The following is a 60,948-nucleotide window of genomic DNA, read 5'->3' on the forward strand; positions in this document are numbered from 1 at the left end:
AAATACCTATTTTTACAATTTGCCAAAATTATAATTCCGCTGAAAACGATCATTGTATGACGAATGTTGTTTCGTCTAAGCCTTTTAAATTTTATATACACCGATTAAAGAAAGCCCTCAAGAGGTCAAAGTATTTACATTGTACAAATACGCTGCGTCTACGGTTTCTTTTGAGATAATGGACTAATCGATTCGTATATTATTAACAAATCGGATAATTGCAATAAATACGTACTAAAATTTAAATATTTAAATTCTTTAGACGTCACAGAATAATACCAGGGTAAACCCCAGCCAAATATTTTTTCTATTATTAGAAAAATGGTAATAAGCGCATACAAAACCGATATAAAACCCGTTTGATTGCCTGTTTTACAGCCAGTTTTTAAAACGCAATCGCTCTTAGTGTATGAGAAACTATCAGGTATGTATAAAAATCGGACAGAATATTTGCAAACCATTAAAGGCCGTTAAATTAACGATATATCAAACAATTTTAAAAAACATAAAAGTACATTTGATGGTAACTACGTTAAGTAATTTTATCTGGGACTGTTTTATTATGTTTGTTGCATCACAGTGTTGATTATAAACTTTCTGGCTTTATATTCATTGCATTTCTTTTATAAATTTTACATAAAAGAAGGTGAACGTCGCTATAACTATTGTTATTTCCTACAAGCGTATTTTACTTGAATCATATTCGATAATAATAATAATAATGATAATTATTATTATTATTATTATCATCATTATTTAATTTATTATTCTTATTACCATCATGAATATTATAATTATTGTTATCATCATCATTAATGTTTTTTTTTTATTTCATTGTTATTCAAACTTAATTTCTTGTCGATTTCAGATCTCGAAGACAACCGGTATATACATGCAAAACCAGTGCACGCAATATAACTACATTCATTGGCAACTGTACCAGCTTGATAATCGGTTAGAATTTAGTCAAAAATAATCTTCAGCAGCAAATCATGTCTTGGGGAAATTCATGGGGAAACAGCAGTTGGGGAAACAGCTCGGGTGTTTCCGGAAGTAGTTTCTGCACACGCTCCGAGGTAAATGGTCAACACAGTTCCCACTGCAGTGGTTACACAAGTCCATGGGGAAACAGCAGTTATGACGAAAACTGTTCTGGTTGTCGACGAGACAGATCTCAGGGAATATGGGGAGGTGGGAGCAACTCCAACAGTGCTCTGAAACTAGTTTCATTATTCACTGGAGCAAAACTTGCCAAGAAAAGTCTCTGGGACTGAACTTTGCCGAGAAGACTTAGACAAATAATGTCCTGAAACTAGTATCGTTATTTATCAGACAAAATCTTGCCAAGAGGGGTCGGTGTGACTGAAGTTTGCTGGATAAAGACATCAGCGAGTGTTACTCAACACGACAAAACAAGATTTCACAAGACTGTGTTCACAAAAAAGATGTATTTATATCCTCAGTGTATTATTGCTAACTTTTTACATAATACTGTTATTGCCTTCTGTTCTATTTATGTATTTTGCTATATTTACATGCTCTTTACTTTTTGTGCAATATTGAACCTAAGTCAAAGATTATCGTGTGCCAAAGTTTTGTTGGGAATTAAATGTATTAACACTTATATTTTGTGTTGTTCTTCGATTTCGCTCATACATTTGTACACAGCGATAGGTAGGAAATAATGTATTGTAATTTTCTTTGCCAAAGAATACATATTGCGATAAATTTTCAAATAATATGTGCTCTCTAACTGGTTTTCATATACTAGTTCCAGCCCGTGTCTGAAGTAATAGCTGGAACGAGCGGCATTTGTGATCTTTCTGTACAATTTAGGACAGGGGATCCATGATGACACACAATTTTTGTGCGATTACATATTCACGTTAACCAGTCCGGCATTCTTCGGTAAAGCATGCATATGGAATGAAATGTGAAAATGTGACTGTAAAGTTAAACAAATAAAAAAACACTTTAAGTTTCGTTTCATTTCGAGTAAGTAGGATGCAAATGACAAACATAAGCATTATTTCCATGTACGCTGTGTAGTTTCTGCTACTGTTGGTGACAAATAGCAGCACTATATAATTTATTCTGTTGTTTGGATACGGTTGCCTCATTCTGTTTTTTTAGCATGAGGAACCTTGACCGCTTAAATTGACGTCAGGTTCAGAGTTAAGGATCTTGTATGACTGCCTGTGTAAGATAGGGTTTTGCTCAAATCCGAGGGGCAGGCAGGAATGAGAAACGGAGCACTTTTACGCTTCTAATAAAAGATTTGCTGTTAAAGCCATTATATCAATACTTTGTCAACTACGCTTAAAACGTGGCTATATGCAACTGAAACACATGTGATTGAAAAGAAACATTTTCAGCATAGATAGTCTTTATTCCAAGTTCAAATTAATATTCAGTGTATACGTAAACTACATTTTGTATATATCTTCACCAGAACTTCCCAGCTGGAAGGATGGCGTATTTTTCAAGTTACAAACAGATAATCTTAAACTACTTACATTCTTTTAATTGAGGCTTTCAAGAAATGGACCCGTAATTAAAATTGGCAGTTTTGTATTCCCATATGGTATTTCGACATCCTTCGGTCATAACAGAAAGATGTTTTACTTTTTTCCATAACAACCCGAAAATTCCCACAACGGATACCAGTGTTGCGTTATCGGACGGAAAATGTCAATTGTCATTACGGGTCCAGCGCCTTAAACCTATATTTATATATATTGCATGGGATTTAAACAAATTAATTTAAATAAACAATGATAACATGTACCAATATGTGTCATACCAGTTTGAAAAACCCTTTTTTTAAAAAGAATTATTAAGGTTTTTATGCACGTTTGAAACCAATATATTTCTATAATGTCCATGCGCTTAATTTTTCACAATTCGCCAAATATTAATTGAAGTCCTTACATGGCTTCTCCTTTTGTGTTATTACTTTAATTAATTTAGATCAAAAACTATCTCTTGTGAAAATTAACCTTAAGAAAGACAGTAGGGCTGACTGTTTAACATTTATTTAGCGGAACATAATAAATTCCCGCAAACATTATGCTACCCGTATAACGACTACAAGGTACACTTCTAGGTTTTCCGGATAAATGACGTTACGCCGTCACTTTCGGTTAATCAAACGTGCAGAACTACCCTAAACAGTTATAAACATGAACATACAGCATGGAAATCACGTAAAATATTATACAGGTATAAACTTGAAACCATCGGTACGGCACATAATTTTATGAAATAGTGACATATAATTAATACGATTCAATAATAACTGACTGAAACATGGAAAGACCTCTGCAGAGACATTCAAAAAAGAAAAAAAGCATATATTTGAGTGTAATAATATATTTACAGATGGTGTTTGTATAAAGTAATTGACTAAAAAGTGTAAAAAATGGTAACTTTTGTTACTAAGCATGTCGATATTGCAATGTACAGTCTAACCTGTATAAGCGGTCACCTGTATTTTTGTGCTTCTTGTCGAAATGAAATACAAGAGTTCACTTACCAGGATCGTTGATAATTTATTTTGAAAGAACAGATATTTACATGTGCTGAATACATAGTATCCATAGTTTCAACTAATATCTTAACAAACAGCGTTTCGTGTGTTTAACTGAATATTAACTCTTAGAGTACTGTAACATAATTTGTTATCTGTGCAATGATAATAAGATAACATATACAAAAAATACCACCAGCTCTATTCATGGACATATTTCTATGAACGAAAATTGAGGTGTTCAGTTAGAGCCAACGTGTAACGCTAAAGGCTAAGATACGATTGCGAAACGATAAATTCTAGCCATTGTAGCTTCATCATCGAACCTCGCACTTCGTCATCGTACATTCGCACTTCGTCCCTTGCGTATCCGTTTGTATGAGATCCCCGCGCGAAGGTACGTCAGCGAAGAGGACGAAGTGCGAAGATACGACGACGAAACGCGGAGGTACGATAGCGAAGGGCCAATATGGAATGGCGAAGCGCTACCAAAGGAGCTCCCCGTTTTACTATCGTAGCTTCGCGCATTGTCATCGTACCTTCGTACTTCGTTTGTCCCTTTCTAAACGCCAAGGTACGATCAAAACGCAAATATACGATGGTTAAACCGTTCGCGCCTTGCCATCTTATTTTCGCACTCCGCGATTATAAAGGGACACACGAAGCGCGAAGTGGGCGAAGCGCGAAGCTAAAATGGTAAAGACTTTGCGCTTTTGTTTTGTTTTATGCGTTTTTATTTGATTACGCTGCGCTGCGTAGTTTTGGCCGTTTCCGGCGTAGGCCCAGCGAAATTTGAATTTTGAGACCTGTTATCCAATACAGGTCGATGCCTGGATATGTTCCAAATCTTATGTTATATACAATTAATTATACGGGTGTAATTTTTAGAACATGTCTGGGTATTGGTGGAGGTATTATTATTTTGTTTTTGTAATGTTTTAACTGTTATTTTCCGACCAAATTTGTCAAAAGTTCCAAGTTTCAGTAAAATAAATGTTACAAAATGTTTTGATGTTGTTTAAAGACTTCGCGCTTTGCTCTCGCATCTATATATAGGGAACAATGCCTGGCCCTAACGGAACATCCTAGTAAAGGTCCATACAGCTTTTGTCGTCAAATCTAATTAAATTACCGAGTCGTTTAAAACATAGGACTCGCGTTATGAGCATGCGCCTTATAATCAACCATTCCTTTTGGCTGGAAATCTTGCCGAAATGAAAGTCAAGATCACTTAAAAGGAAGATCTGGCAGTAGGGTAAATCTAGAATAAAACTGTTTGATATCAAATATGTAAGTACTTTTTGAACGGAGCTACATGAACTTGTATTATGCTAAGCTTACATAGCATGTTGCCGTCTGGTATATAAGCCTAGTAATGGCAGTATATTCGGGTCAGCTATCACAACAAATAATACAACACTCTATGTCAAAAATTTTTCGGTACTATTACAAGGAATGATTAAGATCAACGCCTCTTCATATAAGTGACAAGTAATTTGCAGATGGACGACGTTCAGGACGTGAGGTATTAATCACCTGGTATCTGCTGGTCGGGCTATATGCAACCTTGACAAATCAAAACTTCGAACTCATGGTCTGACATTATTTGATTCCCCCATTTATATCGTAGTTTGAAGTTTTATACTGCCTTTGACAAGAGCTTTATATGTTCATGTGGACGAAAAACTGGAATATATTCCGTCCGATACCCAAATATGCTACTCTTAACCAATATTCTGCAAAGAAAAAAAATGAGCCAAGGCTCTCAATCTAAACCATTTTAACACTCATTTCAAAACCTGAACCATTGATATATTTATAAATTGTTTGGTGTGAAACCATTACTATTCACGGGAGACTAAATTCCGCGGATTTCTTCCAACCTACTATATCAAAACCAGACGAATGAGCAAATATTTCTTTCGCCTATTCTATCTTAAAAACTGTAAATCCACAATTTTTGTACAAATAAAAAGGTCAGTTTTGCCGAAACCACGAAATGTTATGCCCGCGGAGTTAAATGATTTACAGTATATATACTCATATTAATCTTATAAGTATGTCGCGAAAGAACTGTTTGGTATTTTCTGACATTTCTTATATCGGGGGAATGTTTTAAGAAAATAACCTTATCAAGTTACCTCACACACTAACAGAAGTTTGAGAGAAATAGACATTGAAATAACAACACTACACAGAATAAAGAAGTTTTGACAAAAATTCTATTGACATGTTTGCGGGCCTATCATTAACGCTGTTCACGAAGATGTGCACCATCACCTGTGATGAACTTGAGCCAGTCTGTCGCGAAGTTTGTTGGATCTTGGCCGTACCCGTTCACAGCTGAGCCGTAAGGAACATAACCGGAAGTCGGTGTAGCGTATTTCGCTCCGGACATACCAGGATTATCGAACTTATTGTACGGTACATTACTCATATTTAGCCCTGTAAAATAAACGACGTTTTGTTATTTTTTTAAACGAAATATAATTATTGTTTACATAAACGTTTCCTTTGAAAAAATCAAAGATATTGAAGGTGTGCGTAGTAACACTATGTCTGAGCTCTTGCTGTTTTTACAAACCATATAAGCGTATCTACTCCAACAGACGATGTTAAAGCGCCCACTGTTTCAATATACGCTGTTAACATAGCTGCTGAAAAAAAAAAAAAAAAAAAAAAAAAAAAGAAACCGACGTAAAAGTATGCGATGCGTCATAAGACGACGTGAGTGTAGTTGACCCAACAGACGACATAAACAAGTTCTCTGCTCAAACAGAAGCCGGTAACGTAGCTGCACAAACAGACAACGTTAGCGGCCTTCGCTGTACAACAGATACCGTAAGTGCACTCAATTTCTTCTGACTAGATTCGTGCGTTTGAAATTTGAAAAGTATGCAAGATAGGTTAATTCAAAACGCTAGTTTTAATTTAGGTATGAAACACATTTGTTGCGGGCATTCAGCCTCCACGTACTTAATTAATACACGCCCACTGTATTCCATGCTGAAAGTAAAACTAAAAAGATAGATACCCATTATGAGAGTTATGTGGTACATCACCTCTAGCGCGTTACTGTGTACTGTAAAATGAAGATTCATTTTTAAAAGTTTAAGTACACATCAAAGACTGAATGCAGTGAGTAAATTTTTTGTACGAAGTAAAACTTATGTAAACTAGAAAAATACAATTGGGAAAAGTTTCAATAAAACACGTAAGTTGAAGCCAGTTAATTCTCCAATTAAGAACTAATAAAAAGATAAAAGATGATTTTACCGCTCTGTCCAAATGGTCTACCTCCTACTGATCTCTTCTTGCGGCCACCTCCAGCTACAGCTCCTCCTCCAGCTCCAGCTCCTCCAACTGTTCCCGCTTAAACATTTATTGAAATAATGTAAAGACGTACGCTACTCCCTCAATGACAACATATTAATTTTGCGGTCGATAATAGCAAGAAATGAAATATACCCCGGTAAACAGTATTTTCATCAGCACACTGAATAAAAATAATATTTTATGACAGAGTGAACGTTTCCATGATTTTGTTGGTTTATTATAATAAATGAAAATATATTAGTCAAGGTAAAGGTTCACTTCACTTTACCGAAAACTGCGCTTCAGTAATTTCATTTCAGATTTTCAATGGCTTCATTTCCGTTTTAAGCTTCCGCAATGTGTTTTGATATATGATAAGAAACTACCTGCTAATCACTCTACTAGATGGCTCTGAAAACAATGGACATATCATGCAAGTTTGCTGTTAACAGTTTTACCACCATGAAATATGGTCAATCTAATCCCATATAATCTTTATAAAAATAGTACCAAAATACGTATCCTCTGAACCGTCTCCTGCGCAACATTTTAGGCATGGACAACACTGCGTCGGACCACGTCTGCAGCAAACACACCTCTGTGTATTGAAGAATGGGACGTTCCGGAGTCGAGAGAGTCTCCAGGGGAGATAACCAGGTCTCCAGCAGCACCAGCATAATGCTAGTATAGCTAACAAAGATCCCACTGCTGCAGCGATTGGTGTCCAGTTAAAAGGTACCGGTGGGGCCTCCGTAGTTGTTGTAGGTACCGGAGTTGTTGTCTTCTTTTCTGTAAAATAACGTGAGACAAACCCTTAGTGCAAATTACATGTATTGCTAGCTAGTACTCTCAGCTTAAAAGTTATAAAACATCACTTGCGTCCACAGTAAATCATATTCTCAACTGAAAAACCATGCACACAAAAAGGGGGGAAAATAAATGACGTTGTTTATGAGGATTTTAGTGTTCAGTTCTCATGAATCTCACGCAAAGAGCACAAAATAATAAAAGGCAAAATGATAACAAATTTGAGCATTTTAGTCGAATGACGTCTTCGTTAGTATTACTTATCTAAGTCTTTGCTTGTGCTGCAGTTAACACCCGAAGAGAGTTAGTTAGCACTATCGCGGCGAAGGAATTTTTCAACTGCTTCTTTAATTATGTAGATGCATTTTTCCTTTCTTTGCGCTGTGGCGACGATATATTGTAAATATGCAGCTATATGTTTGCACTAAAGATAGATACCTGGAAACATACTAAAGTGACTGGAAAAATACATTTTGATATGAAAATATTACTTTCCCAATAAACTAAACATAACCCCAGTATGAATATATTCTGTTTCACAGATGTTCGTTACCATTCAGCAGATTTAGGAAGAACGTATCTTACACACATTGCATTTATAAACAGCATACTATCATGTTTTACCCCCGAATGACTAGAAGTTAGCCTAGAAAAGACGAACCCTTATATATAATCAATAATTAATCAATGTACAAAAGTACAAACGTGATAGTTTTACGAAAAATACATGACCTCATTAGTAACGACGTTCTTGTAAGTTGCTGTAATTAAAGCGGTATAGATCGCATTATCTTGCACGAAAATAGTTCATTTCTTCATTAAGCAACAGTATCTATAAATACATTTAAAAGAATATGTTAACTTGTTATCCAAGGAAAAAATATATCAGGTGTCTCTGTTAATTCTTAAAGGTGTGTCTCGCTACACAGATTCTTAATATTGACAAGTGTTACATTGTATTTAACCTTGTTCCGATCTGCTTTAACATAAATTTTCGTTATTAAGAAGTTAATATATGGCTAAGTTGTGCCTTTTTGCCATAGTGGCACACCAAGTTCCATTATGAAACTAGGTGTGCCATTATGGCTAGTAAGTACAACAAGCCGTTTATTGGAACTCTTCATATTTATCTTGTATTTTTCTGCATTTTATATATTTTCAACAAACTTTTAAGCATCATTTGTAATGCCGGGCAAAAGTCAAAACTTGAAGAAAGGTATTATGAAAATATTTTGTGATATCTTGTTAAAACATGTTCACTCATTGATTGGCTGGACGGTCAATAATCAGAAATACTGCCCGGGGTCTGGAGAGTATTGCCTGAGTGTACTCTTGACCTCGGGCAATAGTTTTGACTATTGACCGGCAAGCCTTTCAGTAAGTGTATATTGTATCATAATGCGATGACCCCGTTTCAGTCACATATGACATATACGACACGTGCTATAAGCTTAGTAACTCCATCGGTTTACCATGTATAACTTATGTAGAATTAATATATCACTTGTGTACATCATCCGCCTCGGTGGCCAAGTGGTACAGCGCCCGCTTGGAGTTTTGTTTTGACAAGGTCGTTGGTCCGCGCCCTTGCCGCGTCATACCACATACGTGATAAATGGTACTAGTAGCTTTCTCTCTTTGCGGCTAGCATAAGGAGGATAGTACAAGGACTGGCAAGTCCGGTGTCAGTATGTGAATGGGTGGGTTATCATGTCACGTGTCGAAGACATGATACTAGTAGTTCAATGAGGCGGCACAATAAAGTTAATTATTTATTAATTGTCATTGCGCTCACTGCTACAAATAGATACAGTCGTTTGTATGAGCACAAACTCTCTAAATAACGTATTTTTATAATAACTTGAATAAAAGACAAAATAAAAATCTAATGTTCGCACTGCAACGGCTTTTACATGCACAACAGTGTGAACAACGCTAAGATGTCATTATGTTGAAAATAGTTGTATATATGTCTGTAAGTTCTTGTGAGATAGTATACCGTTCAACTGTATTGTCGCGGTACTTGACATTCGACGTAACGACATTAAACAAGAAACAACACAACAGTGTATTTCTTGTCTCTACCACAATATTTCATGTCATATGCATCAATAACTGTGTGAAAATGAATAAGATATCATTCAAGAAACATCCATGTGTACTTCGAACAACAATAGTCAGCCATTGTTATCATGTGGCGTCACATCACTAATGTCGCGGTATAGGTCAACAATTGTGTCAATCAAACTATCATAGGTTAAAAAAACACTAAATATAATTCAAACATTGAAAATCTATCTAAGTCAGGCCAACAGGAACACTCAAAAGTCATTAAACGCCAATTTAAACGTTTTATATTATCTGTTTACATTGGCACTATCGAAAATATTCTCCTCTGGGCAGCGGACACACCAGATATTTTGCAAGTAAATCACAAGGTCGCGGGCGTAGTCATTATGTATCGGAGCCTAAGAATCGTACTATTACTTTATATTTTCTATTTGATAGTTGTCTAACATGTTCAAATTCACTGCTCAGTATCATGGGTGTATTTTGAGGAGATGGTCAGGGGCCCATCCCTTCCTCCCCCTTAAAATCCGTCGAGTTAAGACGTTTTGATGTTTCGCCTGATACTGATAGTTCATTCATTTTTGTGCAGCTGGGGGATGTTACGTAAAACTTGGTGTCCTCTAACCTATAGGCAGGACTTAGTTTGCATAATTAATGAGGACAAATGCCGATCAGCTGGTAGACGAACTTACAAACATTGCAAATATTTGCTTAATTCATGGATTTTTGCAATAGATATGTGAAAAATACGATTCTAATAAATATTGACAGATATCTAACAATGTATGAACATTTTTCGCCAGCATGAGTGAAATAGGTCACGAACTTCACCGGTAAACACCACGTAGGTGGCGCAACTCAAATACCGCGAAATTAGTGATGACGCGAGATTAGTGATGTTGAGTATATATATATACATCTAACTGTTTTGCAGTGTCAGACCTAACAATATATTCGCTGAAACAAATGAAAACTTTAACGGACAATGAAACACTAATTCCCAAATAAGAAATTTAGACACTAAATCATTATTTCCTTCCGTTGTCGTTATTTCTATTTCATGGTATAAAAACGACATATGGCTAATGTAGAAAATGCTAGCTTCACTGAAAGAGTTGCTGTCTGGTAAAGTAGTGAACTATATTATACATTTGGGGGCCTCCTCCGGTAAAGTAGTAAACTATATTAAATAATTGGGGGCCTCCTTGGCCGAGTTGTTAAGGTCGCTGACTTCAAATCACTTGCCCTTCGCTGATGTGGGTTCAAGCCTCACTCGGGGCATCGAATCATTCATTTGAGGAAGCCATCCAGCTTGCTTACGGAAGGTCGGTGGTCCTACCCAGGTGCCCGCCCGTAATGAAATAATGCACGGAGGGGCACCAGGGGCCTTCCTCCACTGTCAAAGCTGGAAAGCCGCAATATGATCTATAATTGTATCAATGCGACGTTAAAACAATCACAAACAAATATTATACATTTACTAAAATGCCAGTCGGTCAAAGGATAAAACTATTACTCTAGGTCCGAAGGACAATTCAAAATGTGTTTTACTGCAAGACATTTTGACTTTAGCCCAGAAAAATTAAGTTTTGAACTATAGACCGGTCAATACCACAAACTATGGACAGGCGATTCATATCAAAGTTATGTAATTGCACATATTATAGCTATAAATTCAACGCCATTATACATACAGTTGCTGTGAAAAGCTTATACAAGAATCATGAATTTAAAGGTAATCTAAACAACATGAAAGCCAATACTTAATATTAAAAGGTAACGTGATGTTGATTTAATTTGTAAATTTTAAGTTTTGAACTATAGACCGGTCAATACCACAAACTATGGACAGGCGATTCATATCAAAGTTATGTAATTGCACATATTATAGCTATAAATTCAACGCCATTATACATACAGTTGCTGTGAAAAGCTTATACAAGAATCATGAATTTAAAGGTAATCTAAACAACATGAAAGCCAATACTTAATATTAAAAGGTAACGTGATGTTGATTTAATTTGTAAATTTTAATAACAGTTTGAAATGACATAATCAAAACAATTGCAATTTTATCGGAATTTAAACGTAAGCAATAATCAAATACTTAAAGATGTACTATTATTGACATAAAAGCGTATAATTGAGCCGTGCCATGAGAAAACCAACATAGTGGGTATGCGACCAGCATGGATCCAGACCAGCCTGCGCATCCGCGCAGTCTGGTCAGGCTCCATGCTGTTCGCTTTTAAAGCCTATTGGAATTGGAGAAACTGTTAGCGAACAGCATGGATCCTGACCAGACTGCGCGGATGCGCAGGCTGGTCTGGATCCATGCTGGTCGCAAACCCACTATGTTGGTTTTCCCATGGCACGGCTCATATATATTTATAAGAATTGTAGCACTGTGATTTATTTATAGATAAACTAAGCCAAAGCTCATTACTGCATCAAAATATTATTTATTTATTGCTATGCGTGTTTCTAAATCTCTGCATTAAATCTCCATAACTCAATAATTAAAAACATACGTCCACAGTATGCTGGTCCGTCTTTCGTTTGGTCGGATTTATCTTCATGGAATCCTTCCGATTTGCAATTGTGTGAAAAGAAGAAGTCACACATAAGGCTTTCGTCAAGGCATCTTCCACTGTCGTTGCACTTCAAAATCTCGCCCGGTATAGACTCATTACAGGCTTGAATTAGAATGTATCAAAATTAAATTAACATTTCTGTCGGATATAGGAGTATGTCTCATATGATAGTACCTACACCCATAACACCTGTCGTTCCAAGACTCAATAATCGGATAATGTATTCAATATATACAAATAAATCTACATTTATGAAAAGATTGCGTAATTATGTGGACTGTATGTGTAAAGACTCTATGTATATAGTATAGTAACAAAAAACAAAGTTCCATAACCCTGCAGAATATTTTTTTCTGAAAGAACCTGACATGCACCATGCACAAGTAAAGTTGGTACTGATCATTTGTGTGAAGTTTCATTAAATTGTGTGCAATGGTTCGGGAGATTAGGAGTGCACAAAATTGCATAATTGTATAGAGTATATTAACAAACAAGAGGGCCAAGATGGCCCTAGGTCGCTCTCTTGAGAAACACACCATAACAGTGTAAACAATTTTCATTAGGATTAGACCAAAAATGTGGTCTCTTGAGTTTAAACAAGTATTTTCTTTGATATAACCTAGTGGACCCATTATCAAACTTGACCTAGATTTCATCAAGGCAATCATTCTGACCAAATTTCATGAAGATCAATTGAAAAATACAGCCCCTATCTCATACACAAGGTTTTTCTTTGATTAGACCTAGTGGCCTTCTTTTTATCCCCAAATAATCCATATTCAAACTCGACCTAGATTTCATCAAAACAATCATTCTAACCAAATTTCATGAAGATCAATTGAAAAACACAGCTTCTATCGCATACAAAAGATTTTTCTTTGATTTGACCTAGTGACCTACTTTTTGAAATCAGATAACCCATATTCAAACTTAACCTAGATTTATGAAGATAAACTGAAAAATACAGCCTCTATCGCATACACAAGGTTGATTTGACCTAGTGACCTAGTTTTTGATCCCAGATGACCCGTATTCAAACTTGGCCTAGATTTCATCAAGGTTATCATTTGTACCAAATGTTATGAAGATCAATTGAAAAATACAGCCTCTATCGCATACACAGTGTTTTTCTTTGATTTGACCTAGTGACGTACTTTTAAGCCCAGATAACCCATATTCGAACTCGACCTAGAATTCATCAATGCAATCATTCTGACCAAATTCCATGAAGATCAATTGAAAAATACAGCCTTTATAGCATTAACAAGGTTTTTCTTTGATTTGACCTAGTGACCTACTTTTTGAACCCAGATAACCCATGTTCAAACGACCTAGATTTTATCATGGCAATAATTCTGACCAAATTCATGGAGATCAATTGAAAAATACAGCTTCTATTGCATACACAAGGGTTTTCTTTGATTTGACCTAGTGACCTAGTTTTTTACCCCGGATGACCCATTTTCAAACTTGGCCTAGATTTCATCAAGGCAATCATTCTGACCAAATTTCACGAAGACCAATTGAAAAACACAGCTTCTATCGCATACAAAAGATTTTTCTTTGATTTGACCTAGTGACCTACTTTTTGAAATCAGATAACCCATATTCAAACTTAACCTAGATTTATGAAGATAAACTGAAAAATACAGCCTCTATCGCATACACAAGGTTAATTTAACCTAGTGACCTAGTTTTTGATCCCAGATGACCCGTATTCAAACTTGGCCTAGATTTCATCAAGGTAATCATTTGTACCAAATGTTATGAAGATCAATTGAAAAATACAGCCTCTATCGCATACACAGTGTTTTTCTTTGATTTGACCTAGTGACGTACTTTTAAGCCCAGATAACCCATATTCGAACTCGACCTAGAATTCATCAATGCAATCATTCTGACCAAATTCCATGAAGATCAATTGAAAAATACAGCCTTTATCGCATTAACAAGGTTTTTCTTTCATTTGACCTAGTGACCTACTTTTTGAACCCAGATAACCCATGTTCAAACGACCTAGATTTTATCATGGCAATAATTCTGACCAAATTCATGGAGATCAATTGAAAAATACAGCTTCTATGGCATACACAAGGGTTTTCTTTGATTTGACCTAGTGACCTAGTTTTTTACCCCAGATGACCCATTTTCAAACTTGGCCTAGATTTCACCAAGGCAATCATTCTGACCAAATTTCACGAAGACCAATTGAAAAACACAGCTTCTATCGCATACACAAGCTAAATGTTGACAGACGACAGACAGACAGACAGACGACAGACAGACGACGGACGCCGGACATCGAGCGATCAAAGGTGAGCTAAAAACATAACTGTGCAGAAGTTTTTTTTCTGAAAGAACCTAACATGGATCAAGCACAACTAGGGTTACTACTGATCACCTTTGTTAAAGTTCATTAACTTGTGTACATGGGTTCAGGAGATTAGGCGCACACAAGATTGCATATGCAGACTGTATGTATATAGTATAGTAAAAAAATTCAAAGTCCCAAAACTCTGCAATTTTATTGTCTAAAAGAACACATGCATCATGCATAACTACTGTTGTTTCTTAAATTGTGTCGTCAAGGGGATGAGGAGAGTTGGTACGCAGAAGATTGTGTCTATGTATATAGTATAGTAACAAAAAAACAAAGTCCCGTAACTCTGCAATAGAACCTAACGTGCACCCACCATGCACAACTACTGTTGTTACCGATCACTTTCAGTTTTATGAAATTTCATTAAATTGTGTCAATGGGATGAGGAGAATTGGTGCGCACAAGACTGTGTCTACGGACGGACAGATGGACAGACAGACATGCGGACGGACAGACAGACACCCTGAAACCAGTATACCCCCTTACAACTTCGTTGTCGGGGGTACAAAAACAAAAAACTTAAATCAATGAAATATGAGAAAAAGCTCTATATGTCACGCTATCTGATTTGTAATAAAGCAGAGAGCACAGACACTTGTGGGTCAGAACCTGTCCCCCCTCCCAATCCGCCCCTGCCAACCTTCAACCAATATATTTTCGCTTTTTACATCAAACTGAGCACATGTCTCGATCATACAACAACTTCTGTTACCTTTTCAATATGTTTAAAAAATCTCCCATATACTATCAATGCTCAGAAAAACTAAAGACAACTTACTCCGAGCGTTTTCAACACAAAATAGCTTGTCCAAGGAATAGGAGAATAGATCCCAGCTTGATGTCAAATTTACTACACAGAGCCGGGACACAGACAATATCGTTAGCGGTTAAAATTAAAATACTCGCTCACGACGTCAACTGCTGCGGTGGCCGAGAGAGTATAGACGCTCGTTCTGAGAGCTTATTTTTGGGCAGGGCTGCGGGTTCGCTCCGCGATATGGGCGATCTTTTTTTCTTTTTTTTTTTTAAATATTTTTTTATATCTTGAGAATATATTGTTTAAAAAGAAAATGAAAATATTATATTAAAAAAAAAAAACAGAAAAAAAGAATGCCCGAAGCGCGGAGCGAACCCGTGGCCCTGCCCAAAAACTTCTTTCAGAACCAGCGTCTGTACTATCTCGACCATCGCGGCAGTTGACTTTCTAAGCAAGTATTTTTATTTTAGCCGCTAACGATATCGTCTGTGTCCCGGCTCTGCGTAGTAAATCTGACTGCCAAACATCAAGCTGGGATCTATTCTCCTATTCCTTGGACAAGAAAATCGTGTTTACATTGCGAAGTAAGTTGTCTTTAGTTTTTTTGAGCATTGATAGAGTATGGGAATTTTTCAAACATGTTGAAATGGTAACAGAAGTCGTTGGATGATCAAGACATGTACTTAGTTTGTTTTAAAAAACAAAAATATATTGACTGAGGGTATTCAGGGGCGGCATGGGAGGGGTCCCCCAAGTGTCTGTGGCAGAGAGAAGTATAAAGTCGTTCGAGGGTTTGTATGCATTTCGATAGCAACAGTAACTGAAATATAGGTTGCGATTATTTCCATCAACTTCAACTTAAAACAATTAAGATTTCATTAAATTTACATCAAAATTAGAACAATGTGTTAACTAATGTATGTTCCACGAATATGTCTTGGACACATGAAGTGTGCATATATGACATATACCATCAAAACTCCCTTAATGAAACAAAACACGGTATAGATCTATCTGAAACTTCGATATCATTCTGGTTTTTATCACTATATTGAATTTAAAATCAAAGATATTTAAAAAAATAATGCATTTCGAGATGTCAGTTAATTATACGAAGTTCAAAGATTACCATAGTCAAATGACGTAACGTCTACCCGAAAGTGCACTTCCGGGTACGGATAGGTGTCAAGGTCTGGTGGTGTTGTTGTCTCGATTTTTCCCCTTTTTCCCTTCTTTGTTGTACAGATTGGTAGCTGCGTGACAGAGCCTTCTGTTTAACATAAAACATATTCAACATAAATATCTTCATTCAAGATCATTTTGACAGAATAAGCCAGAAATTATAAAACAATAGAAGGAGAAGTTCCCTCTCTTTCCAATACATTATAGGTTGAGAGAAGTATCTTATACCAGAACTTCAAAACAAAAGTAAATACTTGACCATATATATATGATATAGACATGTTATGTTTTTGCGCCAAGTGTAGGCTGCATTTCATTTCGCTGACATATATTTGACTATTTCTCGAGAATTACCACACATATATATGTGGAAGTTGTCTTGAGTGTGTATTAGTTGATTGTGTGAAGATTGATGTAAATAATTTTGTGAAATACTTGTATTTGGTTTGTATTTTTTCAATTTATTCGTGCTTTCTTTTTTCAGAATAACGTTGACATTTTTTTTTTTCAATCGATTTCTTTTCACACAAAATGATTGACCAATTATTACTTGTAGCGTTTCGCGTCAAACACCAATACAATAGACATGAAGTACTTGATATTGGAAAGTATGCCCGGAGGAAATCTCGGCCAGATGTTACTCTTCTAACAACAATAAAACAGTTAGGTATATTAAAATACAGAGATAAAAGAGGGTTTGTGTTTGTTTTGTTTTGGGTTTAACGCCGTTTTTCAACAGTTTTTCAGTCATATAACGGCGGGCAATTAGCCTAACCAGTGTTCCTGGATTCTGTACCAGTACAAACCTGTTCTCCGCAAGTAACTGCCAACTTCCCCACATGAATCAGAGGTGGAGGACTAATGATTCCAGACACAATGTCGTTTATCAAATAGTCACGGAGAACATACGCCCCGCCCGAGGATCGAACTCGCGACCCCGCGATCCGTAGACCGACGCTTTACCTACTGAGCTAAGCGGGCGGGTTGAGGTACAAGAGGGGGTAAACATAAAGTAAAGTCAGTATGGGATGTCAATGCAGGGGTCCATTTGCATAATTTATAAGTACTGCCTAAAGCAATCACAATTAATGTTCGACCACGAAATGGAATCTGTATAAACAGTTCAAATTGTATAGATAGCCAAAATCTTGAAATTCAGCAGCAAAATACCAAAAATGTTACCAAAATTAGATGTGAATCCATTACAACAGGAAGAAGTGAGAAGAAAATTCGTGTATGCAGTTTCAACCCAAGATCTGTCAAAAATAAGACAATTTCTCTGTGTGATTATATAGTTTCAAATGATTTTAATTTGGTAGCACTCACTGAGACTTGGTTCGGAACTACCCTGGATAAAACGTGTATTGGCGAACTTGTACCGAATGCGGATATTCAATTAAAAACGTTGTACGGTGCAGCGGCAGCCGTGGACGGGGTGTGGCTGTCATACATAAATCTGCATTTTCTCCTCGTGTTGTTGCATCTAGTCGTGACAAAGATTTTAAACAATTTGAATACATGGATTGTAATTTAAATATCAATGGATTTTCTGCACAAACAGCAGTGATATATAAACCACCACCAACAAAACAAAACGGTTTAAAGACTGGTGTGTTTCTAGAGGAGGAATTGCCTACTTTCCTGGGCAGGTATGCTACAGTTGACAAAGACTTCATCATTGTGGGAGAAACGAATTTCCATCTCGATATTCTATCAGACCGAGATGCTGTCAGATTTAAAAGTGTACTTCAGTACATTAGATGTTGTAATAACAAGGAACGACAGCAAAATATTATCATGTGTCGAGGTCATCGATCCAGGTCTTTGTGACAACACTGGTAATATGTCACAGGATCACTATACAATTCACTTCAACGCCTGTGCCACAAAATCAGCTCCGATACGGAAGCCAGTTTCTTTTCGGAAATTACGCTATATTGACGTAAGTTCTTTCAAACAAGACATATCAGCGTCCCTTGCACTAAATACGTTTCCAGAGGGCACAGACGTGGATCAGAATGACATCCTCACATCTCTCGACCAAAATTCTGTAACAGTCCTCGTGCTACTCGATCTGTCTGCAGCTTTCGACACGATTGACCACCAAACACTGTTACACCGGCTCGAACATCATTTTGGAGTCACAGACAAAGCACTTGCATGGATGTCATCATATCTTAGTGACCGCTATCAAACTGTGTGCGTTGATGGTGAGTTACCGACGCCTATGTTGATGAAGTACAGTGTGGCCCAGGGATCAATGCTTGGTCCAAAGAACTATATCATATACACTAAACCCGTGGGTGCCATATGCAGACGTCATGGACTTCTTCATCATTTCTACGCCGATGACTCTCAATTATATCTATCCTTTAAGCCGATAGAGGCTGTGGCAAGAAGTGAGGCTTTGCGCCGCATTGAGAGCTGTCCGGCTGAAATTGTCTCGTGGATGCATTGCAACATGCGGAAGCTCACTGCTTATAAAAACGGAGGTAATGCTATTCACATCAAAGCATAACTCCAAGTACATTGATGACGTCTCTGTGAAGGTCGGTGACTCTGTGATAATGTCCATAAAATGTGTTAGGAATCTTGGCGCAATATTTGACAACAGTATGGATATGGAACAACAAGTCAACTCTTTGTGCCGGGCTGGATATGCACAACTACGCAGAATAGGTCACATCAGACGGTATCTTACCAGTGATGCTACAAAGACCCTTATCAACAGCCTGGTAACTTCACGGTTACACTACTGTAATGCCTTGTTAAATGACATCCCAAACAGCACACTTAACAAGTTGCAACATGTCCAGAACACGGCAGCTCGCGTCATCACTAAGACGCCCCGTCGCAATCATATAACGCCGGTTCTGAAGGAGCTGCATTGTTTGCCAGTGAAATACAGGGTGCAGTTGAAGGTTCTGACCCACACCTTTAAGGCTTTTCACAATCAGTCCCCTGCCTATATTAGGGATATGATAGAAGTGTATAAACCGGTCAGAAACCTAAGATCACAAGACACGCTGTCACTGGTTATGCCAAAAACTAAAACCATGATGTATGGCAATCGAAGCTTTTCGTGCACTGCTCCAAAGCTTTGGAACTCCCTTTCCGTAAAGATCAGGGAAGCTGACACGCTAGCTGCTTTCAAAAGCCTGCTGAAAACCCACTTCTTTGTACAATATTTTGTTAATTGACCGATACATTGATTCTTTTATTTTTCTTCTTCATAAAGCATCGTAGAACAGTATTTTATCCAAGGGTCACTTAAATACTTTTAAATATGTATGTATGTTTATCTTGTTTAATCTATACGTTTTACATTCATGATTTTTGTTAATGTGGAATGCATTATTTTTGTATGGGGATTTGTTTGTATTTTTGCAATTTATTCTGTAAAGCACTTTTGAACGTGTATATGTGCATGAAAAGAGTGCTATATAAATGTGGTATAATAATAATAATAATAATAATAATAATATGTAACTTCAGACCAAATGTCGGTACACAATAACTCAGGTAAGAACTCCCTCTGTGCGAAAATTGGAAGGTCACCTTACTACAGTGATGCTGGTATGTGATTTTTTATATATAACAAGAGCTGTCACTAATGGTGACAAATGCCCCCCGCATCACCTTGACCTTTGACATGGTGACCCCAAAGTGAGTAGGGGTGGTGTACTCCATAAGTACTATCAACATGTAAAGTTTGAAGGTCCTGGGTGAAGTGGTTCCCATGTAAAGTGCCCTCATGCAAAAAGTTAACATTGGCCCCTGTGACCTTGACCTTTGACCTGGTGACCCCAAAGTCAGTAGGATAGGTGTACTCATAAAGTTCTATCAGCATGTAAAGTTTGAAGGTTCTGGGTGAAGTGGTTCGCGAGTAAAGTGCCTTCATGCAAAAAGTTAACGTTGGCCCCTGTGACCTTGACCTTTGACCTGGTGATCCCAAAGTCAGTAGGGGTAGTATACTCAATAAGTACTATCAGCAAGTGAAGTTTGAAGGTCCTGGATGCAGTGGTTCGCGAGTAAAGTGCCTTCATGCAAAAAGTTAACGTTGTGACTAACAAACTAACTAACGAACGAACGAACGAACGAACGGACGGACAGTTGAAAACTAATATGCCTCCCTTCGGGGGCATAAAAATGAATCATTTACACTTGATATTGTATAAGTATGACCTATATTTTATTTTTACTAATCCGTTGTCTTTACTTTCAACATTTACATTATGTAGAGAACTTAGTTTTGTTCGGACACGTATAAATTTCGTCAGCAGACCAAATGCTCATGAAAAGGCAGTCTATATTGTAGTTACACGCGTCTTGCTGGTCACGAAATACACATATACATTTTACCTGTGACACTGTCTGGGTCCACACACGTTGCTACAGTTGTTGTTGTAGTTGTGGATGGGGTAGATGGTGTGGAGTAGGATTCGTTACGTCTAAAATCAGCGTAGATGTAGAACGTAACATAGTCCCCAGGCCATTCGAAGTACAGACGCGTAGTGTCCTTGCCACATATCGTCCATTTATTCTTCGCAGACCTATCTGAACCTAAAGACAGCAACAAGGAAATGGTAAACGTTTCCTGAACTTAAAAGTATTAGAATACTGAAAGAAGTTTAAAGTTATGTGTTTTGTAAGAAAACTATTTTTTCCTCATTATTTTTCTTTTACTGAAGAGATGTAACATTGAAAACTAAATAATTGTTAATATAAATTCAGCTGCAGGAAGTCAAGAACAACAAAGCAAACGTAAAGAACTCAAATTTACACCCTATTGTTTGATTTACATTATCCGTATCAAGATTTTTCGTTCTGCACGAACCAAATTTAAACTACATATATACTATCATTCTAAAGGTCTCCGAGGATGGTAGTAGGACCAGTTAAAATATTTTAAATATCTTTAGCAACGTCAATTTTATCGCCAGAAAATATGGCAAAATCACAGTATTAAAAAAAAAGTTTTTAGAAATTGTATAAATGTTTTGCATGGAGATATAGCTTTTAGCTAACTTAGATATCGCGAAAGTTTTATAAAAATCCATTCACAAATAAAAACAAAACTGACTTTATTAAAGATTATGTTGTCAAACGTTGTTGAAATTTACAATCATTGGTGACGATAAATTCAAAACGTACCAAGATATTTTGAAAATTTAAAATAATCCCATCACCAGCCTTGGAGTTCTCTAGTAATAATACCAATGTTATTGTTTTATATTTAAAGAGAAATCAGTGAACAACTTCATTATAGAAAAGGTGGTCCAGACCATAATTGAAAACGTTTAAGGTAGTGTACCAGTAATGATCGGTATTTTCCGTACGATTACGTAATTTCCGTACGGACTTCGGCATTATTCGCTTGTAATAAAATTGTTCTATTATGACCGAGTAGTGCCGAAATTGTACACGTTGAAAAGGTAATCGCACGTAAATTGCCGATTGCCATTATAGGTCTACTGCCTAAGGAGTAAAGTCTTATAAGTTTAAAGAATGTGCTTGGGCTGCAGAGAGGTGTACGGTATTTTAAATCAACAGTAGCATGATAAAAAATGAGGCTGCCGTAAAATTTCAGACTTTTTAGAGAGTTAACCTTGATACACAGTAACGTATGTTTTCCCACACTCCTCCACACTCTCGCCCGTGGTCTCTATGTCCAGATCCCAGACGTGAAATTCTCGCCAGTGTATACCAATCATCCGCTGCACAGTTGTCGACGGCATGCCACTCACAATAATAGTGCATTCCCAAACTGTGTTTCTAGTGATGATATAGAAAGTTAGCACAGACATGATACTTATTAATACAGTTTCATGTGCATTAACAGAAATGAACATTATTAGATAACAGTCACACGCGACAATAATAAATCTAGTCTGTAATACTAATATTAGCATAAGACAAAGATGTTTTACATAATAGTAACGAATTGTGATTCTAGTGAGGAAATATATAGAGCAGGATTCTCATTAGCATTTTACATAAAACAAAGACGTGAGTTGTATCCTTGAACAATTACAGATTTTGTACTGAATTGTGCTTCTAGTAATAATGTATGAAATGCAATTTGTAAGTAAGACTGATTAAGATAAATTCACTAGTGTTTAACCTTAATTCTAGCATAAAACTGCTGTTCTTGTCACTTTTCGGGGGTGTTTTAACAGGACAGAAAACGTGTGTTAACAGAGAGATTCTCGCGCTCGCGTGCTGTTATAAGACCTTTTTACACATGCGCATTCTGTGGAAAAGCGTAAACATCATTCGGCCCAAAAACGGATAAGTCAAAACGAAATGACGTTAACGTGAAAAAAAAAAAACAACTCAGACATTTCCGCGCATCTCGTGGAAATTTAATGACGTTGAGTGACATTGTATTCATTTATCACGCAACTACTATGCAAAGTGCCTGATATCACTTGCCTGATATTTTATTTTGTTATCAGGTCATTGACCTGATATCAAAATTAAGCCCCTCCCATATTGACGGACTAGTTTTTACATCATTCCAGATTGAATTTTATTACAGAGTCCAGATTCGATGTTGCACAACTTTTTTTCTAAATAGATTCTGTAATCTCAACAAATTTCTTCGAATATGTTTATCTCTAATTTTATCACACAGACAATAGTTCTGAATGACGTCATTGTGAAACGTTTATCATGACATCACAATGTTTACATGGATCGATTCTTGGAAAGGTTTACAATACTGTACACTGGACAATGTATGATAATTATACTTATTCTTGATTTATGCCTAATTTAAGGCATGCACATTTTATTAAGTATTAGCAAAAGTATTTGTGTTAATTATTATTCTTGGATCAGTTAATTATAATTCTTGGATCAGTGTAAATCTAGTGATTTTAAAAACTTTAAAGTATCTCAGAGATTCTGACCTGAGTCTGGAACTGGAAGTGGAATTTTCAGCACTTTGGACATGTAGTTGTAGGAGTCAAATGTTTCATAATATGGAAATAAAGTATGTTCTGGTTTATTCAAGAGGATGATTTTTGATTTTTTATGCAGGTAAGAGTGTATTTAATTGTTACTTTTTTACAAGAATATCAGAAAGTTAAAAACAATTGTCGGAGTTGAATTCAATATGGCTGCCGTATTGTTTCGTTCAGATGTTTCAGGGGCGGATGAATTTTCAAATCCGTAAAATATAAATTTAATTTTTTGCTTCAGTAGACATTTTTTTACTAAATAAGAGAGGAAGACATATGTTGTTCAAAGCAGTTTGTGTGAGTTTCATGATATTAAATAAATAGAATAACAGGCTACTGTCTTTTGATATCAATGTTATCAGGTCTCGGCTGATATGAGCGGAAGGGATGAGGGAATCAACCTCGACCTGATAACATTGATATCAAAAGACAGTAGCCTGTTATTCTCTATTTATCAGTTTTACGCGTTTTATGCTATAATAGCGTTAGCGTATGTTCATTTCGTGTTATAACATCTGCAGAATCCCTCGGGATTCTGCAGATGTTATAACACGAATAAACATGCATTATCCCTACACTAACAACCACATGTGTGTCTCCATGAACAGTAATAGTATATTATGAAATCGTAGGTCATACTGACTGGCATCGTTTTAAAATGGTTTTGAATCAAAGAACAGTCACAGTACATTGCCAAATTGTGTTTCTGTTAGTAATGTACAGTATAAGTTCGTAAGTGTGTTACTTAAGGTAAGGGACACGTAATGAAAATCGGCAATTTCCGTTTGTTTCCGTATGCCATTTCGGCATTCTTCGGTATTTATGAAAAAATCATTTCTATTATGACCGAAGTATGCCGAAATCTCATATGGAAGATAGATTATGGCACAGAAATTGCCGATTGTCACAAAGGGTCCATTAACTTAATTAAATCTTTGTTTTCGTTTTATCGAACGTCCCCTAATTTTCTGGTGACAAAGTATACAGAATTAACTTCTACTACCGATAATGATCAATTCATATGCATGCTTGCTCAAGCTTTGATACATATTTCATTTTCAGAACATACATATTAACTTACAAAGAGTTGTAATGCATACGGGTGTCTATATATTTCTCAATAAGTATTTTCACCAAAAGTGCATAGTTATGAATATTCAATGTTTTTATTTATACACCGTATTCTTTTCGACATATAGGTATGAATTTAAAAAGCTTTAAAATACATGCAAATGTCCACGTATTTGTCAAAAATAAAAATGATTATAATATTTTAAACCAAAATGCACTTACAACTGGACTTTTGAATTTGTGACACTTTCATGTGTGTTAACTGTTATTGTGGTTTAATTACTCGTTGTTATATTGACTAAACGCATGAATATCAAAATCAATGGTTTTTATGTGTTCATTAGACGAACAAGGGTGTGTTTAAACGGATATTCAGACTGGAAAGCTGACGAAAAAATAAAAGTTTATTTTATTTCAGAAAAGTTACGCATCCTCTTTAAATTGGCATGCTTAATTAAATGTTTTCATGATGGCACATTTTGTATCGTTCAAGCATACTCATTAGCAATCTATAGTACAGCAATTACTTTACCACGCAATATACATTTCGGATATTTTACCTCTCGTGATCTCGTTATACAATGTACGATCAAGTTTTAAAATAGTTACTGTGTTTCCATATTGGTACTGAATATACGAGAGCGTGTTTAAAGTGTGTCGAGGCTGAAGTGCGTGTATACATTAAGCATTTATAAACAGCTGATCCTGCCTTTGCGGCTATCTGTTTTAAACAGCCATTTGCCCTAAGCAGGCAGTCAGCTAAATTTCTAATTTTAATTTGTTTTTAAAGGACAAGGAAAGCCTGACAATAAGTTAATTTCATATGAAAGCCATACTTACGGAATCCTGTTGGGGCCATTTATAATGTCGCCGTCGCGTTTGCGGGGTCGACACACGACAAAGCGAAGTGACATAGCGACATTACAAAGTGACACCCGACAATCGCAAACGACGGTGACAATCCCAAACGACAATGTCGCGGTATCCACTTTGAAATGTCGCCTTTCAAAAGCACGATATATCACGATGTCACTTGGCGTTGTCGAGCGTCGTTTCGCATTGTCGCTATGTCACTTCGTATTGTCGCGATGTCACTTGGCGTTGTCGTGTGTCGACCCTGCAAACGCGACGGCGACATTTTCAAACGACATGCGATAATCACAAACGACGCTCGACAACGCGAAGTGACATTTTCCAAATGTCGTATCGTATGTCGCGTGTCGCGGGTTTGGGTGAGGGTCGACGCGCGACAATTCCAAACGATACACGACACGCGAAGTGACACTCGACAATACGAAGCGACATTTTCATAATGTCGTATCGCATGTCGCCCGTCTACCGGTGAAAGGGTAAGATAAAAAGCTGTATTTCCGTACTTTTCCGTACGGAAAATGTCCGTGTTTTTCATTAACTTCAAATAATTGTAGAATGTTCCAAAAACAAGATAATAACTTTTATAAATTAAATTCAAACATTATCTAAACGTATATGTAACTTGTATAATTTTACCGCCGACGGTTTCGTCTGAGGACGGTCTCAAAATGTATCAGTTTTCGTGAAAATATGCATACTTCTTCATATATTAAATAGAGGGGTGGTCCTTGTCTGAGGAGCCATATCTTCACAATCTGATGTCCGATTTTAATAAATGGTACTTTGTTGCAAAGAGCAAGCCAGTACCAAAAGAAAAAAGACCACGTCAGGTTCGAACCCGGTCGGCTAGGGATCAAGGCCATAGGTCAAATCCCGGTAATATTCCCTTAATATGAATTTATCAGAGCAGTCAAGACGGTCCTGAAAATCCAAGCACTACCTTCACTGAGTCCAATGACACCATTGGAGCAATTCTCATGGCTCCCCGGGTCGGGTCAGCTTAGTCTTGGCCAGCACCTTACCGTATGTAACAAGTTTTATCATTTTCTGATGCCTGTCCAGAGCTCTGATGGTCTCATATGGACTTGTAAGCAGCTTAAATGTAAAGCCAAGTCATCTACGAACATATTCATATATATATATATGGTATAGGTAGGTACCTGGGATGTAGAGACTCGAACAAGGGTCAAAATCTAACATAGTGTCATTATCAACTGAAATTCAGTATAAATTACAATAATAATAATTAAAAAAAGGTAGGACAAGTATCAGACAATGATCAAACTTTTGTTATATGTGGTAGGGTGCTGACCAAGACTAAGCTGAATCAACCCGGGGAGCCATGAAAATTGCTCCAATGGTGTCATTGGACTCAGTGAAGGTAGTGCTTGGGTTTTCAGAACCGTCTTGACTGCTCTGACAAGTTCATATTTTGAGAATATTACCGGATTTTGACAATGACCCCTAGCCGACCGGGTTCGAACCTGACGTGGCTTCTTTTCTCTAGGTACTGGCTTGCCCTTTGCAACAAGGTATCATTTATTAAAATCGGACATCAGGCTATGAAGATATGGCTCCTCAGACAAGGACCACCCCTCTTTTTAATATATGAAGAAGTATGCATATTTTCACGAAAAATGATACATTTTGAGATGGTCCTCCGACGAAACCGTCGGCGGTAAAATTATACAAGTTACATATCCGTTTAGGCAATGTTTGAATTTAATTTATAAAAGTCATTTCATTAAAATATCTTGTGTTTGGAACATTCTACAATTATTTGAAGTAAATGAAAACATGGACATTTTACGTACGGAAAAGTACGGAAATACAGCTTTTTATTTTACCCTTTCACCGGTAGACGGGCGACATGCGATACGACATTATGAAAATGTCGCTTCGTATTGTCGAGTGTCACTTCGCGTGTCGTGTATCGTTTGGAATTGTCGCGCGTCGACCCTCACACAAACCCGCGACACGCGACATACGATACGACATTTGGAAAATGTCACTTCGCGTTGTCGAGCGTCGTTTGTGATTATCGCATGTCGTTTGAAAATGTCGCCGTCGCGTTTGCAGGGTCGACACACGACAACACGAAGTGACATCGCGCCAATACGAAGTGACATAGCGACAATGCGATACGACGCTCGACAACGCGAAGTGACATCGCGATATATCGTGCTTTTGAAAGGCGACATTTCAAAGTGGATACCGCGACATTGTCGTTTGGGATTGTCGCCGTCGTTTGCGATTGTCGGGTGTCACTTCGTAATGTCGCTATGTCACTTCGCGTTGTCGTGTGTCGACCCCGCAAACGCGACGGCGACATTATAAATGGCACCAACAGGATTCCGTACATACTCAAGCCTTTCATAAAGCTGAAAGAATTTTTAGAGTCGGACCACTATTGAAAAAGATATGGCAGTTTGAAATTTAAGAAAATTACTGATCATGGAGGCAGCCATTTTGTGCGTTTATGACGTCATTTACACGCTGCTGAATTCTTTATTTAGCAAATAACCTTTTTTAATGATTAACTTTATATGTTTTTTGAGTGTAAGATGTAAAACATGATAATTTCTTTCATTACAGCTGGAATAAGTAGAGAAATTATTTTACAGAAATAAGTAAATACAATTCAAATATGTGTAAAGAAATTTAATATATCCACCATATTTTTTGTTGCCATGGAAACAAAATGGCCACCATTTTGATAAAATATTTAAATGCTCATAACTTCCTCATTTTTAAGTCGATTTTGAAAATTCTTTCACTTCTTTAAATGATTACAGAAATCCTTAAGCCGTCAGATTGTATCGTACCTTGATATATTGCTTAATGCAGGCTTGAAAGTATGCAAAATGACAGATACCTCAATTCAATCGGTGGTTGGAGATCCTGCTCGGTAGATGGTGCTCTCTTGTCGTAATCCACATCCTCATCGAATTCTATTACAGAAAGCTGGTCCGGCCCAAGCACGTGACCACATGACTCGGATGCATAATCTATACACAGAGAAATGTTTGTTATGACAATTTAAAAACTGTCAGTGTTTAAAATTTTAAAAATAACAGTCACTGGTATTTTGTTGCGAAATGTTAATAAAAAATACATCAATTGACACTGTTAAGTATATTCTAGAGATATATATCCTGTCTTTATTTAAAAGAGAACCACTGTTACATGTATATACAATAATCACATTGTTTTTTCGTTGAAAGATAAAAAAGAATATCCTTAGCGCCATTCAGGGCCAGCATCCTTATTCGCGGTGTGTAGAATTCGCGAAAGTGAGAGTTTGTGTCTTTAGGACATGATGCAGATTATAATTCACATTTTGAATTCGCGATTGGCATTATTAGCAAATATTATCGAAATTAAAACTCCTACAGTACTTTGTTATTTATTTAGTTATATTGATATCCCGGCGATTCTGTAACACAGTTTTGACGTCAGATACTTACAACGCTTTGCTCCATATACGCCGACTGATAAAAGAAAACACCCAAGCAAGTAGTTCATACTTAATTTATCCTTTGTTTGATTTAAGTAAAGAAAAACAGACGTTATTATCGAATTACAAAATAAACAAGGACGAAATCCAACAGAAAATAAACAAGTTCACAATTTGGCTAGATAAATTCAAGTTAAACGTAACATTTCATGTCGCATACTGCCAACTGTTAATGTTTTCTATTAGAATGTTAAAGTTTTATGGGATAATCTGGCATTTTAAGAACATACAGTTTTATATCTTTTTTTAATCATTTGTTGATGGTTTTAGCTGTATACTCAACGAGGCAACCGTGTTGTTAGCTTTAGGAATGTTACCTCTGAACGAGTTTACACTCAAGTACGTATTTTAATTCTCCGAGTTATTACAAAAGTACCCAAGACGTCAATTTTATTAACAAATTGAATGGCTTAAATATTTTTTACCATTGGCCGGCAGACAATTCAATAAGTGTTTTATTAAACAAAATTGAAAGTAATTTTTCATATCTTGAATTAAACTTTTTGACATTTGCTCAGCAAAAATTAACGCTGACCTTATACACCGGTCAATAGGATGAACTTTGGATCAACAATTGATATAAGAGTCATGAGATTTTCTTTTTATTTACCAAAATTGTACAACCCTTCAACCTAGACGTGCATGTAAGAACCGTATATCGTCCCGCCAACAAACACTCCCCACTGAGCTTTTTACGTCGGTTTAATTAAGCATAACGCTCCCACACAATAACGCTCACGGAGAGTTTTAAACGTAGGTTGTAGCGCATATCGTTCCCATCTCAATAACGCTCATCGGGGGCTCCATACGGGGGATGAATACTATATTCCGAGTGATGGACACAGCTTGAATAAAACAATACATAAATGAATAATAATAATGATGATAATTAATTACTGATAATAACCATAATGATAATAATCCGTTTATGGCCCCAACCCCTCCTATCGCCGCATTACATCCCCTCTTCGACACACACACGCTCAAAAAGAAATTCCTCTTTCTTTTCGGGAGTATAGCTTGCTATCATATCATACCGAAAAACATTTCATTCACTTGGGAATGCTTCTCTCTTATTGGACTTATTTTTCAATCGGCGATATATGACCATTTGGTGTCGATTCGCCGTAAAACTCAACTCACTATTCTTCAAAGTGTACTTTTTACGTACTGAATGATATAAAAGCTATAAAATCAAAACAAAGAACGAAAAATGAAATGATTAATTGAAAGTTTTTTTCAGTAGAAATATTTATAATTCCCTAAAACATATCTTAATTTTTAAATATTGCGTCATAAACAATTATACGTAATCATCGGGAAAGATACACCCCAATCAACATACCATGTTGTATCCACAGATTTACCATACCACAAATTTACAAACGATATGCTTATCCGAAACCGAAGAACAAGTGCTCTTCGGTTTCGGATAAGCATATCGTTTACGTAAATATTATGAAAGGATCGTATCTTTCTCTATGAAAAATAAATAAGATAACACCTCTCCTGTTGATTTCATGCAATATATCTTTCCATAAACCCAGATAGATGTTTTCTGATCATGTGATATGACCAAAACAAGCTCTTTGGTGTTGTTATAATAATAAAATTTCGATTAACTTTTCTAGCAGGAAATGAGTTTTAATTTAAAATGTTTACAAAAGACGCAACTTGGTTTTAATACCGATTATAGGATGGTACTATTTTTGTAGGTTATTTATAGTTTATTTTGGTCACGTGATGAAGAATTGTTTTGTTCATGTGATCAAAGCAAGCATGCTCATTTTCATACGCCTGTTTTTGTTATAAAATATAGATTACGACAACTATGTACTTAAGCAATGCATTTGTTTTGATAAAGTTGAATCTCAGAAGCTTTCTGAAAGTAAAACAGACTTGATATATTTCTGAAGTGTCCTTTATCTATGTAATTTATGTATAATATATTCATAGCCTGCTTTTACCAAGATGAGATCTCACTTGAAAAAACTTGAAGAATCACCTGTCAAGGTCACAGAGGCCTGAACATGGAAACCCGTTTCTGATCAATAACTTGAGAACCACTTGACCAAGAATGTTGAAACTTCATAGGATGATTGGACATGTAGAGTAGATGAACCCTATTGATTTTTGAATCACTTGATCAAAAGTTATGGTCACAAGAACCAGAACTTTGAAAACAGTTTCCAACCAATAACTTTAGAATCATTTGACACAGAACCTTCAATCACGATGATAGGAATTACAGAATAGATGACCCTTAATGTTTTTGGGGTCACTTGACTTAAGGGAAAGATCACAGAGGTCTTAAGATGGAAAAAATCTTTCTGGATCAATAACTTGAGAATCACTTGACCCAGAATGTTGAAAAATGTTGGACATGCAGAGAAGATGACCCCTGTTGATTTTGGGCTCACTCGATCAAAGATCAAGGTTACAGGTGCCTGAACATGGAAAACGGTTTACTTGAGAACCACTTGACGCAGAATTTTGAAACATCTTAGGGTGGTTGGACATGCCAAGTAGATGATCTCTATTGCAGCCAACCATTAGTGTCTCTTTGTCTTTCGCTCCTATCCTCTAATGACTTCTTGCCTATTACGACTATGCATTCGGGAAAACATGGGCATATTCTAATTTGATAATTTATTGCCCTCCTTTGAAGGAGGAGGGGTATATTGTAAATATTATTGTTTGATGATGGATGATGGTCGGTCTGCAGACCAATCGGTTTCCGGATGATAACTGGAGAACGCTTGGGCCTAGGATCATGAGATCGGGAGATTTGTCATGACCAGCAGATGACCCCTATTGATTTTGAATTCAGTAGGTCAAAGGTCAAGATCACATTGACAATAGAACTTTTTTTGCCAGAAAACTAGATTATGCTTTTGTCTAAGATCACATTTGATACGGATGTCATTTAAGACTGGTAAATGACCCATAATTATTAATTTAAGGTAACTACGTTGAATGTCTAGTGGGCAGTGACCAAATAATTTCTGTTCCTTGTCAGTTACTTTATGCAAGTGTTTTACAAGCTCTTGAATCTCCAAACATCACATAATTATCAATTAGTCCGTAACCTTTGCTCACATTTACTGTTATTTCCCTTGTTCCAGTAAAAGCAGTGTTTTCTCATTGATTTGTTAAAAATGCTTATAATTGAAAAAAGATTTTGAGCAAGATTAACCAAACCTCACAAAATTTCAATAAGCACACGAGCTTTGCTCATATATTATTTTATCACCTTTGACAGAGTAAAAGCAGAGTTTTACCCCTTTATTTGGTAAAAAAAATGGTTAAAATGCTTCTTAATCAAAAGTAGTTTAACTAGAATCACCAAACTTAAGCTAACTGTTCATGCCCATTATCAGAAGCTGTCAACCGCTGCCCACATCAGTCCTCTCAGTGCTTTGATTTTTTTCGTTTTCATAACAATAAAATGCGTGAAAGGCTTAAAGGGATGGTAAGTATAAAATATCTTATCATAAAATAAGTCATCCCGACAAGCTGAATGAGTAAATCTTCATAGTCATATACGTGCAGGAAAGTATACACGAAAGGCCGTTGACATCCGCACACTTACAGAACGCTGAAATTACATGCTCTTATTCGCGACTGATTTCTTAAATGATGATTATTTAAGAGATAATTTATAGCAAAACAGTGCTTTATCACTATTTATACACGATGGGCAGTTATACGTCGGGCGTAATAATTTAGAAATTATTTCGGACGACGTATAACGCCCGAGTGTATAAATAGTGATAAAGCACTGTTTTGCTATAAATTATTTCGATTCTAATATGTTCTTTATTGTAAAAGTTATATGAAATATGATGGAACTGTTTCTTCGTGCAAGCATGGCGCCAATAGTAGGTCTTTGTTGGAGAGGTCTATCTATAGTGATGGCTTTCAAACAAGGATAATTTAGACTAATCTACTAATTTTACGGCGTTAGATTTCACTTTCTAGCGCAAATTACGGTAAGCCAGTCTAAAATGGCCTAATGCGCTTGCGCACAAGTAAGTTTTGAAATCCTCTCAGACGAAAATAATTGTTCGTTTAAAATAAAGAAATATAGTGTAATACGTTTGTTACAAATGTTTGAAACGGTTCAGTTATTAACAAGAAAAATATAGATATATATTTACTATTCTGTTTTTTGCAGTATTCAAAAATATGCATATGAATTGAATCACGTTAAAATGTATTTCGTTCAATTAAATGAATTTATAGTTTAACTGGCGGGTTCGTTTGCCCCGTTCGGAAGATCTGCCGGAATAAGAGTTCTTCCGGGCTTCTGATAGTTGGAGATGTTTATCACGTGATCAAAACAAGGCGGCAATTCGACAAACTGAGTAATAAACTAGAACAAATAAAATGTTTAGAATTTCAAATAGCACATTAACAATAAAAATATCTGAAAAAAAAAAAGACATTTAAAAAAGAATGATATTTTTTCACTTCCGGTAGACGTCCGTTCGATTGGGATTTATTTTCCTCTAAGCTTCTCGGAAGCTATTCTCTTGGGCCCGTTGACAAACAAGCCGGTCAGGTGAGGTTTCCGCAAAAAATGGTAAGATGCTAAGTTGGCAGCTTTCACTAGGACCAAGTTCAGTGTACAGTTATTGCGGTGGTAGCTTTCGAACCTTTTTAAATGAAATTCAGTAACTAGGAAATGCTTGGGCTTACAGTCCTCGGATTGGCGGAGGTTGATCATAACCTGAAGATGACTTATTGATTTTGAGGTCATTAGGTCATGGTCACAGTGACTATGACCCCTAATAGATCACAGTGACCTGCAACAGGGAAACTGTTTTTCGTCTATAGCACAACCTATCATATAACCAGATAACAATTAGATAACAATTGTTATCTATGTCTCTGATATAACTTTAAAAGGAACAACACTGGACCTCTCCTAGGTTTCTTTTTTAAATGATGCCTACTTGTTTATACATGGTAAATGGTAATACGTCTTGCGGTAGAATTCAGTTCGGGCGAAAATTATTGCGAATTATTCGGCAAAGCAATATATAGCTGTGCATAATGGTACATTTTTTAGATCCGAGAAATATTTCTCCAACAGCATGATTAAAATCACAGGAGTAAACAGGTTATTATCATTATTATTATTATTGATTTTATTATTATATCCTGTTATGGACATGACACTCAGAAGAATACAGAGCGGTCAGGAGATAAGTGTCATTAGTTGATATGCAAAAGACCTTGATGTATGGTACACGAATCGTTGCGCACGCAGCTCACAGGCACCTGTCTCCTAATTAAGGTCACTTGCTGCCTTTAAATGTCGCTTAAAACGTAGTTAGTTTACAATTTTTAGCATACTGACAGATGTACATGTATATTGTCATGTACATTTGTATTGTTTGATATCTAAATTTGTTTTCTGTCTGAACTTTTTGCATTTGTATTCATATGCATTCTTTTAAATGTTTTACTGTAAAGCACTCATACCATGATATAATGTACATACCGGAATATATAAAGTATTTTCAGATACTGAAATGTACTGATAAGTCATGAAAGATAACCGTAATCAATTTTTAATCAAGCAAGATGCATAGTATTCTAGTTTTTGCATAACGTTTACATAAAAATCTACAAACTGGTAACGACAGAATGTACGTTATCTGATATGAAAACATGACATAGCTATGGTGGCTAATTAAGTACATTTCGTGACGTTGCGTTGGCGTGCGGGCGTGTTTTAGTTCGTCCGTCCTGGTGCGCGCACAAACATTTTAAAAATATCATGATGTCGTCCTAGCGCGCGCAATTACTATCAACAATGCCACAGCGAAACACTGAACGCGACAAAATGAAATAATTTATTTTGCAAAAGCTTGCGCGCTATTGAAAGCGATTTCATGTTGGGACATTAGCATTAACTCAAAGACGAAATGAAATGTTTTGTTATGTCGTGTTGGTGTGCGGTTTATGTAGCAGTTTACGTGTATGCCAAGATGACACAACGAAACATTTTATTTCATATTGACGTGTACGACTACGCGCCAACGCGAAATAAAATGTTCGACATTGAACGCCAGTTTAATGCGTCTGTAAGAAAGCCTATACATATATATTATTAAATCTAATCGGAAACATTTAGCTTATAAATTATGTATTTGTAGTTATTGAAATATGCGCAGGCGTACGGAAAACACCAAAAATTAATGGCAAGTATATCAAATTCAATTTCAGTAAAAATAAGCTAATGTACTTTTTGAAGTATAATTTTTATTTTACTAACCAAGGTGAGTAGACTGACGGACGGACAGACGTATTATAAAACAAATGGTTGGAAATGTCAGATATAGAACCGAGCTATGAGAAGACAGTTTCAGCGAATTTGCTCATCTGTAATGTTATTTTCATATATACGTTTATAAGCCGCTTTATTCATTGTATTAAGTTAATGCATTACTTGAGTTGTCCTTTCGAAAGTTAAGACTGAATGGAATTTATGATTATGATACCCGAACTTCACTCACACTCATGCAAGGTCAACTCAAGGCCCACTTGAGTGTCACTTACCCTAGTCATAGTCAAGTGCGATGCGAGTAACGACAATGAATATAGCCATAACTCAAAAAAATCGTTTGTTGACAGATTTCACTACAACATAAATCCACACTTTACACTGGGTACTTATTGATTTGATCTTTACATATTAATATATATTAAATCACTGACCACTGTAGTAATTCTGCATCTTTTTTTTTTTCGTGCCTAAAAGTAAAACGTGCATGATTTGCAGAAGATGATAGGCACTTAGTCGCCTAAGGGTACAATAAAGTTTTACCGAAGTTGTCTCCATTCTTTTTCAAATACTTTACCCAAAGATATTTTTTACGGTTCAATTCACTCTTATTCAGAAAATTTATCTATGTTTTTCATACTGCGCTTTGCATTTTGATGCAGTTAACTACAACTATATCTAAAATAGGTAGTGCCTACTTGAAGTTTGTATTTTAAGTTCAGCTGTCTACCTAGATAACCTGTGACATATCTAGAGCTATTTGGTGATTTACAGACTAATAAAGGAATGTAACATAAAGGTAGGGAATATAATTTTATTTATTAAGCCGAAATATCTTACAAAGTAATATGTCGTACTTATTTTTACTTCACACTGAGATGCATTTTGCTGATTAAAGGTTTATTTAGCGCATTTTATCGCCTCCTCGTACGTAATCCTGTACAAGCTAAATTTATTTTCGCTTTTTCACGTCTACAGGACGACAGTTACTTTCGTTTTATAAAATTATGTGCACAAATAAATGTCAATGAACATTGTTATAACTGATATTGGATATTAGTCAATTTGATGCCAAGAGTATTTCCATCCGTAGTTCGGTTGCAGATCGGATACCCATCTTGACCACCTAAACGATATGCCTGAATTAAATATACAGACCATAGCGCTACTCTATTAAGAAAATAGATCTGCATTCAATAAAAGTCATTCACTCATTCATATATTCCAACTATTTCAATAACAAGAATGATGAAAACTAAATTCATGACAAACGCTGCTACAATGGTATATTTTGTATCGTTTATTTAATTTATGATTTAATCTATTATTTATTCGGATAATGGCAGAAAGACAACATCCTCAATCTTTTCTAGTTAAAGTGGCATTTCATCTTTTATGTAAGCTAGTTCCTGTTTTTAATTCATTGTGGACCTATACTTGACATTTTGGTAGCAAGGATGATTTTTGCATTGATAGAAATTTAAACCAACCTTATTACACATGTGTTAATGACCATATGAGCCGTTCCATGAGAAAACCAACATAGTGGGTATGCGACCAGCATGGATCCAGACCAGCCTGCGCATCCGCGCAGTCTGGTCAGGCTCCATGCTGTTCGCTTTTAAAGCCTATTGTAGTTGGAGAAACTCTTAGCGAACAGCATGGATCCTGACCAGACTGCGCGGATGCGCAGGCTGGTCTGGATCCATGCTGGTCGCATACCCACTATGTTGGTTTTCCCATGGCACGGTGCATATTTTAGCTGTCAGTTTGAAAGATAGTGTTGACTTGTCAGACAAAAAATCTCTCTTAGAAGGTACATGACCCCTACTTTTCTTAGAGTTCTTTGTGGTTTATAGGTCATTTAAGAAAGTAAGGCATGTCCTTTTAAAAATGGGTTTGGCTATGTGTTACAGCTCACAGAAGTTTGTTAATTTTATATAGAACATATAGCAAATTCATTTACTATTATATACTCTGGATAATATTCGGCTCTTCCGCGCATCATGCGATCAAGACAATGTCATCGCAATTCCACTCGAGCAGAATAAATCATCCCAGATTAAGATATTGTTATAATGACCCTACTTTATAATTATTTATTAAGTTGTTATGGCAACATCAGAAATTTCGCATTGATTTATCGAAGTTTTGTTTTAAATGAATATAATAATAAAATAAAGTTAATAATAGAACAACATGAGAAGTTTTTCTTGTTAGCTGATCCGCATTATAATACAGGTTTATATGTGGAGACCGAATATTCTCTTTATTTCCCCATTTACCGAGATTTTAACAAACAAATTAAAGTGTACAGCAATAACATGTAACAATGCGTGGCATCCAAAATTGAAAAAAATAAACAACAAAAAAAAAAAAAACCCAAAAAAACTACTAAACATATTTTACGATTATGTATATAAAACAAACATTATGTAAGTTTCAGAAAAGTATGCAACATGTTTTACAAGACTTTAGTGGAAACATGGAAAAGACGGAGAAGTACATATATCAAATATCAATACACAACAATAACAAACATTTAATATTATTCAACACTGGCTGGATATAGGAAGTAAAATAGATAAAGGGATAATGGTAAATTGGTTCATTAAACATTCGAATATTTTAATGCATACTTAATCCCCTTGTCAAAAGTAAATGTAAGATCAAGGATTGTTGTGATTTTTTAAAAGGAATATGCACAGTATGCACAGGTTCAAATAATATTGTAAAAAGTAAGTTTCATGTTATACATGTTTAAAATCACACGTATCATCTGTATGTTGGCAAAAACCAGTAAACACACACACACACACACACACACACACACACACACACACACACATATATAGAGAGAGAGAGAGTGTATGAGAAAATATATGTTCAAACAGTGTCAAAAGTTTAATTACAAACCCGAGAGCTTTCGGCTTTTTAAAAAAGCCTTTTTCAAGGGTAGCATAAATCAAAACAACACAATGACGGCGTAAATACCGCCTGTATAGTTCGATATATAAATGCTAAATGAACATATCGATCAGATCAGGTGAATTGATAACATGTTGATTGATAAATAAAAATAGCGGTTTTATAAAAATAGAGCGTTTTTGATTGGTTCCCTGTATTTTTCCTGAGGATTTTTGTTTGTTGGTTTTGTGTTTAACGCCGTTTTCAACAAAGAAAGCAGTGGAAAAAGAAAATCTATGTTATGATCGAGGTTAATTAAAAACTATGTCCGATTGCCTGAAGTGATGAAAGAGATTTATATATCTGCTAAAATGAAATACTGGTATCTGTGTTATTTAATCTCTGTGGGGAAAATAATGCTTTATATATATATATATATATATATATATATATATATATATATATATATATACATATATATATCAATGTATGTTCTCTTTCGATACCACTTAAACTAAGAAATATATGTTGTAAAAAATACCAATACAAACTACGGAATCCTGTTGGGGCCATTTATAATGTCGCCGTCGCGTTTGTGGGGTCGACACACGACAACGCGAAGTGACATAGCGACATTACGAAGTGACACCCGACAATCGCAAACGACGGCGACAATCTCAAACGACAATGTCGCGATATCCACTTTGAAAGTAGTTATATAAATATGTGAACAATTGTATTATATTTGCCAAAGGTTTACATTGCCATCTACGTATTTTAGTTGTTATTACCTTCCTTTGCTTATCTTTGTTGCGCAACAGAGATAGACTTTCGAAGCTTTGAAAAGTGTAAAAATAATATATTATATACTCTGGTTCCAGCAATTTTTTATATACCTACATCCTACATATAAATATATATGCTATTAGACCTTGAGCTGAAAATTGACCTTGCTCCCCTCCCCCCACCCCGTTACACACAAGGGGGAATTTTCAACACTATGATTTTCTTAAACATTATGGTAGTTGGCATTCACAGACAAAAATTTGCAAGTTTCTGTTGGGGCTTTAACGAATTAACGAGTTACGGAGATTTAAAATACGTTGCCATGCAAATTTTCAATGAAATCACTATTTATGCTAATATAATATTATAAACATGCCATTTATTCAATTAATCATAATACATGTATATAAGACATTTACACATGTTTATGTATTTAAAATTGAAACTGATATGATGTATTATACGTAACGTACGTTATTCTGTTTGAAATTACTAGAACATTCAAAAATACATCAACATATATGATGTTTTTTTTTAAGTTATAAAATAATGATAATGGCCAATACACAGCTCAATAATTATTTTAGTTATAATACAACTACCCCCAGAGTTAACTGATTCAAAATGTCACGTATAATACGTTACCTTTCTAAAATATGAATATTTTTTTTTTAATTTAAAATTTTGGTATTACACATATGGTTAGGGTTTTTATACATAGGACTATAGATTCACATTAACCAGAAATAAACAACATTATTAAATGAATGTATATAGATTTTATAATTTATTAGACAATATTATCTAAATAGATAAAAAATATATAGCTCTATGCATGCACCAGTATGACTGCATATCATAATTATCATAAATACTAATAACAAGAGCACCGCAATGCAGAGCAATATACGCCCGAAGGTATGACCTTTGACCCCTAGGTGTGACCTTGACCTTGAAGTGAAAATGGTATTCATTATACCAGGGTTGACACTCCTATTAGGGACGGAAGAGGTTTCTAACGCTAACAGGCAGATGGCCTTGGAGATTTCGGTTGAAGATGATAAATACAACTGCATTCTGGTCTGGTCGAGAAGAGAAGCTCTTCGTCAACGATTGGTCCTCCTGGCCTTGTGATGTTGATCCTTCTCGCTGATTGGCTGTTCCTCCTGTGACCTCTGACAATGACATCGGTAACCTTAAACTGCATTCCCACTACATCCCCCCCGTTCTATAAAGTGGGTCACCGGGGTGACAAGTGTGTGTGAATCACACAATGGACAGGCGGCCTGGGAGGCCAGATGGATTCCTTGCAGAATCAGGCATAACTGGGATACCCTGCTCAATAATTAACATGGAGGTTTCACCAATAACGATTATACAGCTAATGCGAAGCAGACCACCAGGACTTCTTAAAACAGACGAGATACCCTCTTGGGAGGTTAATTACTATATAGAAGCGGTTATTCCATACATCTCTTATAATAACAAGAATTAAGGTCATGGGATACCCTTACTGACCTAAGTTCATAAACTTCTATGTTGCCTAGAAAAAACATACCAAATTATTAAGGCTCTGGGATACCCAGAGCAAGGGCCATAATACTGACACTAATGCATACCAGGGGATACACATACTGACATCAGTTCATAAAGTCCTGGGTTGCCCGGAGAAACATACCGAATTATTACGGTGCTTGGGTACCCAAGGATGGGACTAACATAGTCATATCAATGTGTACTATGGGATACCCATGCTGATCTAAATTTCTAAAACACAGCAGGGATACCTAGCAAAACATACAAACCTAAAAACCTGGGTTTTCCGGAAAGCTTGGAGGACACCAAAAACAGATGGACGTAGTTTCTGCATCTATCACAAGGATAAACCTGGGATTCCCAGGAAGCTTGGAGACCCCAAACAGATGGACGCAGGTTCTGCACCTATTGCCTGACTGGGCTTTGCCTCTGCTGACCCGATCTGAAAGAGATCCAAAGTAGGTGATCCGTTACACGGAGTCCCCTGCACAGCCATATCTACCGTCAGTTCTAGAGACTGCAGTCTCACACTGGAGATAAATTTATCTTGCCGCCACTTAACTAAATCCACATATCCAGTTACTGAGCGAAACCATACCACAATCAGACCCACAAGTGAGACTCTGGCACAAAGTGCCCCTACTGGTCTGTCCATCAAAACAGGAGACCTAAACACATCCCAAAGACCCTGCACAAAAACCCTAAAGGGAGTAAACATGGAGAAGGGAGTAAGTACATTGTTGGAGGCAGTGCGTTTTAGGTTTGTTACTGATACAGAAAACATTCTATGGATTAGACTGCACTTTTTATGCTACAAAAAGAGGTTTTTATAGAAGAAACAAGACGCATATACCAGATTTTAGTCTCTGCAAGGATATATGTCCGTCCCTGGAAAAGCATTTCAAAAATAAAATTCGTGTATTAACAGCACGTGAATCGCCTTCTTTATACACGATTTTTCTCCCGTTAATACATAGGCGGCTCCAGTGAAAAAAAGTAGTTTTATGCAAGAATACATATAGTTGGTGACCGAGATGGAAGGTCAAGGTCATCAACATTTCCCAAGGACTTCTGTAGACGTTCCACTCAAACCAAGTTTGTATCTTTGCAAAAACATGACACGAAGACTAAATGTATTGTTTTCATAGGTGATGCCTTTGATATTCCGGTACATATTTTTTATTGCCAATCTGTTGTTTTTTTGAAACGGGCAACATGTTTTAAATATCCACAGCCGGGGCGCACAAATCAATAACACTATCAAAGGCATGTACTCAAGATTTTTTTTTTCAAACGATCATTTTTAATTCTCGTTATTACAAACATGACAGTAATCGTATCTTTCATGTCACTTAAAAATTCGGTAAACAGGAATGCAGTTTCAAGAATGATATTTTTTACATATGCGTTTTATGAGTATGAACGATTTTCAACGTGTTGACCAGCTTCCAAGTTTTATATGAATTCTATAGAGATATTTAATAAAAACATACCGATAGATATTTCCCAAAATTGTTGACACGAATCCCAAAATAAGTTAAATTCGATTCAAAACATTTACGGTTATCAACAGACTTTTTCTAAATGTCGAAATAAATTCGAAGGAGAGATAAAGGGGCCCTAACACAGCATTTCAAAAATAAAAGTCAAGTATCAATAGGACATAAATTGCCTTGTTAATTTACGATTTTTCTCCAGTTACATACCCAGATGCAGTGAAAAAAGTAGCTTTCATGCAAGAGTATCATTTCAGTTAACCAGTGAATGAAGTTTCCGGAAGGATCAAGTATAATTTTTATACTTTTTACGGAACCTATATTTTTGAAAGGATAACAAAATTGTAACGTATATTTTTACGATTGAATGGGATTTTAGATTTCTAGATATGAATAAGTTTATTCAAATAATTTATAATGCTGCACTTATTGATTATTTCAATAGCATGTCACCCAAGAACGACATATAAAAAAAGTACATTGGAGCTGTTTTTCGGGTCTGAGTAATCGTTCGTAAAAGTCGTCATGGACTTTTTCTATCTTACTGAAATTTTCAAAATCCCATTGTTGTGTAGCTCCCATCGTGAGAATAAGGAGAATTGTATGATCAAATAACCCAAAGGGTTAAGTCTGTGTTGTTAGTTTTCATATAACTTTCTTATATGATAAATAAATACCTTTCATGTATAAATGAAGGATATATGAATGTTTATAAATCAAGATGTATTTCGTTCGTCTGTTTAAAAAATATCCGACATTTACATTGTTTTAGTTCTGCAGTGGTAACTTTATAAACATAAATTCAGCGATATTAAAATTGTCAAAGTAAGAAAGCTAATTTTTATTAAACTAACGGGAATCGTTGCACATGGATGAAGTCGACAGTAAATATACTATTGTTATTCATAAAATCAAAACATTAAGTTAAATTACGTAAATCCGAAAACAAAATAATAAACTGAAGAGATATGACTTTTTGAAAAAGGACTTGTTGAAAATATCAGTAAAAGTTGTCTGTACCTGACAAAAGTTTTCAACGATTTTATGTTAAAAACTATGTCGTTTATCTGTACTTAAAAACTAGAGCACTTCACTGTATGATTATGCGTGTAGAAGTGGATTTTCTGTTACCGTCCCGCCAAAGAAAATACTTATATGAGCCGCGCCATGAGAAAACCAACATAGTGGCTTTGCGACCAGCATGAGTCCAGACCAGCCTGCGCTTCCGCGCAGTCTGGCCAGGATTCATGCTGTTCGCTAACAGTTTCTCTAATTCCAATAGGCTTTGAAAGCGAACAACATGGATCATGACCAGACTACGCGTCTGGATCCATGCTGGTCGCAAAGCCACTATGTTGGTTTTCTCATGGCGCGGCTCATATATGTCTTATAATGAATCACTTTTAACTATATCCAGATTAAGTAGTCTTTAAATAAGAAGAAGTAAGACATACTCGGATTATTTATTTGTGATATCTGAAATATCTTAAAAAATGCCTTTCCTTCTAAGTTTTGTAGGAATAATAAAAATACAAATTTTATTAGATTCACTAAGTTGACAGTCAGATACTTTTTGCATTACTTAACCCATTTAAAGATGTACCTAAATAACCCAATTCACGTCAACCATACTATGTTTGCAAGTCAAAGCGATTTAATGGGCTAAAAAGGTCATGTACGTGTACCTGTCTCAAAAATGGTAGTGCATTTGGAATTTTAAATAAAAAGATTGTAAAGTGTACGCAGTTTTTATTTAGCGTTCATCTTTTATTATGCCTTCAGTATCAAAGACCCGGGAGTCATATAGTGGTGGAACTCTCCATCCGTCCATCCGTAACACTTTCCAGTTTACTCTCTCCCTCCTATAGTTTTTATCTAATGCAAATGAAACTTGGTTACAACATGAAGTGGACATGTGAAAAATGTCAGTACTTCCGTGTCTGAGTTATGCGCTGATTTCTTGGATTTAACAATATGACAGCTTCATCTGTACCTTGTGTACTCAGCTTACCTTTTAAACCTAAGGTTCATTTAAAAGAAATTAGTTACACAGAAGAAAATAGTGTGTTCATGATATTGTATATTAGTAATGCATAAAGTGTATTTCATAGCGATATTTGCTACCGGACGTGTCACCGAACGACCCACATTTATCTATAAGTAAATGAAAAGACATACCGGTAAATGAATACTAAATGTGAAACCAAACTGGTTTTGCAAAATTTCGGATATTTGTTTTTTCTTATCCAAATGACTACTTGAAATAAACACATTTTATCATACTGTGATGTCCTTTCATTTTGTTTTTTATTCAATGTATTCATCTTGGACTAAATTTCAGCACACAGAGTGATAAGTACTTACTTGCAGTATACAAAGAGACAACGAACAAATCTTAAAACTGTTTAACAATATATAGGATTGATTGAAATTACAGCCGTGTTGTCACGTTAACATTGATAATATTGTACAAAAATATGACGTATATCAGCTCATTCTAACTTATCAAATGCATAAAAAGCTCTGTTTTTCTATTTTTTTTTTACATCCAGGACAGTTTTAAGTCATACAATATTTTTTCCTTCAATGAAAACCGAAAAGTGGGTTTTGCGTTTGAGCTGATCAGCAGGCTTAATCATAGAAAACCCTTGTTAACACTCTAGACATGATCTTTAAAAACACTTGTCTTTGTGAAACTGGGATACATGAGGTCAAAATTTAGGTCACTAGGTCAAATTATAGAAAATAATTCTTTTCACTCTACAGACCAAATGTTCTACTTTATCATTATATATCTTTGTCAGAATGTTTGTCTCTATGACATGTAGATCATAGGGTTCAAGACCGAGTTTCCAGAGGTCTTAAACAGCGTTACTTGGTCAAATCAAAGTGAAACATTGTTAACACTCTAGAGGCCATATTTTGTCCTTGATCGTCAGAATATTGGTCGCATTAAACTCTTAGCAAAATTTAAAATTCGATTACCTGAGAAACTAAGTTGCTAGGCTTAATCATAGAAAAACCTTGTTAAGGTCCTAGGGGCGACAATTTCCAATAGACCATCAAAAACTTTTGTCAAAACAGAATTTCCGCCTCTATGATATTTAGGTCAAGTTCAAAAGTGGGATGACTCAGGTCAAAAGCTAGGTCGGTAGGAAAATCATAAAGATACTTTGTTAATACTCTATTGGCCAAACCAAGTTAATACTCTAGAGACCACATTAACTACCTGCTCTTTGTGAGACTTGCTTGTTAAAGTAAGGACACATTCGTAATTGGGTCACTTGGGTAAACAACGAGGTCATATCATTAAAAATGATTTACATAAAGCATAGTAAGAATGTTTGTCTGTATGCAATCTAGTTTAATTAATATCACAGAAATACTCCTTCTTGTCAGAAAACGCTGGTCCAACTTCAAAATAAATGCACATATATTTTTCATGCGTAACCGTGGCCCTTTACCAAAATTCTTCAAGCATCTTGACCCTCTTGTTTTTTCCTGTCTCCAAGTGCATTTTTAACACCTCGGAACAAGGTTGCAGTTTTTATCTGGTCTTCAAACAGTTTTGCAACCTCGTCGCAGTGCTGCATTATTTTGTCTACTCTCCAGACTCACTTTTATAACCCCGGAGCAAGGTTCCATTTATGTTGGTCTCGAAACTCGGTTTTATAAACTCGGAGTAAGGTTGAATGTTTTGTCTGGTCTCAAATCTCGGATTTGTCACCACGGAGGAAGGTTGCATTTTTTGTTTCGTCTCCAGTTTTGTCACACCGGAACAATGGTGTTAAAGGTGGTTTATCAAATTTTGATCAACCAATGGATTTGTTTGAAACATTACAAACTGATCATTTAGTCTTATTTATGTTCACCGAGTTCTTAATACATGTCAGATTTTCACTGGAGGTATTTTTAAACTGTTATTTTCCTATCCTGGTCGCCCAACCAAGATAGCATTATGTTAGCATAGATATAAATTTAATAAACACATTTTGCCTAAGGAATGATATAAATATAAGCACTATTGTATTAAAGGTTTCAAAGATTTGCATTGACAAGTACATATTTTGCCAAAATTTATCAGAAATGCAAGTTTATAAACATTTTTATTACCTCCCTTTGTCTGTCTCAGTTGCGCAACCAAAATAAATTGAAAATAAATTTTGATTATCCATGGTATAATAGGATGTTTTATGCTAATGAAAGCAAACAAAGCAAACAAAGCAAACAAAGTTCCGGAAAAATCAACCTGTTTCTACTTTTAGTAACATGGCACTTCGGCAAAAAGCTGATATATTGTGTTTTTTTTTCGTATGCTTTTGTAAGTAAGAACATTTAAAAGCACATATTTACATTTTATTACATTTATTGAATAAGATAGCAGACACTTGTTGACACATATTCTAACATATTCAAAATCGAATGTCGCATATTTTCGCGACCCAACTTTTTTCTTCTTTTCAGACAGTTGCAGTAGTGGTGACAATAGTCCAGAAGAGAGCTTATTAAGTGCAAAAGAAAGTTTAAATCATGACAAATGAAGAGTTTTATTAGTCCCCTACTGGTTGAAAACCAGTTTCGGGGACTATAGGAATGCGCTTTTCCGTCATTCTGTCATTCCGTCCGTCCGTCCGCAATTTCTTGTCCGGTCCATAACTCTGTCATCCATGAAGGGATTTTAATATCACTTGGCACAAATGTTCCCCATGATGAGACGACGTGTCATGCGCAAGACCCGGACCCCTACCTCAAAGGTCAAGGTCACAATTGGAGGTCAAATGTCAACAGGGCTTTTCTCCTGTCCGGTCCATAACTCTCCCATCCATGAAGGGATTTTAATATTACTTGGCACAAATGTACCTCATAATAAGACGATGTGTCATGCCAAACTTTCAGACCCCTAGCTCAAAGTCAAGGTCACACATAGCAGTCAAATGTTAACATGGCATGAACAGGGTCTGCTTCGTGTCCGGTCCATAACTCTGTCATTCATTTAGGGATTTTAATATCACTTGGCACAAATGTTGTTCCCCATCAGGAGACGACGTGTCATGCGCAAGACCCGGATCCCTAGCTCAAAGGTCAAGGTCACAATTGGAGGTCAAATGTCAACAGGGCTTTTCTCCTGTCCGGTCCATAACTCTCCCATCCATGAAGGGATTTTAATATTACTTGGCACAAATGCATCTCATAATAAGACGATGTGTCATGCCCAACTTTCAGACCCCTAGCTCAAAGGTCAAGGTCACACTTAGCAGTCAAATGTTAGCATGGCATGAACAGGGTCTGCTTCGTGTCCGGTCCATAACTCTGTCATTCATTAAGGGATTTTAATATCACTTAGCACAAATGTTCCCCACGAGGAGACGACTTGTCGAGCGCAAGACCCAGACCCCTAGCTAAAAGATCAAGGTCAAAATTGGAGGTCAAATGTCAACAGGGCTTTTTTCCTGTCCGGTCCATAACTCTGCCATCCATAAAGGGTTTTAATATTACTTGGCACAAATGTTCCCTATGATGAGATGACCTGTCTTGCGCAACACCCAGAACCGTGGTTTAAAGGTCAAGGTCACACTTTGAGATCAAAGGTCAATATGATTTTTTTCCTGTCCGGTCTATAACTTAGTCATGCAAGGCAGGATTTAAATATCAGTTGGCACACATATTTTCCTGGATGAGACAACATGCCATGCGCAAAACCCGGGCCCTAAGTCTAAGGTCAAGGGCACACTTAGAGGCCAAAGGTCAGATACAAAATGACTTTGTCGGGAGCATTTCTTCTTCATGCATGGAGGGATTTTGATGAAACTTGGCACAATTGTTCACACCTATTAGACGGATTGTCGTGCGCAAGAACCAGGTCTCTAGGTTTAAGGTCAAGGTCATACTTAGAGGTCAAATGTTAAATTTAAGAATGACTTTGTCCAGAGCATTTCTTCTCCATGCATGGAGAGATTTTGATGTAACTTGGCACAAATATTCATTGCCATGAGGCACCCTTGTTTTAGGAATTACCCCCCTTTGTTTTTACTATAAATAGATTATATTTGTAACTTTTTTATTACTGGTCGTAGGGAAAAATCAAGACCACTTTTCTGTAGTACAACATGCATGTAACATTGAATTTTTAGATGTATTTTGACTGGTAAAGAGTTTTGTGTGGACTTGTAATATATTTTTTTTTCTAATAGATTTTATAATATTTTTTTTAATTATTTTTTATTAATTTCTCTTTGTTGTTATTATAGATAACTTATATAACTTTTTCATAATTGGCCAAAATAAATACATATGAAAGCGACTATAGGTTTTTATGTATGCAAATTTTAATCCAAGTGTTTTGTTATAACATATTGTATATATAGTACAATATTGTTTATACATCATTGACATATATCAATTCATTATATTATACTGCAGTAGAAACAATAAGGTGCCTTCCAGTAGGGGACTTTGTATTGCATGGCAATACTTCATTCACTTGTTATTTCTGCAAGGTTCTTTTATAGATTTTATTTACTATCACAACAGCAGTGTGTGGCGGCTGTAAATTGTTATATTGTCTGGTCCTTTGGGATCATGGACTCCATTGAACATATGTGTAATAGAGTTCCACTTAAGCCGGTGCTAGGGGGCGTGAGAGGTGTTGCACATTTCATTACCTCTCATGAACAGACTCAATCAAACCGAGTCTGCTATTATTCTTTTTGGTTACATTCTTTGCTTCCAAAGGATCTTTTTATAGACTTTATTGTCAAGAACATTTTTCAGATCTATATCTTAAGGTAAATTTCGTAAATTACAAGGGGATTCTTTAGAGAATATATATACAAAATAATTACTACAACCAATTAAGCAGAAAACCTTTATGAATTTAAACTTAAGATTATATTGCGGACACACATGATTTTGTTTCTAGTACCTTTGCAAGTAAAACTAGAAAAATAAAGTTTTAAACAATTAAACATTTATAAATGAATGCTAAAATTTCCCAGTTTGCTTTTGCTTGATTTGTCGGCACCATTCCCCTCATAGTTTGACAATTTACCGCGAAAATATTCCCAGTCGTACCAAGGTGCCTTTCCCCCATAACCTATGAAATGTCCTGCAGCCGAAGGTATTAAAATGACATCTTTTATTATTATTAATGTGATCCTGCCAGATATGCTTGAAAAGTGTGTGTGACAGCTCGGAGATGCTCTGGTCGAGCGGCTGCGGTGCTAGCCTTGGCATCAAAATGTCGGATGTACTATGCCTGCTTGAGCCACTGTGGTGTGTCTTTGGACAAGGCATTCTCTCACTTCTGCCTTAGTCGATTTAGCTGAAAACTAGTAACAGTAATTTGCCAGGGGTACGTGTATAGATATCTAATGGTTTACAATGTATCCGTTTATGAATATGAAGGATGATCAATATTCGTCGTCAGACCAATATTCAATGTTGCTTTGATATATATGACGAGAACCGACTGTACCGCCTAGATGAATTGACCTTAGCTCGAGCCAGCAATCCCTGCTATTGAGTCAGATAGTACTGGTGACACCTAATCTATTAACATTCTCATTGTCTCATGGATCTAAATCCATTTTAATAACAGCTTAATGTTATACTGTAATATGTCAAACACTACATGAATGAGGGCAGTTGAACGAGGTGATGCTGATTTAAAGAAGGAGCTCAGTGGCCAGTGGAAATAGTTGACTCAAACAGCCATTTAAATTAACACTAGCCCGAAAGACTGGGATGAGAATTTCACTTTTGTGTTTGCAAAATTTAGAGATTTAGATACTTAGTCGTGCTAGTAATAAGCATGTGCAGTCTAGATCTAAATTGGCAGGGCTACTTAAACTTTAAATAATGGCTATTTTAGTTTTAATATCTTACGAGATAAAAAGAAATTATGCGGTGTACTTTATTTTCTGCTTTGAAAAGATTTCAACTTGGCACCTGAAGCTTCTTATTTCAAGAGCCCAGGTGGTCATGGTCATATCAATCTGCAATAAAAATCACATGTCTACTGAGTTCCAAAAGGACTTAGTCTCGGGGCTGTAGCAGATTTAGGTATAAAATGCTAAGAATTTTTCTGCACAACTGTGAGGAAGGCAGCATCAATAGATAACTGCTTTGTTCTGCATTTTACAATTCCACATACTGGTTAGTTCATATACAAACAAACAATTTAATTCAAGTATTTGTATTTGTCGAAGTCATCTAGTTCAATTTGCTCTTGTTTGCCCTCTTCCAGGAAATAATTTATGTATTGTTACAGAAAAAAAACAAATGAAATTTCTTTTACAGTGCATATTTTACCCATGAAAAGGTTAATCGCTACCAGGTATGCTATTTACTTGTTTTGTTATTTTCAACTATACCACACGTTCCCTGATTTTACACCATACCATAATAAACAAACAATGAATGAGCTGTAGTTTCATAAAACGCTGTCAAAATCTCAAATGAGTAGTTTATGCATTGATTTTGCACAATGTTTTTGTTCATGAATTGAACCATACTATATTTCTTATTTCTTTTAATTCATGTACAATTTCACTAAGAAACAACACAATGCATCAGTTATCTATCATATTTACAAACGTGTGAACACTTCCCGATTTTAGCAAGACAAAAAGAAAGAAAGAAAAGAAACAAAAACACTGGACCTACCTTTTAACATTAAATTTGTTGGCAACAAGACTGGAAACACACATTTGTTTGCCTCATTGCTAAACCGACATGGCAGTAAAGCATGACACGCTGTCCTAATTGAGGAATACTTACTTCGAAACTTACAGAGTGTTTTCTCATTTCTGGTCTGGAAGTAAACAGTATCAGCAGAACTGTTTCGATAATAATAATAATAATAATAATAATAATAATAATAGTACAACAATGTACATGTATAAACATATAATACTCATATTTAACAAAAATAATGTAAAACGGACAACATGAATGTATAACATTAACACAACATTTAAGAGAAATACACACCAATTATACAACAAGAACATGCATATTTGACAATAATAATGTTGAATTACACGGTCGGATACACCAGTTTAGTCTGCCGTATTGGGGTTTAAAGATGTGCTCACCTACCCGTTTTTGTCGAGAATGCTTGCGGATGCGAAGACATAGTTGTCCAAATGGCTGGTCGGTATATGTGCGTGCGTGCGTGCGTGTGTGTGTGCGTGTGTGCGTCCGTCCGTCCGTTTTTGTTTGTCCGGACCATAACTTTGACATGCATGGAGCAATCTTGTTTATATTTGGCACGAATGTTAACCTCAGTAAGACGGAGTGTCATGCGCAAACCCCAGGTTCCTATCTCAAAGGTCAAGGTGACAATTACAATTAAAAAAAAATCAAAAATGACTTTGTCCGGAGCATTTCTTCTTCATGCATGGAGGGACTTTGATGTAACTTGGCACAATTGTTCACCATCATGAGACGAAGTGTCGTGCGCAAGAACCAGGTCCCTAGGTCTAAGGTCAAGGTCACATTTAGAGGTCAAAGGATACAAGAATGACAACTTTGTCCGGAGCATTTCTTCTTCATGCATTGAGGGATTTTGATGTCGCTTGGCACCAATGTTCACCACCATGAGGCTGAATGTCGTGGGCATCTAGTATTGAATACTGGACGGGAAAATATCTGTGAAATTCAGATTTTGAATAAACGTTTTAAAACTTCAGATGTCATTTAATAACCTCTTTCCTCGCTATTTTCAGGATGTCTTTAGGAAAAGAAAACACAAAGTTTGACGTGGACAGGGGACGAGCCTGGGTTGTTCTCGTTGCAGTGTACTCGCTTGTTATTTTTCTCTGTACTACACTGTATATGAATGGCCTGTACTTAGCGGTCCTTGTTGAACATTACCAAGAGGACCTTACCAAAACATCGATGATTGGAGCATTGAACTCTGCACTTCTATGTCTACTAGGTGCTTATCTATTTAAACATTTACGTATCTATCCAGTACACATGTACCATAACACGTGTAGTGTACTTTACTCAAAATAAAAGTGTACTATCCTTTTTATACGCCCGTTTGAAAAACGGGACGTATTATGGGAACGCCCCTGATGGGCGGGCGGGCGTGTGGCGTCCACAGACCTTGTCCGGAGCATATCTTCTTCATGTATGGAGGGATTTTGATGAAAGTTGGCACAATTGTTCATCATCATGAGACGGAGTGTCATGCGCAAAAACCAGGTCCCTAGGTCTAAGGTCAAGGTCACACTTAGAGGTCAAAGGATACAAGAATGACTTTGTCCGGAGCATATCTTCTTCATGCATGGAACGATTTTGATGTAGCTTGGCACAGTTGTTCACCATAATGAGAGGGAGTGTCATGCGCAAGAACCAGGTTCCTAGGTCTAAGGTCAAGGTCACACTTAGAGGTCAAAGGATACAAGAATGAAAACTTTGTCCGGAGCATATCTTCTTCATGCATGAAAGGACTTTGATGTAGCTTGGCAAAATTGTTCACCATCATGAGACGGAGTGTCATGCGCAAGAACCAGGTCCCTAGGGGTAAGGTCAATGTCACACTTAGAGGTCAAAGGATACAAGAATGAAAACTTTGTCCGGAGCATTTCTTCTTCATGCATTGAGGGATTTTGATACAACTTGGCACAAATGTTCACAAGCATGAGACGGAGTGTCATGCGCAAGAACCAGGTCCCTCGGTCTAAGGTCAAGGTCACACTTAAAGGTCAAAGGTCAGATACAAGAATGACTTTGTCCGGAGCATTTCTTCTTCATGCATGGAGGGATTTTGATGTAACTTGGCACAATTGTACACCATCATGAGACGGAGTGTCATGCACTGGTCCCTTCTTTTGAATTACTTCCCTTTGCTGTAACTATAAATAGCTTATATTGTAACTCTTTCATTACAAGTCGTAGGGAAAAATCGAGACCACTTTTCTGTAGTACAACATGCATGTTACATCCAATTCTGAGGTGTATTTTGAGCTATCTCTACCTGGTAAGGATTTTTGTGTGGACTTGTAATTTTTTTTTTCGATTTTTTTTTTTTCTCTTTAAAGATTAACTTCCCTTAGCTGTTACTATAAATAACTTACATTTTAACTTTTTTATAATTGACCGTAGGGAAAAACCAAGACCACTTTTCTGTGGTACAACATTGATGTTACTTTCAAATTTTGGGTGTATTTTAAGGTATCTCTACCTGGTAAGGATTTTTTTTGTGGACTTAGAAAAATAAAAGAATTACAATAATTTCTAAAAAAAAAAAAAACATTGTAAACAACTAGAAAATTAAAATTCCATTTGCAAATACAGGTGCTAGTGTAAAGAAATTTGCTGTGACGGGCGTATATGGTGACATTCTGGCACCCTTGTTATTGAATGCCGAGGCAATGTGATATGTGTATAGGATAGCCAACGAGTTACCGTTTCTCTTTGATATAATATGGAATATACAAGGTCACGAGTTTGTGTATCCGACTTAGCACGCATGATCTTTCTGAACTATCCCGTCTGTTCTAGATAATTGTTCTTGTATAAACATTAATCTGAAGTTTAAAACTTGCAACTATAAGAGTAGCGATAATCTCGTGTAAAAGCTTCGATGAATTTTCAGCAAACACACACATGTATTACAACGAAAGAGAGTTATTACGCACAAACGTCTTGCCATCTGAACATTTCTTTTACATTATTTTTTTTCAGGTCCAGTCGTATCTGTATTTATGGATATATACAGCTGCAGGACTTGTATAGTGTTTGGTGGATTTCTTCTGAGTATCTCATATTTCATCAGTTTCTTTACCAAAAACATCAACGTTTATATTTTCACAATAGGAATTATCGGCGGTTTGTATAGTACAGTTCCATGTCATTGTAAACGGTCCGATATAATTCTGAAAAGTCTTTGTGGAAAATGTGTGTATTTATACGAGTTCATCTTTAACAATGAGTAAGTTTAATCATATGGTGCCAATCACATGGTCTTAATGAATGTGGGATAAATAAATTCACACATTTCCACATAGTTACGGAATACACGGGTACACTGTATTTTATCATGAAATGAAACTTTCACGTATTTTGATGCTTTAACATTACATACAAAAACGTATTTCAATAAAAACTTACTGTAAAGTGTGAAACAGATCGTCGATTAAATAATTTGATCACTACTGTCTAATAGTATATACATACATATGTTACATGTCAAGTAAAGAGGTAATATAGATGCAAGAAATTGTAACACATATTTTGAAACACACTGTTTATTTCGTTTTAGCTTACATCGTTTGAAACATATTTCAAATTAGACGAAATACTTCTCTCATATTTTTGTACCAAAACCTCTTAATATCCTTATCTATTTCAGGCATTGGGAATTCTTTTGCCGCCATACCGCCATCAGTACTATTGGCCTACCACTTTGAGAAATGGAGAAATACAATCTTGTCTTTCAAAGAGGTTCTAGTCGGAGTTGGGATGTTCATTGCATCTCCGATTTTATTCTGGTTTCTCGATATGTTCGGAATCAATGGGTCGTTTTTAATTGTGTGTGGGATGACCTTACAAATATGCGTTGGTGGATTAATTTGTGCGCCAAATTCGGAAGAAAGGAAACTCAGAAAAACAAAATGTAAAACTCAAATTAAAAACAGTAATGCTTCATTCAAGATGTTTTTGAAAAATGTTAAATCTACTACAATACTAAGCCTTAGACTTTTTAAGAATGGTTCTCTGATCTTATTTTTGTTTAGCACTTTAGCATGGAATGTAGCATTCTCAGCTTTTTCTCTGCATTTGCCACGGTATATGGTGACAAAAGGCTTCGGCAATATGGCGGTTGTTACAGTAATGACAATATTTGGTCTATGCAACACGCTCGGAAGACTGTGCGCGGCAACGACCGTAGGAAAAGGTGGACTCGATAGCAATATTCTTCATATAGGAATGTTAGGTGTTCTTAGTTTATCTGCAATTTTGTTTCCACTGTATGGACGATGGTCTTCTGCGGGATTTGTACTCGCTGCATTAAATGGATTTTACTCCGGAGGTCCGAATGCTTTGATGACTCCAATCACCATTAGTCTAGTTGGTATAGATAAATTGTCAAGTGGTTATGGATTAGCCTTTTTCTTCTGTGGTGTTGGCGTTTTAACGGGACCCCCATTTCTAGGTAACAGTTTTTTCTCCTCCATAAAACGGGGTACAATGCAATATTAAAGCTAAGTAGAAGGTAATATATACAAACGGTGCATGTGTTCATTTTCAATGGGGAACTATACATTTTAGAGTCTATAATTCTGACACATAATTATACATGTTAAATTGATGGCGAACGTAAATACTAGTTAATTGCCATTGACAGCTACCTTAGTATATAAATACATGTAAATACGTTTTGCTAAATTATTTAAGTAGAATATAATAGAATATTTGCAAAGCAAGATCTATTATTGTAAACTGGTAAATTGTGTATTTCAGGAATCATGTACAGCTTGACTGGTTCATATGATAAAAGTTTTATGACAATAGGTATGTTACTGCAGCTAAAAAGAAATGCGTTGCATGTTTGTTTGGAAAAGGCTTCCATTTATCCTGAGGTTTAGCTTAATCAAGGTCGATGAAATGTAATTCCACTGACCGTTATCACTGTGCATTTAGAAGTATTCAGCGCGTGAAATGGAATTCTTTTATGTGCAAAAGATAAACCAACTGACTTGTGGAAGGTGAAGTTTTTCATAATGGTCCCAAGGTATGGTGACAAAAATATTCAGAACTACACCTTGCGATTTCCTATACTTTAAATCACTTGAACGTCGCAATGTTTTAAGTTGTTCTTTTACCAAACAGAAGTGTACATTTTTTACGCTTTTTACAAGACGAGCGACTGAAAGTTTTTCGAAAAATTATAAAATCTGATGTCGGGTCAATCTTGATTTTGCATTTTTTTGTAAATAAATGTATTTTATTTCTTAATAATCCTAAAAGCAAATGACTTATGATATAAAATCAATATATCAAATTTTACATTTCTTTCTGTTTCTGTAGGTTTCGTAGTTTTGTTGGGAGTCTTCTGCAGTCTTATGGCATTCAGTGGTAAATATTCACTGGAACATCCAGAAACAAAAAATACTGAGATCATGAAAACTGTTCTGACTGACTTGCTAGAGGAAGGCAATCCTAATGATGTCGGGAATAACGATGCAGTAAGTGTGACCCTGACTAATGAAGAAGAGCAAACCCCGCTGGAAACAAATGAAATTGTTTGATTTGGCTGCAGCTACTGTGAATCAGGCTAGAACTACAACGTTGTAGATAAAGTGTCAGAAAAGACTAAATAATGATACGAAGTGGAGGAAAGCAATGTTGAACCATTGTGGCTTAAGTGCCATACTACTTAATGCCGAATCCATTGTTCCAAATTTCTTTTGGTTAAAAGTTATGTTAGTCACTTAAGTACAATAATTGTTGTGGTTTGCGGTAATAAATAACGAAAATTGTGCAGACGTTTTAAACTTTCGTGACATCGATATTGAGCATGAATGACATGAAACTACTTCGAACATGTTTTAGCTTACTCCTCTAATATTAATACTTTTGCAATGTATGTAAATACATGTAGCAGTCTTCTTTGAAAAAGCTCTTCTGGTTGAATTATTCTTGCAACATACTGTGATAACATATAGATAATATAGTAGACCATTTCAATATTTCTACCCTTGTCTTGTGTTTTGTTTTTCAGTTCCATATATGAATAACGTTAACACATTGAACCTTTACAAAATCAAATATTTGATACGATACATACATAAAATATACATTTAACTTACAAGTTAGTACATCTATGCTACAAATTTCCACAGAAAAGCAAATTACCAGACATGATTTCTAATACATTTAGAAAGTTTCATTTAATAGTAAAAAAAAAACTATGTTTTAATATTATTGAAACATCTATCTTGCAATACTGATTTAGAAAACATTTTATATTTCTAAAAAAAAGTGATTTTACAAAATACGTTTTAAATAGGACTATTTTCCTTAGACGGATATTTGTAATTGCGCATATTATCATAACCCTTTCTGGTTATAATTAATTGGCACTACATGTATATATATACGAGTACATGTATGAGGTAATTAGGAAAAAGCTTGTATATACATTCATTTTATTATGAATCCATTTCGTTATGACATATCATATACAGGAAAAATATCTGGTCTAGTCTAAATTCCCATCCAAGAGTAGCAATTTCCTTCTTGAGAAACAAAGATCAATCATGTGTGCTTTAAGAGAGCTTCCGTTAAACAACTATAATATAGATTCTGAAGTTTCTTAATAATCCTACTTAAATGTGAACTTCACACGTTAACTCTTTACTCTGCAACTACAAATTTATGTTCTAAAATAAAAGTACTTTATTGGAAAGTTCTGTAAGAAAATGTATTAAATCAGAATTACATCGTTCAGTTTTACATTAGATTACACATTTTATTGTATTTCATCTCAGAAATAAATATTTGTAAGAAATTTCTTTAACAGGATTTCATACCAAAATATCATATTTAAAAAATACAGTGACTTCATAATATCTACAAGTTTTAACATGTTTCAGTTTGTCAGTTAATCAAGGCTGAGATCCAACCATTGTAAATGTTGAGATAAAGAACGGTTGACGTGTGTACCAGGGAAATAACATTTTGACGTCACTTAATTTCAAATTGCCACATCCTAAACTACAAGAATGAATGAAAATTCATTATTTTTATAACAATATATTTCAACAATTATGTTCCAATGAAAATAAACAAGGTATTCATGTTGTTATCGTTTGACTTGCAATGATTTATAATTTGTTCAGATGCTTAAATATTAAGCAAAGTATTACTCATTTTAATTTCGAACAGCAGTAAATGAGATGATAACCCAGAAGTATGACTTCTTTATTTGTTAAATAAAAAAGTTCTGTTTTATATTATAAACAGTGTTGTTTTTTAGGTTACAGCTGTACAAAAATATATAACTTGCAATGAATGACTTTGTACTCCCACTATGAACAAGTGACTGGCACCTCCTGACATTTAACTGCATACACAGTTTTAATATTTAGCAAAGTATAATGCATAAATGTTGATATCAAATATCAAATTATTTCAGTGAAAAAAATTATATAGCGTATCTTTTAAGGTAGTTCTGCACGTTCGAATTGACATTTTTTCTACAGTGTAGAATTTGATTAAACTAAAATTATTCAAAACTTCAGAATATACTAAAGAAAATTCAGTAAATAAAAAAGATAGGGTCGTGTGCTAGACCGACCAGAAAGTTTGGATCTCACACAGTTCTTTCATAATGGGAAATTATGGGAAAATCGTAACTTTCATTACATTTTTGCAAATAGAAATTTTTCTACAATATAGATTTTCAAAGAAACTTCTCACCGATGTTAATACACATAATAAAAAAATATAGCCTATAATTTAGTGAAATAAGATGCATAGGACCGTGTATTTATTTAACAATAATTTGTAAAGTGAACCGCACATTTCACGCTAATTTAAAATAAAAAAGTTGAAAAGACATTATTTTGAATTATTTAACATGTCAAATGTTTTACTCTACGTTTTCCGGATAACTGACGTTACGTCATCACTTCCGGTTTATCAAATGTGCAGAACTACTTTAAAACGTAACCAGTCGGACTTAAATATGTCGAAGTAAAGCCATCCCCTCTATCATATCTTGTATTATAAAAGACTTTTAAAGGTTAAGTAAAATCAAGGCTTTTGCTTAACACCTTAACTTATGACATATAGCATATGCGTTCTCCTAAAGTAATAAACATTTCACTTGGTATCGATTTAAAAATTCAAACTAACTAATTGCTTTTGCTACCTATCGACCGACCATTCGGGTTTTTCATATGATGTTTAGCGTTCGGTACCGCTGCTGCAACTTCATTACAAACATCTGTAATCGGTGTACTTAGCTCTAGCTGGTGCTTAGAAAGCGCTTAACTAATGGAAGAAGAATTGTACACAACATTTGTTTTTAAAACCAGTTCCGCTATTTTTTGTGAGACGCGCCTTATCAATCCCATTTCAGAGAATTGTGTTTTGTCATATGTCATAGTCAGATCATACTCTAAATCATCTACTTTTGTGCAACAAATTGCCTATCTGAATTGACACATATGACCACAAAATATTATCATTAGAGTTGACATGAATTTCCTACAATTTTTTGGCCATTTATTCGTTTCAAGATAAATCTATAGATTCCACTATTATTGCAATTTTTTGACATTTTTGTCAAACTCCTTGAAATAAAACTAAAAGGTAACCGATTGATTGTTACCTTTGGTCCAACTGATTCGTGTATTTATACTAGCGAATGTGTTTTTAGTTCATGAAACGTTTTTTTTTTCACGAATCTTATTAGTTTATACAAAATTGACATTTCTGTTCTTGCAATACACAATTTTACTGATTAATATAAAAGACATTTGTGAATGTTTAAATGTCTTTTATTTCATCTTTTATGTTAGAATATTCATCATATGATTATAATTATAAAAAAGACATTTCTGAATGCACAGAAATTATTTCTTTTACTAGAAGATATCACATCATATATATAAAACTAAAATACATGGATATGTATGCATTGTTAGTAATTTGCTATTTTTCAGTAGATTAACCAACGTTTGTCGTATTGATTGTATGTCAACCCACGCAGTCTCTCCACTAGCGATTTTAGCATATAATAAGTCTTAAGCTTCAATTGAGTAAATAGGAGTTTTGGTAACAAATGAATGACGTCAACTTTGCCATAACTCCGGTGCCGCTGCAGAAAATAATTTACATACATCAAAGTCTTTATTAGTTATAGTCTGTGTTTAGGTGAAAAGAATGCAAGTTTGAATAAAGCAGAATATTATGTCTTTGAAACGCACAACTGATGGACTCCGTCACCACGAGTGTATAAGAGAATATCGTTACATTTTCAGTTATCAACCATCCCCTATAATCCGTATTTGTAAAGTAAATATGAAGATAGGAAGATTAAGTGTCGAGATTATGTGAGATTTTTCGAGGTGAAAAAAGGCTATTGTATGTTTTGAAATGATACGATAACAACCTGCTCGTGCGTAGTAAAACATATTGTTAACCCTTATTATAATGGACACGATTATTTCTGCCTCTGCGACCAGTGTTAGTAAATCATAATCAGCCTGCATATCCATGCAGTCTGATTATAATCTGCATTGTTCGCCATTCAGTCTGTATCTTTTTGGTAAGTACCCCCTTTAACAGTTGATGGTACTGCCCATAGTGAAGGACGGACAAGTTCATTATAGAAATGTAGCAGGGTAAGGGTTTAAAAGCATAATGATATATTGTCGAGCAATTCTGATATTAAAACAAAATGATATGAAACTTAAAAAAGGACTATGAGAAATAAAATAAAATAAAAGTATCATAGTCGTTGTAAACAGGTGATTGAGTCAAGTTTTACATTAATCAACATACAGCTCGAATGATGTGTCATACCTGGAAGAGCTTAAAATACTGCATTAAAATATATTGGCGAAACAGAGAAACATAAGAATGGAAAACTTGCACATGAGTGCATGGAAGTGCAGCAGAAACAACCGTCTATAGTCTTAAAAATGTTCAATACTTATCTTCTAGAAACTGAAGAACTTGGCATAGTTTTGCAACAATCCAAAATGTTTAAAAAAAGCCCGGCTGTGGAAATTTTCACAAGCAAGAGATAGATTTCTTGTATATAATGCCATAGGAAGTTCTTAGTATGCAGGCTAAATAAATGTCATGAAACTTCCCAATTCAAGTTAATAAATTCAAAGGA

At 35.6% G+C, this 60,948-nt stretch overlaps 2 protein-coding genes and 1 long non-coding RNA gene across 3 annotated transcripts; 2 read left to right on the forward strand and 1 right to left on the reverse strand.

Annotated features, from left to right (window-relative positions):
• The first annotated feature begins 319 nt into the window (after positions 1–319).
• Positions 320–1,624, forward strand: LOC128557854 (uncharacterized). The gene is made up of 2 exons (XR_008371446.1): positions 320–424; positions 869–1,624. It is a non-coding gene; the product is annotated as an uncharacterized LOC128557854 (long non-coding RNA).
• A 5,698-nt stretch (positions 1,625–7,322) lies between these two features.
• LOC123548477 (uncharacterized) lies at positions 7,323–29,226 on the reverse strand. Its single transcript, XM_053546906.1, has 7 exons — positions 29,011–29,226; positions 28,419–28,551; positions 22,243–22,409; positions 20,997–21,197; positions 16,582–16,722; positions 12,253–12,417; positions 7,323–7,633 (listed from the first exon to the last, which is right to left on the reverse strand). Exons 1-7 carry the CDS (start codon positions 29,066–29,068, stop codon positions 7,323–7,325), a joined length of 1,176 nt encoding a protein of 391 aa, XP_053402881.1. The 5' UTR covers positions 29,069–29,226.
• A 6,790-nt stretch (positions 29,227–36,016) lies between these two features.
• LOC128557850 (monocarboxylate transporter 9-like) lies at positions 36,017–57,800 on the forward strand. Its single transcript, XM_053546359.1, has 6 exons — positions 36,017–36,154; positions 51,809–52,020; positions 53,778–53,921; positions 54,445–55,248; positions 55,557–55,607; positions 56,124–57,800. Exons 2-6 carry the CDS (start codon positions 51,810–51,812, stop codon positions 56,342–56,344), a joined length of 1,431 nt encoding a protein of 476 aa, XP_053402334.1. The 5' UTR covers positions 36,017–36,154; position 51,809; the 3' UTR covers positions 56,345–57,800.
• The last annotated feature ends 3,148 nt before the right edge of the window (positions 57,801–60,948 follow it).

This window comes from Mercenaria mercenaria, chromosome 6 (assembly GCF_021730395.1).
Source record: "Mercenaria mercenaria strain notata chromosome 6, MADL_Memer_1, whole genome shotgun sequence".
NCBI lineage: Eukaryota > Metazoa > Mollusca > Bivalvia > Venerida > Veneridae > Mercenaria > Mercenaria mercenaria.

Coding starts and splice junctions, on each gene's coding strand:
- LOC128557850 (XM_053546359.1), top strand. CDS start 51,810: ATGTCTTTAGGAAAAGAAAACACAAAGTTTGACGTGGACAGGGGACGA. Junction 53,922..54,444: donor CACAATAGGAATTATCGGCG/GTTTGTATAGTA, acceptor TATCTATTTCAG/GCATTGGGAATTCTTTTGCC. Junction 55,608..56,123: donor TAAAAGTTTTATGACAATAG/GTATGTTACTGC, acceptor CTGTTTCTGTAG/GTTTCGTAGTTTTGTTGGGA.
- LOC123548477 (XM_053546906.1), bottom strand. CDS start 29,068: ATGAACTACTTGCTTGGGTGTTTTCTTTTATCAGTCGGCGTATATGGA. Junction 28,552..29,010: donor CGTATATGGAGCAAAGCGTT/GTAAGTATCTGA, acceptor CTCTGTGTATAG/ATTATGCATCCGAGTCATGT. Junction 12,418..16,581: donor CGTTACGTCATTTGACTATG/GTAATCTTTGAA, acceptor TTCTAATTCAAG/CCTGTAATGAGTCTATACCG.